General features: G+C 39.3%; 3 protein-coding genes across 3 annotated transcripts; all 3 read right to left on the bottom strand.

Annotated features, from left to right (window-relative positions):
- Positions 1-656: 656 nt before the first annotated feature.
- On the bottom strand, positions 657-1,604 carry LOC121439133 (putative olfactory receptor 5AK3). Its single transcript, XM_041639639.1, has one exon. The coding sequence runs from the start codon at positions 1,602-1,604 to the stop codon at positions 657-659; it is 948 nt and encodes a 315-aa protein (XP_041495573.1).
- A 7,931-nt stretch (positions 1,605-9,535) lies between these two features.
- Positions 9,536-10,471, bottom strand: LOC121439134 (putative olfactory receptor 5AK3). The gene has a single exon (XM_041639640.1). The coding sequence runs from the start codon at positions 10,469-10,471 to the stop codon at positions 9,536-9,538; it is 936 nt and encodes a 311-aa protein (XP_041495574.1).
- Positions 10,472-28,615: 18,144 nt separating this feature from the next.
- Positions 28,616-63,350, bottom strand: LOC121439129 (fatty acid desaturase 2-like protein FADS2B). The gene is made up of 12 exons (XM_041639636.1): positions 63,042-63,350; positions 52,258-52,368; positions 46,726-46,923; positions 46,339-46,440; positions 40,339-40,464; positions 37,689-37,749; positions 35,097-35,173; positions 34,832-34,929; positions 33,696-33,792; positions 31,700-31,779; positions 30,198-30,323; positions 28,616-28,968 (listed from the first exon to the last, which is right to left on the bottom strand). The coding sequence occupies exons 1-12, from the start codon at positions 63,348-63,350 to the stop codon at positions 28,920-28,922; spliced, it is 1,434 nt and encodes a 477-aa protein (XP_041495570.1). The 3' UTR covers positions 28,616-28,919.
- Between the last annotated feature and the right edge of the window lie 8,739 nt (positions 63,351-72,089).

The following is a 72,089-nucleotide window of genomic DNA, read 5'->3' as shown; positions in this document are numbered from 1 at the left end:
GTGTAGGCCTCAAGTTTAAGGAGATACTGGTTGGCCATCCCACAAGTTCTGCACCTCAATTCCTCCAGCACATCTTGCAGGCAGGACAGACTGTAGGTGGAGGGTTTTGTGACTGGTTTGGTTCCAGGTTTCCCTTTCTATGGCCTCCAAAGTACCTTTTCGCACCAAACAGACTAGCGAAGGCTTCATGAAGGCGCCCGCTTGACCTCTCTGCATTTACCGAGCTGTGTGGATGTTGTCCTCTGCAGTGTGCCCTTTCTACACTCAGGTTTTGGAGAGCAACTCTCTGCTCTTGCATCAGCCTGGGTTGTTTGTGGATCTTGATCCCTTGACTGACAACTCGACCAAATGCAACCCTGGCCCACCACTGGAAGCATTTAAGTATTTAACGATATTTTAAAAAGTATTTCATAAACTTTTTGTACATTTGTTGATATTTATAATAATCTTCATAAAGTTCTCTCCATTGTAGTATGAAACAGAAATTTTAAACTACGAGTTTCAAACATAAGTTTCAGAAGAAGTTACTGAATATACTGTATAAGATCAAATGTGTTAATGGTAGCAATCATCATTCAAGAACCCACTGCTTTAAATTTCATAATTATTAAATACAGTTACATAATTATTCTCACTATTTGATATGGTGATTTTTTTTATTGTTGTGTATCAAATCTAAAGAACTTTTTCCTTGTCAGTTTTATAGCATCTTTGACCTCCTTGTTTCTCAAGCTATAGATCAGAGGGTTCAACATGGGAATCACAATGCCATAAAACACAGAGGCCACCTTCATATTCTCCTCAGCCTTGTCAGAATGAGGCTGTAAGTACATGTAAGCAAGGGTTCCGTAGAAAATGGTGACTGCTGTCAGATGGGAGGCACACGTGGAGAAGGTTTTCTTCCTTCCTGCTGTGGAGGACATCTTTAGGATGGCGAACATGATGTATATGTAGGAGAGGATAACGACCAGCACAGTGAATGTCAGGTTAAACCCAACAAAGACAACAAGAAGCCTGATGTTGGTATCAATGTTGGAGCATGACAGGCTGATAATTGGAGGAACATCACAAAAAAAGTGATTGATGCGATTTGATTTGCAGTATGACAATGAAAATGTAAATCCCGTGTGTACCGAGGAGTTTATTGACCCGACGAGGTAGGAACCAGCTACCATCTGGATGCAGACTTTTTGGGACATAATTATGGGATAGTGAAGTGGTTTGCAGATAGCGACATAGCGGTCCACCGCCATAGCTGCCAGGAGGTAGCAGTCAGAAGTGGCAAAGATGGCATAGATCAGCAATTGCACAACACACCCTCCAAATGATATGGATCCGTCTTCTACTACAAAATTTTGCAGCATCTTGGGAGTGATGGCAGATGTGTAGCAGATATCAACAAAAGCCAGATGTTGTAAGAAAAAGTACATGGGGGTCTGAAGTCTGGAGTCGGTGTTGATGAGGAGGATCATCCCAGTGTTTCCCACCATGGATGTCACGTAGATCAAAAGAAACACCATAAAGAGGACACACTGAGTATCACGCTGGACCCCAAATCCCAGAAGATAGAAACCCTTGACTTCAGTCTCATTTTCTTGTGTCATTGCCACTAAAAAACTAGAGAAGAATGAGAGGAGAGGACAAAAGAGAAAATTTCAGTGATTTCCTTATATTAACAGTTTGTTCTGCTTTGATTCATTTTATTTGAGTTGACTCTTCATGAAAAACACTCCTAATACCTATCAGTTTCTAAGTAATTTTTCCATATCAATTCTTAAAAGCCACATTATAAATCAGTGCATTTGATCCATGATTCATTTTAAAGTGGAGAATACTTCTCAGAAAAAGCCAAGTTATCCCAATTTGCAGATGTGTTCTATACTGAAAAGACCATACAGACTCTACTAGAGAACCCTTAGATTTAGTAAACACTTTCAGTAAAGTTGTGGGATACAAAATCAATGTACAAATATTAGTAATTTTTTATGTACTCAAACAATGAACTTACTTAAAAATAACTTAGGAGAGATTCACAATAGATTAAAATGCATCCTGAAATAAGCCCAATCATGGAAATGAAATACCTCTAAAATGAAAACTAAGACAGTATAGGAAGAAATTGAAGAAGATGCTAAATAGAAATAGAAATAGGAAGACCATTCACTTTCCTGGATCATTAGAATTAATTTGCGAAAAGTCTGTTACCAAAAGCTATCTACAGACTCAATGCAATTTCCATCAAAAAATATTAGTTACAGACTCTTTTGTCTGCTCTTGGGCCTCTTTTCCTCCTACTGGTTGCCTTGTCCAGCCTTGCTATGAGGGTTTGTGCTTAATTTTATTGTATTTTCTTTTTTTTGCTGTGTTTGGTTGATATCTCTGGTAGGCCTGTTTATTTCTGAAGGAAAATGGAGGAGCAATCTAGGAGAGAGAGGAGGTGTTGGGGAACTGAGAGGAGGGAAGGGAGGGGAGGCTTCGGTCAGGATGTGTTGTATGACAGAAGACTAAAGAAAAAGAGAAGGTTCAAACTATGAATAAAAGGAACTTTCTTAGTTTGATGAAGAACATCTATAAATATGAATGCCTCCTTAGATAAACATGTCATCATCACTGCTATTCCTTATGCTTACAAAAATATTCTTTAGTAGGATGAAGATGGAAGAGGAATAAAAATCATACATGTTAGAGAGAAAGAAATACACCTGTCTGCATTTGCAGGTGACATGAATAATACAGAAGGTCCCAAGGAATCTACAGTCATCTTGTAGCGCTCACTTGTAGTTCACTTCATCAAAGCTGTAGAATGCAAGATGACTATCGAGAAATCAGCCGTGTATATTAAAAATGAAAGGCAGGAGCCGAAATCAAAGTCTCATTTATCATCACTAAGTGGAATACTTAAGTATAATTCTAATCATATCTGCACAGGATTAGTGTGATAAAACTCAGAAAACTTTGATGAATGAAATCAAAGATCTACACAGGTAGACACAAACTACATGAGTTTAAAATCTTAGCATAACATGATGTTAATTTGCCTGAAATTGACACACAATAGTGTATAATTAACAATCTGTAAGGTTTTTCTCTAGATATAGACTAGTCTATTTTATAATTTAAGTGGAAGGAAAAAGTTGTTTGACTATTTAAGCAAGACTTCTCAAGGAGTAAATTGAAACAAGCCAGTACCCTGTTGTCAGGATTTATCTTGACACTGTATGATTAAACACTGTGATGTTGTTGGATGGAGGGGGGGGTCACACAGATGAAGAGCAGAGGGAGCCCAGAAAACAATAGGCACAGGTCTAACCCTCTGAATTTTATAAAAATGTAAAAGTCTTTCAGTAGGATGCTAGAATGCTACTATTTAAGGATAAAAATGAACTCAATATAAATTTTACATCTTAAATCAAAATTAACTCAAAATATATCATATATTTAAAGCTAACATAAAAGTCATGACTTTTTAATAAAATAACAAGACAAAATTTAAAGTCATAGAGCCGAGTGGAGCTCTCTTAAGCATTATATTCAAAGGTTTCATCATGCTATATAAGATGTAACAACTGAGAAAAATTAACTAGTGTAGGCTAATAGCTTTAGAAATAAAGAAATCAAACCTTATGAAAATTTAAACTTATTTTTGCTTAAAGAATGGATAAGAGTATGAAAAGGCATGGTGCATGGGAGAAAATATGTTCATAACACATATCTGAAAAAGAGATCATACCAAAGGCACACAAGGAACCCTCAAAAAACATTAAAGGCAAATAATATCCATTGGTTTGGAACGTGATTGGTGGATTCGTTCTCATGTTCATTTATATAGTTTCCCAGACAACACTGAGATACCAACCCCTCAGCATTTCATTATCTCACCGGTGATGGAGAGCCAGCCCCCTTCTGGTCTTGCAAACCAGGCTAGACTCTGCTGCAGCTTCTTTGCTTTGCCAGTTTCTGCACACACTGCGGAGATGTGTAACTGCTGGTGAGCAAGAGGTTGCTTTGCTTTACTTACCCCGGAGAGTCTCCGATTCACTGCCTGCAGCTGGAGCAGGCTGATTGCCCCTCAACGCTCTCGTGTGTTTTCTCCTTCTCAGGGAGTACATTGCTGGGGCCTAAGGGATCAGTATTGACTCTCTTGAGAATCTGAGTTTTCAGTGCCTGAGATGTCATTGCATAAATAACATCCTCTAGTGATTTGGGGCTCTGAAGTGAATTTAAATTTTCTAGAGATGATAATAGCTTTAATAGTATTTAATCCTTGCTTTTTGAAACAAAATTGAAGGATTTTTTTATTCGCTCTTATACATTACATCTTGACTGCAGTTTTCCCTCCCTCAGTTTCTCCAAGTACCTCCCCCAACTCCCTTCTCCCCCAGATCCACTTCTCCTTCATTTCCCTTTCAAAATAGGGCAGGCCTTCCAGGGATATCAACTGAACATGGCTTAACAATTACAGTAAGACTAGACATCACCCCTCATATCATGGTTAGATGAAGCAACCCAGCAGGAGAAAGGGCCCCAAGTGCAGGCAAAAGAGTCAGAGACGCCCACCCCTCCACCCACTGTAAACACAAGAACACCAAGCTAACAACCATAATATATATGCAGAGGTCCTAGCTCAGGCCCATAAAGGGTCCATGTTTTTTGCTTCAGTCTCTGTGAGCTCCTATGAGCCCTGCTTAGTTGATTCTGTGGGCTTTGTTCTTGTATCCTTGACTGCTCTGGGTTCTACAACCCACAATCCCCCTCTTCTGCAAGGTTCCTCTGTCTTTGCCTAGTGTTTGGCTGTGGGTCTCTGTATCTGCTGGAGGAAGCCTCTCTGATGACAGGCTACCCACCGTTCTATGAGTATAGCAGAATATCATTAGGAATCATTTCATTGACTTTTTTCTCTTTTTTTCCCAGTCACAAAACCTTCGATGTATTATCTGTCCTGCCTGCAAGATGCAAGATGTGCTGCGGTAATGGTAGTGCAGAACTTGTGGGAGTGACCAGTCCAGCTTGAGGCCTGCGCTTGGAGAGGGAGCCCAAACCTGACACTGTCTGGATGGCCAGAAACTAGAGGTAGGACAGCTCAAAGCTGAAGTTTTGTAAGGAAAAGCTTTTAGCATAGATTTAAATATGAACAATAAGGGAAAGAATGAGAGCAAGAAATTGTTCTTCAACACCGATGATCTTTTTTCTTTGTTATGAACACTTTTGCACATCTTTTCCCATGCCAAAGAGCTCATGTTCAGTTATGTATAAAAATCAATGTCAATATAATCAGTAAATAAAAGATAGTCTTTTGTAAAACAGAAAATCTGAGTGTACCTGAAATCTAAAGGCATATGATATTCATATTCAGTTTGACAAACAGATAGAGTGTTACATTAATTCTATAGTACAACATTTGTCACTGTCCATTTTATACTTGATTTTTTTTCTCGCTTTTCTAATGAAATCAAATATAAAAAGCATTTCAATGCAGAGTAATTTATTCTACTTGTACTTTATTAAATTAGAATATTTCATTTCACTTTCTGGGGAATGAGACTGTGAGTTTCATTTACCTCAAACTTTTAAACCTTTGACTTAATGGATATAGAAAATTCTTGCCTGAGTGAGTTTGTGGTTCTTTGGTTCGTTGGTAATGGAATGAAGAGAAAAAGGCTGCTGAATCGGCGTTCAGCAGTCCTCACTGATGGCAACAATCCCAACTTGGAATTTAATTGCTCATAGAAGACCAAACATTGACTTGAATGCAAGGATTTATTTTTCTTTCAAAACAAATGTTTGAGAGTCAAGATGTTTATGCTTCCCCTAATATTTCTTACGTGCTGGTTACCTCACAATCCAATGCATATGTTGTAGCTCTGAACTTTACCTTACCCATCGTGGTTTGATAATAACGGACAAAGAGACTAGAGTGATAGCCACACCTGCGAGCTGGCCCAAGAGACAGAAACTTCCCTTATCACTTGGTGGTCTTGCACTTAGTGCTATTGGTTAGGGCTGCATAAGACAGCAGCAAAGTCTCCGTCTCGTCTCATCAGCACTTGCTTTTAGAATACTTGCTGCGGATAGTTTTGTTTATCCCTCTACGCATTAATATCTTGTGGAACCTCCCCTCTAGCATCATGAGTTTCTGTCTCTTAAGATATGGAGGAGAAATCATCACAGTTATGATATATGTGTGGAGATATTAACATCTACAAACTGCCATCCAATGGAAGAGGAGAGTTGATTAAAAATCTTGTCCACATGAGACTCAATGTAGACTTGATAGCTTTCCAGAATCCCTTGTAGAATTCATCATGACCCAAGTGAGCATTTTTTCCTTTTGTATCTTTTTGCTTACTTTATTGGCTAGCTAGGAAAATCACTTTTAAAAGATTGATAAAGCTACACTTTATGAAGAAATAGTTTCCACAGAAGCCATTTTCCTTTGTACATCACCCAAAAGGTAGTGGCTTCCATGGTCACATTTTAAAAAACTTTTTTATTAATTCTTTGGGAATCATGCATCCCAATCCCACTCATCTCCCCATCCCTCCATATCTGCCACCTGCCTTTATAGCCTCCACAAAGAAAACAAAAAATAAAAATGATAAAAAGAAACACACACAAAAAAATCTTGCCGTGGAAGCTTTGGTGTGTTATGGTGTGTTGCCCAGTCTGCCCTTTGCCCAAACAGCTTTACTTGCAACGAGTCATTGACCTGGTTCCAGGCCTCTGGCTTCTTCTGCTAAGCTCTCAGTACTGGATCGTCATCCGGACCCCTCTCGGATATCCTGTTACTTCCCTGTGTCGTGGAGATCTTGCACCTTTGGTTCTGAAGGACTCGGCATTTCACATGCTCCAGCAGTTCTTAGATGGGGTAGATGTTAGGGTGGACCAACTCAAAGCACTGAATCTGGGCCTGGGTGGTTGCTAGGTTGGTTAGCATACCAGCTTTCCTATACCCACACCACCTGCGCCGTCTCTTGCAGCTTTGTCCAAGTGAGGGGCGGAACCAGTTCTACCGCCTATGTTAGCTAGCGAGGAACAGGACAGGCTCTCTGGCTCTCAAGTCATCGGGGCACCCACACCAAGTTCATTTGGGGTGCTCCAAAATTACTCTTACATAATAGTTCACTGGAATATATCAGAGAACCTTAGTGTTATGGATCAAATGTTTATGTCTTATTACTTATGTTAGTACTCGTTCTGAAAACCCCAAAACAGAATGTGCCAGTATTAGAAAGTGAAGTTGTTGGGTATCCACAAGGTCATAAGACTGGGGCCCTAATGAATGAGAATTGGATCTCCATGTTCCATAAGAAAGCTCTATTCCCCTCTTTTCTCTCCCTCAGCTGTTTGAAGTTGACATTGGAAGATGTCAGTCTGAAAGTCAAAAGTGAATTCTTCCCAGAGCCTGATCAGGTTGATGCCCTAACTCCACACTATTCCTCTCCAGATCTGTGAGGAATATATTTCTGTTGCTTAGTAACAAATGAGGCTATAGTAACTCGTTATAGCAGCCCAGACTTCCCAAGACCGAAATTTTTACACAGAGAGAAGGACATCTGTTTCGAGTGTTTAGAAATAGGAAAGCAGTTCTGGGTGTAGGTCGTGAGTAGAGGCAGGAGGAATTTCAAGGTGCTGCAGAAAAAGTTAAATGATTCATACCAGAACTGATGGGGGGATGGAGAAATTTTTGTTTATTCTTGGAGTGTAATTAAGAAACCATGTATACTATATTGGTAGAAACATGATGGATATAGTGTTCATGAGGAAATCTCTCAAAGCAAGTTTGAAAGGCAGTGCCACCCCTACGTATTCAGGAGCAGTGTATGGGGTCAAAGGAGATTATTCCCCAACTTTAAAATATCAGAACTCACCTCCAAGAACTCAAAGCCCTGAATCTGGGCCTGGGTGGTTGCATGTACAAGTGCCTGCCAAAGGACAACATTAGATATTCTTCCTTGTTTTTGATACAGGGTCTCTCCTTGATCTGCACATGGCTGAAGAACTTAGGTTGGCTGGCATAAAGTCCCAGAGAGTCACTCTCTTGGCCTCCCTGCTTCAGCGACTAGAAATGCCTTCCACTCTGCCCGGTTTTCTCATATGAGCGCTGGGATTAAAAATCAAGTTCTTTTGCTTGCAACACATGCACTTTATTGCATGGCCACTCAAGCTGAATGAAGACTTGAGGATCTACAGTAGTCGTCAGGAACTACTGAGTTTGCACCTCATAAACCATGATTTGCCATCAAGAGTTTGTTGTAGCAGGGGTGTAGGTACTATACATTCTCTCTCAACGGCCATAGTTAATTCATTTGTGCTCATGCTTTTTTTTATTCATTTAAAAGAAGCTATATAAGAAGACTTATATAGAAGAAGACTCAACAGGTTGGACTACTGGCTGCTCTTCCAGAGGCCCTTGACTTTATTCTGAGCACTGGCATGACAGTTCACAACCATCAACAACCCCAGTGCCAGGGCGTCTGAAGCTCTCTTCTGGTACCAAACATGCAAATAATGCACAGACATACATTCATTAAAAATACTCATACGCATAAAAATTTAAAAACTCTATTAATAAACAACTAGTAAATTTCTGAAATTTAATAAGCATGGAGGGTATAATAATGAATATCTTGTTTTAACAGAGATCAAGTGGCTAGTTTTTGTATATGCATCTGCAGTAGGCATATCATACAGTCTATTCAAGGTGTACCCTGAGAAACAGTTTACTTGGAGTGACAGTCTACTGTTCTCCAATGGATCTTTCCTAGATTCCTTCAGATTGTTGATATGAGGTACAATATGGTAATACAGCTTTCCTGCTAACTAGCTCTTTGACTTAAAGTGTTTCTTGGTTCCACTGGAATTCCTATTCCTATTGAGTTTCTGAGAAAAAAAAAGAGATTCATATGCATTTTTAAAATGGATATTTATCGGAAAGTTTTTAGATTAATTCACTTAAAATTATCTCTGTTGGAGACAGAAATAGAATATGCTCCCAGTAGCTCCCTTTCCTAGAGGTGTAGATAATTATATTAAGAGGATTACTTATGACATAAATAAGTACTTTCAAGTACCAGGGAAGGTAGCAATTGTGTAAATATTGAGTAGAGATGACAGCTTGGGTAAAAAGGATGTTTTTAAATAGGAAAATTTATTTAACATCCTTGTTATTTGCAATAATTTGAGCAGAATTAGCAATGGACCCCATTATAGATAACTTAGACAACTGTTTAAGTGATTATAATGACTTAATTTTGATAATGACAGCGAAAGTAGGGATTTTTAAGTAGTTAAAATATGCTGGAAATAACACTTTTTCAGATGTCCATTTACTTCTTAATATTTGAATGATATCCACAAATGTTTCGTCAGGAGCTGAGATGCTTTCCAAAGCTGCTCTAGGCAAGAAAGATATTCTGTATATGATTTCAAAGATCAGGATTATGAATGAAACAAGCTAAGTGATGGTTTGTAGATAATCTAGAGGAATCTCAACTACAACAACAATCGTCTACTGTATGATATGATATACTAAGTTTTAATAACTTAAATTCAATCTAAAGAACCTTTTCCCTGTGGCTTTTATAGCGTCTTTGACCTCCTTGTTTCTCAAGCTGTAGATCAGAGGGTTCAACATGGGAATCACAATGCCATAAAACACAGAGGCCACCTTCATATTCTCCTCAGCCTTGTCAGAATGAGGCTGTAAGTACATGTAAGCAAGGGTTCCGTAGAAAATGGTGACTGCTGTCAGATGGGAGGCACACGTGGAGAAGGTTTTCTTCCTTCCTGCTGTGGAGGACATCTTTAGGATGGCGAACATGATGTATATGTAGGAGAGGATAACGACCAGCACAGTGAATGTCAAGTTAAATCCAACAAAAATTAAAATTAGCATGAAGTTAGTGTCCTTGCTGTAGCATGAAAGAGTGACAATTGGGGGAATATCACAGAAAAAGTGATTGATTTTTAAATTACAGAAGGACAGCGAAAATGTAAATCCTGTGTGCACTGAGGAGTTTATTGTTCCCATGAGATAAGAACCAGCTACCAGCTGGATGCACACTTGTCGAGACATGATTATGGGGTAGCGAAGGGGCTTACAGATCGCCACATAACGGTCCACTGCCATAACAGCGAGGAGGTAACAGTCACTGGTTGCAAATATTGCATAAATAAATAATTGTATTAAACATTCCTCAAAAGTTATTGATTTATCTTCTGCTATGAAATTCTGTAGCATCTTTGGCGTGATGGCAGATGTGTAGCAGATATCAACAAAAGCCAGATGTTGTAAGAAGAAATACATGGGGGTTTGAAGTCTGGAGTCTGTGTTGATGAGGAGGATCATCCCAGTGTTACCCAACATGGATGTCACATAGATGACAAGAAACACAATGAAGAGAACATCACATTGGACCCCAAATCCTAGAAGATAGAAGTCAATGACTTTGGTGTCATTTCCTTGGGTCATGGCTATCAAGAGTCTGTAGGTGATAAAAAAAGGAGTTGAATAATAAAGAAAATCTTTTATTAGATTAAGAAAGGTCTTTATTTTTCACTCCATTCTATACTTTGATATCCATAATAAAGACTCAAAAATGGGTTTGTTGCTTTGCATGTGTATGTTAGTAATGTATTTATTTATAGGTAATGAATAATTTATGGAAAAATCAACTTTGAACATACAATTCTAAGAAATGCAAAAATCTCATACTTTTCCATTGTATTATACATGTATCTATATTTGCATATGGCAATATGCAAACATAATTTTGTCCTTCTCAAAAGGCTATATAATTTTTACACATTTATCATTTTAGCCTCTTAACTGTGCTTCAAACTCTTGAAACTAGTAATGAAAATAATGGAGACATTTGTAAGGTCTACACAATTTTGCTGGCTTCATGATGTTTTTGTCCCTATTTGTTCTAAAAGAATCCTCTCATTTTATATATGTAAGGGGCTGATTTGCATCCCATGGAGTTGAATGGTTTTCTTTTTAGCTATTACCAAGGTTAAGGCGAAGCCATGTGCTAACACTTCGATCTATATACACTGGTAGTTTATTTTAAAATCACACGTATCTTTTTCTTCCCTGAGCTATAGAATCTCTGCGCCTGACTGGGTGTAGAGTCAAGGTGCATCCATATGTGATCTTCCCCACAGTGCAGAGCTTTCAGCTCCATGAATCCGTGTCTTTACAGTTATTTCCTTCCAGATTGTAAAACATTGCTCAGGTGGAAGTGTCTATCATCACCCTCAGTTTGGTAGAAACCGGTTCCTGACACACGGATGCACCTGCACTTTCCTCGGGGAACAGGGATGAGTTTCAGTCCCAATCCCACTTGTGCACTGAGATGATTTCAAGGCCCATGGTCACACTACTAGACTCTGTCCAATGGGATACGGACAAGGATAAAGCATGCGGCATCTCAGGCTCATCTAGGCTCTCAATCCTGTTCCTATGGAAACTGAAATTACACAAATCTCTACTGTTTTTATTTCTCATCTGTTACATGGATCAATATTTAACAAAGTTTTGTAAGCAATATGTTAGGTGACTGGATACCAGAAAGGACATCAGGTTAAAATTCAATTTTATCAAATAACATAATTTTCATCATAATGGACCTTTAGATTTTTTATTTTTTTATTCTCCAAGACAAGGTTTCTCTGTAGCTTTGGAGCCTGTCCCAGAACTAGCTCTTGTCAGGGTGGCCTCAAACTCACAGAGATCCACCTGCCTCTGCCTCCTGAATGCTGTGATTAAAGGCATGACCCACCACTGCTGCCTGACTTTATTATTTACTTTTTATATGGCAATTAAATTTTATTCAGTATCATTTATTTTTATTTATGAATTCTGATACCCCACTTCTGTTGCTTATTAAAGCCTACTTCAGATGTGTTACAGATATCAACAAAAGCTTTAGGATATATAGGAGTTGGAAGTCTGAAATCTGTATGGAGGAGGAGGGTCATTCCAGCATTATCTGCCATGGAATGAATTTACAGAGCAGGGATCTTCTCTTACTATGCTTTGTGTTACTCTAGCATTTGGTAATTTATAAAGAAACTTGGTAATTTATGTGTAAAAAAAATAGGTGTATTTGGATCACAGTTCTGGTGGCAGATGTGTTCAAGAGGAGAGGCTCTATCAAGTTAGAGTCTCATTTGCATTGTTCCATGACAGAAAGTGGATGGTGACAATATGGGGGGACTAAATCTCTGGCATGGCAAAAATATTTTACCTGATGATAGCTAACTCTGTCCTACAGGGATGTCATTAACTCAATAACAGGAATAGAACCTTTACAATCTAACCACCTTCTCTTAGGAGACGACCCAACATGGTTGCCTTGTGTAATGTTTCCAGAGGTGAACTCTGAGGATCCATTGAGTTTAAAGTAGTTCTTCATACAGACCCTCTGGAGTTTGGGTTACACGCACTTGTGAGTCACTTGTGAGTTACACGGTGTGAGTGCTGGAACCACTCTTGTACCCTCTGGAAGAGCAGCAGGTGCTCTTAACTGTGGAGCCATCTCTCCAGTTCCTGATTGTCATATTTTAAAAAGATAATAAAGATAATAAAGATTTTTTAATTAAAGGGCATAAATCTATGAATTTTTAATAACTACACATTTGTACCTCAAAAGGTGGATTCATGTTTGCTAATTACTGATTTATTAGAGTCAGGAAGAACCAATCCTAAGGAAAAAGTATGTAATTGTATATATGCTTATAAAAAGCATATAAGGAAAACATATAATTAACTACATTTACCTGCAAAATCCCTGGCTGGTTCAGGGATTGGTATTGACTTGTCTACTGGGAGATGAATGAAAGGAATATTAAAACAATGAGCACTGGTCAGAGTCCTCTGGAAAGCAATTCCCTAGTAATAACATTATCAGTACACCACAGACAACAGAGTTTCTATGACTTACAGTGTGAATACCCAACACAGGTTACCTGGTACCTGAAGCCTAGAGATAGAAACAGTCACCATTGGAGGAAGCACAAACTGAAATGAAAAAGCTTCATCTTTGGGACTCGGAGAACTCATTAACCATAACACACCCTTCATAGAGAATAAGTGGAAATTTAATTACCGAAGGGCAAATGCTAGTACTAAACACTAGGTTTTGTTTCCATTCTGAAGTATGCTCAGCAGAGGTGAATTATTGTTTGTATAATTATAATTCTTATAAACACACCTTTGCACCTGCAAAACAGTATATAATTAAAGAAATTCCTCATGAACAAGTAATACTCCAAGTACACACACATGGGGGCAAACACACAAAATAAATGAGTGTAATTGAAAAATGTTGTGGAGAATTCACCAAAATTAAGGGGGAATTAAATACTATGTGGAAAGATATGTGACTTTTTTGGGTGACTTCTCTCTATTACTCACAGTGCCAGATATAGAGAGTATGAAAAGAGAAAACTACTCCCCAGCATATCACATCAGTGCACAAGCAAGATTCTTTGAAAACAAAATATCAGCAGTTTAATTTTGACACACATGTAGAATTGCATATACGATCAAGTGGGATTCAGCCCATGATTATTCTGGTCTCAGATAGGGAAGTCAGTTGGTGTCATCACATATATTCATATCAGAAAGAAGAAAAATAGTTAAATATATTTATGGACAAAGATGTTTGGAAAAAATTCAACACTTCTTCACTATTGCAAGGAAAACTTCTTAATATTAGTTCTGAACTTGGTGGAGAAAATTACAGAAATCACCATTGATGATTAGAGATGAAATAATTGCCTCCTAAAATCAAGAACAAGATGAATATATCCTCAACCCTGTTATGATATTCATCATACTTCTGAAAGTTCTATCCGGAGCCTAGATATATAAAAGCAGCACATTTCAGGAACCATGGAACATCACTTCTTGCGAAAGACACAATGGTCTATATGCTGAGAAGCTGAAGCTTTCAGAATAAAAGATAGCCATATGGACATCAATAGTATTTCAATATAGCAATAGACTAGTGGGAATTGAGGAATAAATATATTTTTATTGGTGTCTGAAAAAATGAAATGTTTAAGTATAAATGTAATAAAATACACATAAAATTAGTAAGCAGAATATTAGAAAATATTGACAAGAGAAATGAAAAATATTAGAAAAGGAATACTGTTTTCATGAGTTGTAACACTCAAAATATTGAAATATGAGTCTTCTCAAACTGATAAACAAATGTGACAGTGCCTATTAATTTTCAGACATTCTTTAAAAATTGATGTTGAAAAGAAAGGTTAGAATATCTAAAACAATTGTTGAAAAAATTTAAGTGCACAAATCAGGCCCCTCTCCATGTCCAAGACCTCCACCATTTGGGTTGCCCAATCTCAGTGGCTGCTTTGCAAAGACTGCCAATTTGTGGCTATGTAGGTAATAGGCATTAAAGTAGACTCTACTACTATTATTTTATAAAATTGAAATAGTGTTAAAGCAACTCCCAGTGACTTACCACTGTGCCCTTAGATTAAGGCATCTCTAAGTTCTTACCAAAGAAGCTTCTTTATGCAGTAGATGGCTATGAACTTGTCAAGGTCAGAGAATGAGTCTGCAGAGTTCTCAGCCTTAAATAGCACATCCATGTCACATCCTCTTTTCCTATGGCTTAGGGATCATCACGGAAAAGAGAGCACAATGCGTGTAAGAGGCAGAGGCAGTGGGTGACGATAAGGACACTGTTTTCAGGGTGCAGCAGGACAGTTGTGCAGTTATCTCACAGCAGTTTGACAACAAGCACGAGACCTGTGTGAGCTCAAGTCAGACGAAATCCCAGGGTGGAGAGAGGAAGTGGCATGAAGCCAGCTCTTAGTTGAAGAGCTCTTGGTAACTGCTAACTGTGGAGCAAGAGGCAGTCAGTTTCCTTTAAGGTGTGGCTCCTGGCCAGTTGACGATGCTTCAGTGGGTGATCTCACATATAAAAGTATTCGGGTAGTGCAAATTGGAGTCAATGGGCTTACAAACGTGTGAAAGGGGTGTGGAGCAAGGTTGAGTTTACAAAGAAAGAGGGTGTGGATTGTGGAGGAGTTGGGGGGTGAATATGTTAAAAACATATTGCATAAAATTTTCAAAGAATGAATATAAAATGAAAAAGATACATACAGCATTCCACTTGTTTTCAGGGCTTTTGTGCCTCTATGCTAATGAACACTCTAATATTAGGGACAGACACACAGGGGAAGCACAATTGGGTTCTGAAGAGTAAACTGCACACAGATGTATGCACTAGTTTTTGATGAAGATAAAAAATTATTGAAAAAAAGGGAAAATAAAAAATTGGTAAAATACATAAAAAGACTATTTTACCAGAGGGATATATGTAAAAATATATGAAAACCTGACAGATGTATCAGCCATTAGGAAGATGGGAATTATCAACATGATAGGATATTGTTGCATGAAGCTCGATGAGCTATTGCTGCATGGCCATCATCACTGCTGACATAAAATCAGTGACAATACTAAAGCTGGCAGAGACTCAGAACTCTGGATCTTTTATAGATTGTTGTGGGCACAGAAAATGGCAAAATCACTCTGCAAAAACAATTTGGTTGCATTTAAGGAATCCAAACACATAGTCCAGCCCCTGCACTGCTAGCCAGATTTGCTTACACAAAACTTATGCTCATGTCAAAATGGGAAAATATTTCAAAAAAGCTTCACTGGCAATAATTTAAGCGTCAACAGCTAAAATGTTCTTTAACAAACTGTTGGTTAAACACATTACGTTACCACACCGTGAAATAGCACTTGCAATCTGTGAGATTGAATCCTGGGCAAATGGTCGCTCTCCATGACAATCTAATCTGCAAAGGGTTGTGTATGATTTGGGATATAATCTTACCAAGATGGCAAGATTTTTAAGATAAAGAAGAGAGACGGGAGCTGGAGAGATGGCTCAGAGATTAAGAACATTGCCTGCTCTTCCAAAGGTCCTGAGTTCAATTCCCAGCAACCACATGGTGGCTCACAACCATCTGTAACGGGGTCTGGTGCCCTCTTCTAGCCTGCAGTCATACACACAGACAGAAATTGTATACAAAATAAATAAATAAAAAAAAAGATAAAGAAGAGACTAGTGATTGACTTGAATTAGAACTAGTAGGTGGCTGGGGTGGTGTGTTCAGCGGGGCAAAGGTGAGAGAAGTTTACACGGAATCAGATCTCTGATGGGTATTTGACATTTTAACTAATATGGCAGCTACAGGAATCTATCTAAAAAAGGGAGAAAAATGCCATCTAGTCACACAGACACTACCAATAACAAAGCTGTGGTCTTAATGCCTAGGGTTATTATACAAGATGAAACCATAAAGAGAGAATCATCCAAAGGTGTGGGTGGGATTTGCTGCACTATATTTAAAATTTCCTGTGAATTTGTAAGTCTTTAAAACCTGAAAACAGAGTTCATAGAGAAGCAGAGTCTGCGGTGCAGTAATGGAAGTATCAAACAAGCAAATTTATGCAGACTTCTCTGCAGAGCAACCGACATTGAGTTGAGCTCATCCAAACAGCTGTGATAACTCATGCCAACCAATAATTAGATGACCCTTTCAATTATTTGTTCTTTACCATCTTTCCCAGGAAGCCTCAGACATATGAAAACACCCTCATCACACTGTTACCTCACCCATGGTGGAGTGCAGCCTCTAGGCTCTAGGTGACATTCTGGGACTCTATCTCTGACCCTTTTGTTCTGCTGCTTCCTGTCCACACTGCAGTGATTACAGCTGATGCTGAAAAATGACATTTACTTACACTGAGTAGCTTGCAGATTTTCTCTCTGCACTTGGTTGAGGTGATTGCCGACCAAAGCCTCTGTGTTTCTTCCTCATCAGAGAGTTTATATCTGGGGCCTAAGGGATTTTTATTCTCTTGACAATCTGAGGTCTCCAGGGCTGAGTGGAAATTGGATAAACAATAATCATTAGTGATTTTAAAAATTAGCACATATTAATCATAATAAAGTCACTATGATAATTTTGAATGCACATATATTTTGATTATGTTTGTTTCTTATTAATCTCTCTTTTTTTTTTTTTTTTGGTTTTTCAAGACAGGGTTTCTCTGTGGCTTTGGAGCCTGTCCTGGAACTAGCTCTGTAGACCAGGCTGGTCTCGAACTCACAGAGATCCACCTGCCTCTGCCTCCCGAGTGCTGGGATTAAAGGCGTGCGCCACCATCGCCCGGCTTATTAATCTCTCTTATACCCTTCCACTCCCTTGGTTTATCTTTACATTTAGCAGTTTGTCATTTTAAATTTATTTGCTCATGTAACTGTGTGAATGTGCACACATATGTGGTGTGAAGGTACAGGTACCTGGGAGTGAGTAGAGGTCAGATGGGGCATCGGATACCTGGCAGCTGGAGTTATTACAGGTGATGTGGGACTCCCAGCTTGTAATGAAGGAGCTTGGACCTGAACTCTCGTCCTTATGAGCAAGTGTTGTTAACTGCTGAACCTCTCCAGTCTTCTCTTGCCCCTAGCTAGTTATTTCTGACTAATCAATTTAAATGTTCTGTATAAAGCTTTTTATTTAATGTTACTTTATTTCCAGAAGGGACACTTCTTTCTCATGCTACCTAGTCTTAACAACAATTATTATCTCTTGTTATGAATCAAGTACAGCATCTTTTCATATTGTTCAAGGATCTATATTTATAAAGATATTGGTGTAGAAAAAAATAGATGCCTATAGAATCAGTGAAGAGAAATCAGAATCTAAGCTAAATGGAAGGGCATTTTGTCCCTATTGTGACTGTGTGGGAAAGTGCTTTGTAACATCACGTTGACTATTGGTATTTATTTTAAAAACTGTATTTCTTTCTTCTTTCATTTCAACCTAAAAATTCTATGTTCTTTTAATTCAGTTGTAGGCAAATACATGTTTCCACTTGCCCTTTATAAAAAATACTTCTTTCTATGATTATAATTTTATAATTTTCTGTTTGCTTTTCCTTCTTCAAAATCCTCCCATTTGCCTCTCACTGAGTTTCTGTAGCTCTCATCAGTGCATTTATATGTGCACTTTATAAATGCAATTGATTTTAGACATCTATTTCTACAAGTATTTTATGTATAATATTAAAAAATACTTTAAAAAGTTCTTCCTTGGGTAGGAAAGAGATGGAGTAGGAATAACAAGGGTAATTACTGACAAATTGCTCTGAAGTGCTGAGAATGTCAGACATGTGAGATGTATTGGGTAGGAAATACTACTTTAACCATAAGGTAATATTAAAGTGATATATGTATTTGTAGATTTGTGCAAAAATTAGAACCAAGTTCACAATAGACTTCATTGTAGATGATTTAGGAACATTTTAATATTAATATACAGCATCAGATAATTTTCTATTAAAATATTTGAAGGAATATTTTTAAAGTTTTATATATGTTTCTTAAATTTTCTTTTCTATAAAGACTTCCTCCTGAGGAATAAAAGATGCTTTATAAATGACATTACATAAAAAATCAGTTTTAGGAGCAGGTTTTAGGACATTTCTCACAATATAAGATATTACATATTGATATATCGTATTGATTCATAAATAGCTGAGCATGTTTTCAGATTCAGGATGATTAAGAATGATAGACATAAGACTATCAGACATGTTGATATCCCCAGTTTCAAGGCTTTGCGTTCATTCTAAATGTCCTCACTTCTGCAGTTGAGTTTGTTGGTTCTTTCTCACTGGCCTTAGTTATTGGACTTCCTGAAGTAATTTTGGAATCCATGTTTCATATCTTTCCTACTTTTTATCCTTTAACAACTGCTTCAGTTCATGTCTTCTTTTTTCTTTTTATCAAGATATGGTTTCTCTGTGTAACTGCCCTTTTCTGACTGTTATGGAACTCTCTCTATAGACCAGGTTGGCCCCTAACTCACAGAGATCTGCCTACCTCTCCCGACCTCTGCCTCCTGAGTGCTGGGATTAAAGGTATGAGCCACTATGGCCAGGCTAATGTCTTTCTTATTTCTGCTTCTCAGTCAATCTCTTCCATACCGGGTTCACTTTTTTACAAATATAGACTCTTAAATGTGCGGTTAGTGATGTTTCTGCTGACTCAATTCTTTTCATCACTCCCAAGGTCTTTCGACATAAAACTAGAGAGTTTGGCTCAGTAGGCAGGAGCTTTCACAATATTCTTACTACTGATTGCACTGTTGCTTCTCATGAAACCAAAGCATTTCCTGCATCACACTCTGAAATCTCCTTCCTGCTTCCCTTTCCTTCCTCACCATTCACCTTCTGAGTGATCAGTACTTGTCCCATTGATTTGTCTTTGTGGGGAATGTACACCTCTCACTCTTCATTGTCTTTCCATTTAGTTCCCATAGAGTATGGGCATAGCTATCCACAGTCCCTATGTGATGATTAGTAAGTGAACAATTTGTTTGCATAAGATATTTTATGCACTTTAAAGGCAAGTGTGGTTTTGTGTAACTGTGTGCCCCTGTGGAATTTCTTTCCCTCCCTCCCTCCCTCCCTCCCTCCCTTCCTTCCTTCCTTACTTCCTTCCTTTATTCCTTCCTTTCTCCATTTCTTCCTTTCTTTCTTTTCTCTTCCTTTTTTTTTTTTTTTACCTTTCCTGGAACTCACTTTGTAGACCAGGCAGGCCTTGAACTCATAGAGACCCACCTGTCTCTGCCTCCCAAGTACTGAGATTAAAGGAGTTACGCCACCACCACCCGGCTGCCTGTGGAGTTTTATGGTCTGTAACCAGAATCTTCATTGAATAAATGAGAATAAAAATACATGATTTGTGAAAGAGAAATACAATCTAATTTTTACTTTTTGAAAATAACTGCTGTGAACTGAAAACCAACACCAATAACAATAATGATAAAGTTTACTGAGTTTAACATTTCAAAAGCTTATAATCTAATAGATTTATGTGTAGTGTTTTGTTCAATATATAAATAAGTAATACTGTGTCTTAAGAACTGTCGGTATCTGCATTTTACAGATTAGAGATCTGAGACTCAGAGACATTTGAAGGCTCAGGAGGAGTGACTTTAGTACTTTCTTTAATATGTAAAGCACTCTGTGTCATAAGTGTTGTTCATATCTGCATTTTACAGATAAGGGATCTGAGACTCAGGCTTGAAGCAACTTGCCCATGTTCATGCAGATAGCACTTACCAAAGCTAGAATTTAGGGACTTCGCAAGCTAAACAATAGTTAAATTTGATAACTGGAGACAAAGTGCTACAAGCAACCCATGGCTGCTGGGAGAAGGAGAATTGACCTTCCCAAGGATGAGGCTCCTTATTGGTTGTGCAATGCAGACTGGTCAGCCCTGAAACCATAAACACATAAGCAGCAAAACCAGACTCAGCCAGTTGTATTTATATATGTTTGTGCACATACATACACATACATATACATGCTTTAATATATACTCCAAAAAGACAGAGTTTATACTGATGACATTCAGACTGAATTAAGGAGGTGAGGTAAACTTTGACTCCTAGATTCTTATCGTAACCATTCATGTGAGCTACAGTGCTGTATAACTGTGATGGAAAAGACACAAAGAAAGGTTTACAAGAAAAATGCAGTAAAACCAGATATGATTTTACAAAGCAAGCGAGCAAGCAAGCAAGCAAGCAAGCAAGCAAATAAAACCCTAACCTCAGTTCTCAGTGAAGTTAAAATATAACAAAGCATGTCACAAAAGAATTTTAAAGGACTTGGTAAAAACTGAAAAAATGGTAAACAGCTTCTAACAGAGATCCAAGGAGATAAATGGGTCTAATTGGCCTTTCCTGGAATTCCCCAGTAGACATTTGCTGGGCGCATCTCTTGGCAGGACAGAGTAGGTACTGATCTAGGCAACCTGCTGCCAAGGCTAAGGTCCTATCCATTTTGTCTCCTCATTCCTTAAACTGGAGTCCACAAGGATGAGGTTAGTTAAGCTATAGACAGCGGCCTGCAGACATGAGCAGGTGTCTTACATTAATTCTAATGCTTTGAGCAGCAGGGAGGCATATGTGGTCTCAAGACTATTCCGTTTCTGACAGTTTATAAACTTGTATTGTGGCAGCATAAATAAGGTGTATTGATTCTTTTAACCTCCAATGCCTACTTGTCGCCTGCTATACCATCCTGCTATACAGAGAATATGAAACTGACTTGGTCTCCTGACTTCTGTACTCTTTATTCACCTTCTTTATGTTAGCTAACACTGGAATTTAGCTCTCAATTCCTAAAATATCTATTGATAGGCTGTTCCCTGAGCTAGTAATTGCTTCCTGAATATTTAAGCAGTTAACTGGACATTTATCTGAGATATTTTTAGTGATACAATTTTATTAGACTTTTCTATTGTCATAATTCCTGCCTGGTTAAGAGATTTTGTTACACAAAGTGGGAAGATAATTATCCATTCAATCATTCAACAGCTACTTATGAAGACTTTCACTTAATCCTGGTGCTGCCCTAGATCTAACAGCTAACTGGTTGTAGGGCTAAGGATAAAGCTCAATGGTACTGCTCTGATTCACATCCTTGGGATCTTGAGCTTGGTTCTGAGAATGAGAGAAATACGCACAATGACACATACACATAGACATGCACACACAGAGAGAGACAGAGAAAGGACAGACACAGAGAGAGAGAGAGACAGAGAGACAGATAGGAAAAAAGAAATAGAGATTTGATTTGATTTGGGTTCAACGACCAGAAAGCCTAGCCTATTTGGTGAGATCTAGGCCAATGAGAAACCTTATTCCCCAAAATAAGGTGGATGGAGTCTAAGAAATTACTGACTTTTGTCCCCCTCCGTATTCATACACACACACACACACACACACACACACACACACCTGCTCATGGATGCACGTACTACATGCACACTTAAATAGGCAACATTAGGAACTGGGCAGGTTGCATCTCTCTCTCTCTCTGTGTGTGTGTGTGTGTGTGTGTGTGTGTGTGTGTATGTGTAGTGTATATCTGTGTAAAACTGAAAAAAAAAGGGCACAAATTTTTAAGTAGAGGAAAGTGGGTGTGTGGTACATGGCAGGGTCTGGGGGGAGGAAAGATGACTCTAGTTTGTGTCAAGTGGACAAAAAACTAAACAGGAGACAAGGTCGCATATGCCTATTCAATCCTTTGAACTGGAGCTTGTTTCTATCTCGGGCACTTAGCACTAGCCTCTGATGATGTCAGACTCACCTGGTGTTTTCCTCCTTAGCTCCTCTCCTGATGATGGTGGAGATGATAATGATGACGATGGACTATTAGTATTGGATCTTTTGAGACAAGGTCTTACTATGCAGACCTTAACTGCTTGAAATTTACTATGCAGACCATGCTGGTCTCTAACTCTTAGAGACCCACCTTCCTCTCCTTTCAAGTTCTAGGATTAAAGACTTTTGCCACCAGGCCTGACCAGCATCCTGATTATGAACATCTTGACACTGTTCTTTGTTTTCTTTATATTTGATTATTTTGATTTTCTTCCACTAACATGTTGATTAATGGTCTCCCAGAATTCGTACAGTTTCCTGCTGCTTTCTTTTTAATCCAAGTCAATACCTGACCATGCAGGTGTTCAAGAAATATCATCCAATGAAAGAGAATAATTAAAATACATGAAAGATATATAATCACACGCAAACTAACACACACAAATGTAAATCTGTGTGAAAGTTTGTTCTGCATTGAGTTAATTGGTCTTGCAGAGAAGGTAACTACATTATAATTCTTTAGAAATAAAACTGCAACACGTTTTTATGCCATTTTTTTTACTAAAAATGAGAAAATACACCATTCCATTTGAATTACCTGAAACTTATTTTTTTAAGTAACCCCTGGAAATTTACTTTGAAATGCATAAAATAGAATGTGTTAGTAGATATATTGAGATGTGGTTAGGTAGAAAGATACAGGATGAAACAAGTTTGCTAAAATATTGATCTTGAAATCATTTGATAGCTACAGAAATGTTCAGTGGAAAATTCAATTTTTTTTTTGTTCCAAGCTTTTATAAGCAACCCTGGGAAAGAAAAAAATACCCAAGCATATTCACACTTTCAACAGAATTTAAATCCAAGATTCTATAATTTCTGCACTCCTAAAATTGAACGCAGAGAGTAGTTGGCTATCATGGAGGCATTCAAGACAAATCTTTATTGTATATTAATCAACAAACAGTATTCTTATGTTTGGTAAGATTTGTTAGAATAACAACTGGGCACTTATACTGTTAATCAGGAGTTGGGTAGCTAGAACACTGATTTCTTCTATCCTTTCAAACTAAGATCTGCATTTGGGTTCCAGGGAACTGAGTACAGTCAGAAACTGTAGGTGGCTCATAATTGATACTTGTTGCAACTGGAAAATTCATGTTCTTATTTGTGACTCATAATCCTCTCATTTAAAGAAAGCATCCTCATCCTTGTAAAGATGAGTCAGTGGCTTTCTATCCTGTCGGTCTGTGTACTTAGGTCCTCTTTCAATATTCGTAGTTGTACTATGGGGAAACCCCTGATTATAATAATTACAATATGAATCTAAGGGTGTTCCCACTAAGCAACCATTCCACTTGCCTGACTTTTGATTATTACAGTCATGCTAGTAGTGTGTATAGGCACATACTATTACGCACCATACATAATTTACAGACATGGAGATTGAGGTAAGTGATCTTGATAATTTCACTGTAGAATATAAAACTAATGGTTTAGGATTAGAATGCAAATTCCTGGAGCTAATTCATTTACCTAGCCAAAAAAAAAAAAAACTAGTCAAATTGTCATTGCTTAATTATTTTAAGCAAAAATAATGAGGAGCCAAGCTATGTGGGAAAGCCATCCAAACAACATGGGTATGGTGAGCCCACAAGACTATGCAGCCGAAGCAGAGATAATGGACCAATAGACAAATCCATAGGAATGTGATCTGGTGGAGAACCCGTATTGCAGAGCTGCAGGAACACTTGTTTTTGGACAGTCACTGTCAATTCTGTGAAAACCTTGTGAAGCCGTGACTCTTCTCCCTTTCAAAATGGGATCCTTCCCCAAATATTCCAGCAGTATATAAATCATTTGTTAAAAAATTCTACCTGTATGGGCAACTGTGTACCTTTGCCACATCTTGAAGGCCTGATGTGAAAGCATTCACTCACCCAAATCTTTGCTCTCATAGTCAAATCTACATAACACTAGCTCCTCTCCTGCCAGCTATCCTATTGACAAGACTTCCACAAAGAAAGGAGCCCTAGGCAGGAGGAACTGAGCAGAGAGAGTACATCTGGGTGGCCCCTGAATTCTCTAGCAGCAGACTCAGGAAGGTGTAGTCTACTGGACTTTTTGCTCTAACCTAACAAGCTACTAATATTCTGTATTTCTTCTTCACCTTGGTTTCAATTAACATAAGGTCATAGCCCGGGAATGTAACTGTTTATGCCTTTAGATTCCTTTAACCCAGACAGCTAGACACTGATGCAAATCGAGCACCTTACCTTCCTCCTAAGCCAACAAATTGCTATGGTTACCAATGTTGTGTCCCAATCACTGGTGAATGATGCAAAAGTGTTCAGAGTGCAACAGCCCTGTTGTGTTTTTCTGAAATTATTAATCACAAACTTCTAGTTACACTTAAAAAATGTGGTTAGTGCACAGAAACTTCTTAGAGTTTTTACTGATTCCTAACTAATCCTCCAGGTATCTGCAGGTGAGCTTCACAGCCATGCCCCCTTTGAAAGGTAAGGCGCCTCCTTGTCAGATGCACAGGTTTCTGTGATTCTGTGAAATGCATTCTTGTTAGCTGTCTATATACAAACTGGAAACCGTGTGGGATGGGTAGAACAGCGAGAGAACAACAAAAAACATCGAGAGAGCGTTGGAGGAGGCATAGAAAGAATAATGAGACAATGATAAAAAGGACTTAAGTGGGTTAATTTATTTCTCAGACCTAATCAGTAAGTTTTTGCCGGCTATAGTAAAACTATCTGAACCCTGAGAGGTTTAGTGGTTTATCCCCGACATAAGCCTCCGTACGTGGGGAGTATGGATTTTAGCTGGGTTGATTCATGTTTGTTACAAATCCTTAGATTAGTCTCCCATTCTGCTATTCTATATTTAATGCAGGATCCGTCATTCTGAAAGGTTAAGACCCAGCTTGAGTCACTCCGTGGGAAACTATCCTGATATTTAAAAGCTGATGTGCGGAAGTCAGCCAAGATGGACCTTCCCTGTGCTGTTCCTGGTACCTACCGTACACTCCTTTCCTGCCTCCTGTGTAGTCTGCACTCTGGTGAAGCACACTGGTGCAGAGGGCAGAGTGGTATTCAGTGAAAGCTGTCAGAATATTCTAAAGATGCTCATACCTTTGAACGCCTCACTGAGCTCCCCTGCGCTGGGGTTTCTTGGCATGAAAATGAGTGGACATTGAGGGTAGAGTCATATATTCCTAGGTCTGAAATCTACTCCACCAATTTGTGAATTCATACAAAATGCTCATTATCTCTAGGTGTCACATTTTTGATTTTTATAAGGAATTTAACAGTAGCATCTGCCACATAGGGCTGCGGTAATAAATGGAACAATGCCCATTAAATATTATAGCTCATTACCCAATGCCTTGAACCAGTAAGAAGTTTGTGGAGTTTGTGTCTAAAATAATTAAATTTAGGATATCAAAAGATATTTGTTTTTCCTCTTCATTGCAGAAATATTCATTATAGTTAAGATGTGTAATTAACCTGAATATTCATCAGTAGATTAATGAATTAAAATTAGGAACATATGTACAAAGAATGTTACCCAGCTTCAGGAGAGCAGAGAATCATGCAATAAACAATAGTGTGAATTAATCTCAAAGATAACACACTAAATGAAATGAGAATATAAAAGATATAGCACCATTTTCTTTTTTAAATATTTATTTATTAGCTCATTCCCTTGTGTGTGCCAGCATTGTGTGGCATTAGGGAACAGCTTGCTGGAGTTCTCTTGACCGTGAGAGACTCAGAGACTGAATTCAGAGTGTGAGTCTTAGCGGCAAGTCCCTTTGCCCATTGAGCCATCTTACTGACCCTAGAAATGCTTCTTAAATACTCAATAAAGCTTATTTCTACCTGATTGGAAGGGATTACATTAACATATTTTTGAAATCAGAAAAACCATGCATCATGAAAAATGTTAATGGTACTTTAGCTACGGAGTAATTTTAATTTGTCTTGTTGCCAATTAATAAAATTATCATCTTTCTAAATTCCCAACCAAATAATTTTATTTCCCACTGATGATGTTTGGTGTTTGTGTTGGGTGAGGTGTTGGCTGTGTTCATTTTTTTGTTGTTGTTTAATTGTTCCATAGAGGTAGAGAGCCAAAACATGCTGTTTTTGCAACTTCTCTGATGAATGATCACAGAATGGGAGAACTGGTTCTGTAGGTAACTTTACTTCTTCCCTTCATACTCCAGGAATCAGATGTGTGGGTCAAAAAGTAAAGTGGCTTAACTATCCTGGCTCTGGAGTCTTTAAATGAAATGACCTTGAGAGCTATATTAAAGGCCTACTTTTTAGGGGATTCCCAATGAACTTGTAATAAAGATAATCAGCTCCTCCACTCTGAACCTCTCTGGCCCTTGATCCTGCTGCTTTTTCAAGTCTTCATCTTCTTTCGTCCACAGGGTCTTTTCCCTTGATCCCAATGTCTGACTTGTTCTATCCCCTCACATTTTACAGAGCTGAGCTGTCATTCATCTCCCTTCATGCTGTCACATTTTTTTTCACAACATCCCCTATCCCGAATTTTGTTTCTATAATTCCCTAGGTTCCTTTTCTAACTACTCTTATGAATTGTGATATAGCATATGGCTTAGTGTATTTTTTGGCAATGCTCAGGAATATAGAACATCATATTGGAACACTACAAAAGTTTCACTCTGACAAGCTGTGTAACTTAGAAGGTGTACATAAATTCTTAGAACAACACAAATTAACAAAACTGAATCATGTAAAATAGGAAATATAAAAGATTAATAAGGAGTAAAGTATCATAATAGGGTGTTAACCCAAACCTACCAAGAAGGAAAAGCCCAGGACTTGCTGACTAGATCTATTTCTTATTTATTTAATTAATTTTCATTTCCCCAATATAGTCTCTCTACATTTCCTAACATTTCTTTAAAAATTCATAGTAATACAATGTTTGCAGAATTTCAAGGGTAGTCAGGTTTTAATACTGACTAGGAATTCCTTTGAGGTAATTAGGTTTGGACAGCAAAAGCTCTTTGCTTTTTCTAAGGACTCCCTTCCCCCCTCCCAAAAAATACCCAAGAAAAAGCAATACTTGAGAGCATCTAGGAACTGAACCAGGTACACCTAGGGACACCCACCAAATTGCAATTTCACCCCACATGCATGTTTGAGTCTAGGCAGGAGAAATTACCCTTGGCTCTACTAACACTGGGAAGAATCACTGAGTCAACAGAGTTCTGAATTCTTCTCATCTTCTTGCTCAAATTTCTTATTGGGCATTATGACCATTTCATAATCATAACTTTCTTCTCCAGAGAGTTGATTCCTATTTTCTTACCTTTGGTATGTGTGTTTGTGAACCTGCAGAAATAGTGAGGAATTGAATGTGCTGTTCTTTGCAGGGAATTCGATCAGGATGCAAACAAGTCTGGAGTATTTTTAAGACCTTTGGGAGAGTGAATGACATGAAAGCCTACCGAAGACTTCAGACAACAGATCAGCCAGCAACACTTCTTTGCTTAGAGCTATAGAAGAAAGTCTTGTCCTGACATGCTTTCTCCCTACAAGTAAAGTCAAGTTTTATTATATCCTTTATGAATAGTTTAACAAAAGAAACCAGTGTGGTCAGAAAACGTCCATTCATTAGTGTGTGCCTTTTAGTAACCAACAGACAGAAGATCCCAAGAGATCACTACAAACAATTATCAAGAGTTAGAAAATCTGTAAAAGGAGGGCAAGTTCCTAGAAATATGGGCTGAAACCAAGACTGAACAAAAAAAAATAGAAATAGTGATCACTTGCGAAATTCACTCATGAGAGAGAAAATGGTTACGAGTAGGCTGAATTTGCTGCTTGAGAAAATGGCTTAATATAGCCCATAGTTCTTCCCTTCACCCAAGTGATCCAGTAAGTGATTCCCATTTGGGGAGTTTTGTTTTGTTGGGTGGGGAGTAAGAAATCTAGTCCTATATTCAAGAAACACTATATTCTTTAGCCAAACAGAAGCACCTTTAAACAGATATTCTTTATCAACTGTTACTGGGATTGGAGTTTGTTAATTCTTTAAGGAGACTTTAGAGAAATTCTAATTTCTCCACATAGAAACACATGCATGTGTACACTAACTACACACATGTTAACCACAATACAGAAAATCCAAGGTGAAGATGAACATATGAAGATATTTTAATGTTAATTATGACAAATTTTTAAAGAAGTTTACTTATTTGAAAGGAAGTAAGCAAAAATTTGTATTTCAGAAGGAATGTCTTAAATAAAAAAAATTCTCTTCTAAGAACCATTACACTGATTTCCAGTGGACTTTGTCAGAGATCTTTATTACTTTTCTCCATTCCATTTATGTCCACATCATCTTATACTCCATGTGATAACAGTTTCACTAGGTCCAAAATCCTACTGAAAACGTTGAAACGGTGAGCTACCATTTCCCTTTGATTAGTCTGACCAAAGTCACCTGTGTTTCTCCCCCCTCTCAGTTACAGAGGAGATCTTCAAAGTTTACATGTGCCTTTGGGATTCACATTCCTGGCACTCCCAGCTGTGCCAACACTGCCAGCTAATTCTCAGTTAATCAGACAAAAGCTCTTGCATGGGCACCACCCCCTCTAGAGACACCAATAAGTGCACAACTCTCCATCATTCATAGTAAGCTTCCATCCAGAGTGCAGCAGACTTCTTTAAGGACCTAGAGGAGTAAACAAAATAGTCAGAAAATAAAACTCAATGCAAAGGAATTTCCCATGAAATTTTTGGGTGCTTTGCTTGTTTTAAGAAAATGTAGTTTCTAGCCGCTTTTGGTAAGTGTCACTATCTGTTCATCAGAGAAGGACATCAAAGGCACTGAATTCCCTTCAGCAGATGAGTTTGGCTTTCTTCCAGCAAAGTTTGAGTTTTGTTTTTATTTTACTATTTTTATACAATATGCTTATATATTAACTCATACCATATTCACCTACCTATCTATTTTATAATAGAAGATGTATTTCTAGGATCTTCATAGGTAATATCAACAGAGACAGAAACTAATCCTTTTCATATACACTTTTGGCCTTAATTGAAAGATAAGCATTAAATAATTGTTTACTCAGCAAGCTCTTTAATCAAGGCTATGACAAAGACTGTGATAAAGATAGATTTATTTAGTCTTGAGACCAGTGAAGGCTGACATAAGGGAAATATTGCAATGAGCCTTAGAGAGTGGTAGGGAACTGAGAAGGTGAAATGAGAAGTAGTTTTGAAGCATGTTGCAGGCAGAAGAAACATGGCAAAGGGATGAGATACTCAGGCATAGGGAGTTTTGGAGCAACTGAAGGTAGACCAGATATCTGCATGACAAAGAGGAAGAAGGATGCGGAGAAACTGACAGAGGCAGATGAGATCACATGTGACCATGATGGCCTTTACAATATTCCTCTGGTATTTTTAAAAAAGAGAACTTTATTAAACTCAGACCAGTGGTTGTAAATTTGTCCAGTCCCATGTCCTGCAAGGAAATGCATACATATGCACATGGATTTGCTGCTAGACTCATTAGGCATGGCTGGTTACCCAGACTGATTCATGCCATCATGAATAACATTTGGTAACAATTTCTCCAGTGGATCAAAAGATTTGATGGTCATTCCTATCATGTTAAAGTCTAAAACATGTCCAGGGATCTATATGGAATAAAAAGACAAATCCTACATAACCACGATTTCAAGACATTTGAACTATGTAGGACACTGGGGTATTTCCACTAAGAAATACCTAGAGTCTAGCAGATAAATAGTAGATATTTATATGTCATTATTATTGTCAATACTGGTGTCTCTTCATGAATGAATGGTTGTTGGGTGAAAGATTCAAAAGTTTCTGAAAAGCTTGGAAGAAAGGGAAATTAGAGCTATGAGCAAAGATAAATGATGTTATTACCTGACAATATCTCCAAATGCCTTCAATATGGGCTTATTTATATACTGCAATCCGTGCTTGGCACACAGTGACTTTACCAGAGGTGCCACTTTGTGATAATTATGGCGTGGCATTGTTGGGAAGAGGCTAAGAAAACAAACAGGAGATGTGAAACTTACACCTGAAGAGAAACACAAAGAAGTTTTATTTATTTCTAAATAAACTCTCACTAATAATGCAGACCCAACCTTGACCTCGCACAAGCTTTCTAGAAAGCCAGAGTGCCTATTCCCCAAACTTCTATCTTTCAACATCTCTGTAAGTCATGTGGATGACAAGCATTTGGGAAGTGCTAAGAGAATAAATATTAACTCCATTTAATATGCTTAGTTTTGGTCAGGTCAAATGAGAATATGGATAAGCTAGCATTTTGAATTACCTGGGAGAGCAAAAGATTACATCTTTCCCATTCTTGACTCTCTTTCATTCTTCCTATGTAAAACCTATCTGTTGAACAGTCAAATAGTCACTCACTTGGGTCTGGCTGTGATATTTAAAAGTAAGTTGGTCCTGCCTCAAGTAATATTACATACTTTGTCCCTCTTTAAGGACTGGATGGGAGTGGGGTGGAAGGAAGGTGGGGAAAGTGGGAGGTGGGGAGAGAGAGGGAACTGGTATTGTTATGTAAAATAAGATTGTTTTAAATTGAAAAAAAAAAGGAATGCAAAAAAGTTCTCAGATTGGAATTTGTGGCAAGAAGGTATGACTTTTATCTAAGGTTTGGCCATAAATTAGGCAAGTAATCTTCCTGGATCTGAACACTTTCTTTAATAATATAAGGATTGTGGTTCTTCGTTTTCTAGGGTGTTCAAGGATTGACTAAGAATAAAGAATGAGAAAACAGCATTAAGAACATAAGAGTTTCTTTCTCTGACTCCTAGATGCAGCTTCACAGAAGGAATCATGAGATGCATCTTGCTGCATATTCTGGGGAAGATGAGCTATCCAAGTATTATCACTTTCCATTTCTTTATTGCATCTCCACTTAACTGATTGATTGGGAAAGTATCTTCAGATTCACCTGAGAATTGCAAAAGTGACTGGATTTCATTGATGATTATTTAATGATACTTACATTAATATACTTAAATTTCAATAAATCATGGTTACTTGGTGCTATACTTTTTCTTAGGTTTCATTAGCAAATAAAATATGCGTGGGCACATGCATTCATCCATCTACATACCTCCCTCCTCCCTGACCTATAGACGTCACCAGTTCTCAATACTCATAATATATGGAAGCAAAGCTACTGGTCCATTTCTGTAATTCCAGTTTGCTTTCCACAACCTTTAGATTTCCACTTCTTCCCTTCCCAACCCAACCACTGGCACTGATGGCAAGCAGTCTTTAGAGAACCTTGGTTAAGCTTCTTAATTCTCTGAGGCTCTTCACTGAACGGTTGCCGACTCTGCTATATTGGGTCAGCCCTGGCTCCATAACGGATCATACGCTTCACTTACTGATGTTCAATTTGGAAGTTCAAGTGCCCAGTGAACCAATCATTGAAAAAGGACTGCTCAATATTGCAGGTGGCCACAATCTGTCAAGAAAGAGCTTTCATTAGCTGTAAGTGACCGCAAGTGTTGAAAATGCTACTTATTTCATGGACTCACCTATTAACCCAGGGTTGTTATTTGTTTATTTTTAGTAACTATGAGTGATACACAACAAAGTCCCACCCTTCATGAAGCTTACCATTTAAAACACACTAGAATATTTTGCTAAGAAGTACATATGAAGGAATATATAGGATTGAAGGAGAAAATGTCACAGCCATTCCTTAGACACAGAAGAGTAAGCAGTCATGAATAAGGAGTTTGGTTGAGATGAGTTTTTTTTTTTTTAAGAAATGTTGTGGAAAATATATGGTTAGGACTTGAGGTATTCTGAGTGATATAAAATAATAAAATATTAATAAAGTCTACAATAAAATTACAGGGTTAAGTACCAGGTAAAAACATGTTTACAATATGGGAATGTTTTAAAAGCCCTACTTTATAATATATCATCAAAAAAGTATTAATGCTCACATAAATGAAAGGTCAAGTATTCTGGGAAACAATTAATATAAATGGTATGTAAATCTAACATGAATGTGGGAAGCACCTAGTCTAACTAATGACTAAAGAAATGAGTAAAAACTAGAAGATACAGAAGTAGTTCTTTGGCTGAATGCCTGAGAAGCATTCTTCGACTGTAAAGGGTGAGGTTTTCTGAGTTTGTGTATGAGCCTGGAAATAAACGAGATAATGACCAAATTCCCCATTACGGTAACAGAGCCAGTGGAAAGAACCATGAGTTAGGAGGCAGGAATGTTTTGGGTTCGCCATCACTTTGCTAAGCATTAGCTGCATGTGTGGTGAGCACACCATGATCCCTCTCTGAAATGTGTGGCCCATATAGTAAAATCATCATTTCTAGGGTCCCTCCTGGTGTACAACTCATCCTAGAATTTTGAGTCTTATATTTACTTGAAAGGCTTTGTTACATGAGTGATTAGAATAGGAAGTCAGCACAATTTTCTATGAATTCCCAGGTAATTAATCTTATCTTTAGATTTTTTTAAACACCCATTTCTTACCAAAATAGAATTATAACACTTCCTCCCTTCATTTTCCTTTTACAGTCCTTCCCAAATACTCTCCCCCAACTCCTTCAATGCCACATTCTATTTTCAAAGTTATAGCCTTTTCCTTTGATTACTGTTGTTCCATATATATGTCCATGTATGCACAAATATATGCATTATTGTTTGTGTGTATACAATTTCAGGGCTAGTCATGTTGTATTGAATAGGGAGTAGTTTAGAGTTTCAATACTAAATTTCTTAATTTTATCATCAGTAATATTTTCATAGCAAGGAAGTGGCCATGGATAATATATAAATAACTGAACATGATAATGCCTCAGTCAAACTTTATATGTACAAACAATCAGTGGGTCAGATTCGGCTGTTGGATTACAGGTGACTGATTTGTACTTTGCATGCAAGATTCTATAATTAAACTGCTTACGTTTAAAAGCTGCTGCAAGCCGGGCGGTGGTGGCGCACACCTTTAATCCCAGCACTCGGGAGGCAGAGGCAGGCGGATCTCTGTGAGTTCGAGGCCAGCCTGGTCTACAAGAGCTAGTTCTGTGACCGGCACCAAAGCTACAGAGAAACCCTGTCTCGAAAAAAAAAAAAAACCAAAAAAAATAAATAAATAAAAGCTGCTGCAATCCTTATTAGTTGTGTGCCCACATACAAGTTACCAACCTTTTTTACAAGTCAATTTTATCATTTTGTAAGGTGAGAATCATCATTATGTCCTCCTTGTGTAGTTAAATGCAAACCATTGCACAGTGCCTGTCCTCAGGGAAGTGCTTTATGAAGGCAAGTTACCATTATTGTTTAAGGCAAACAGATTATAAGACCGTCTGGCTAGAAGGATTGTCCCTTGGGAATGCCACCATCACCTGAGTGCTGAGCCAGTCGTGATTCTCATCCTTGCTCATTTTCATTGGTATGTGACTCATCTGGGTAACATAGGCAATCCAGGGGCTCTCAATAAACCTTTGGAGGAATACAAAGTAGTCTTGGTGACTCCTTTGGTGTGTTTTAGTTGAAATCACTGAGCTTGCATGACCTCTGGCTGAACTGGCCAAACACTGGAGAAAATGAACAAGGTTCTAAGGTTCTAACGGCGTTCCATTTCCTCTTTTAATGCCAATTCTCACTAGGGTTGACACACAAGTATTTGACAATATGCTTTGTACTACTTCCTAACTCACAGGAGCACGACCTGGAAGCAGTCTACTCTAGCTTTGGTGCAAGGATGAAATATACCAGTGGCTGAGTGCTTGCCTGGCATGTGTGAAGCCTAGTTCAATTCCCAGCACAAGAAAAGAAAATTACCAGGTTCGCTAAGGGCATTTGTAAAGCAATTGACAGTTTGCCATCAGATAGAGCTGGGTTCAAGTTCTGTCTTGACATCTTTCTTGGCCCTTACTTGTTCTGTTACCTTAGGCAAGTGATTTAATCTCTCCAAGCTTCAGTTCCCTGAGCGGAAAGAAAGAAAGATGATACTATCTACATCATAAGACTGTGTGGGGATTACATCAAACAAAGCGACGACTGTCAAGCCTTTAACCGGCTGTCTGATGCACAGTTGCTCTCATTATCCTTAAAACTAGTAAGAGTTTAATATAACAATGCAGCTGAATGAGAAAGAAACAAATTAGAAGTTTGGGAAGGGCTATGTATGCAAAATAGTGGTTTGAAGCCCTTTTGGTTTGTAGAAAAATTTCTCGTCATGATAGAACTTTTCTTGCTTCATGATGATTCTTGACAGAGTTTCTGGTGTCAAACCTCTTAAGCTACAATGCCTTCAAAGAACAACTGGCATGGCTTAGTTGGAAATCTAAGGAAGAAGGGGAGATTCAACCGGGACAAATTCTTAGAGGGAGCTTGTGTTGTTCAATCCTTTAAACTACCACCTTTCAGCTTGCTTTCAAACTTCTCATGGCAGTGGATCATGCTGTTATCATATTTTACTAACTACAAATGTTTCTGGTAAAAAACAAGGTTATAGAAATAAAAAAAATATTCTTACTTGACCAAATATATGAGCAACACCGTTCCAAAAATGCCATAGAAAGGTCCAAATGTGATGAAATACCGAAGGTAAAAGCTGCTGACCCAAGCAATGTCCTGCAGAGATAAACATTTTGGTAAGAAGTCTTAAACATGGTTCCAGATCCCGTTCTTTGGATACTTTCTCAATCAGATGTCCTGTTACACCTGGAGAACAAGCAGCACTTTCAACTCATTTTCTATCTGGTCTAGGTTTTGAAGATGGGATAAGTAACTCAACTCACCACCCAGTACTTTCGAAGGTACATCACTTGCATGGATTGGAGATTGAAGTAGACAGGCATGAGGAGGGGAAGAGCAACTGAAAGAGATCCGAAAGAAAGTTGATGGATAAATGAGCAATGTGAACCCTGGTGCAAGTCAGTAGGTGTTTGTCTATTCCACATGCCCTTCCTAGAGGGTTGGCTTTGAGAAGGGTTGATACCCAGAACCACATTCTAAACTCCATTGGGCTTTCACACGTCAGGGACGAGGGGGACGGGGGGGGGGGATAATTTGGCCAACAATTGCAGGTGCAAGTTTCCCGAAGTAGCTAATGAAATCCTGTAAGTAAGAGTCATTCTGATAGACACTTCCCCACTCTTCTGTTGTGATCTTTCAAGGTTTTCTTAGGTTCTGGAGTCTTTTAGGCCCTCTAAGTCCTCAGATATTGATTCTGTCACAATACTTCAGTATGACAGGAATGAAGTCGTGTGCTCGTTTTCTGGACAGAGAGCTATCTACCTGATTTTCTCATCACATCAGTAAGGCTTCCGAGAGCACAAAACAATCTCCGAGAGACTCTTAGACTGTGGACCAATATTTTTTCCCTGGTCAAACTTTAGCTAGCTTCCTTTGAGCTTCGTTCTCAACTAGATCCCAAGCTTGATCCATGAGGATCGCTAATTGTCAGCACAATCGATTTCACACATACTCACTGTAGCAGCTCAAAGCCAGGACACTCAGCTTCCTTAAAGTTCCCACTTGGGAAAACCAAATGCTGCCAGAACAATTTACTTTGTCCCATCCCCCTTGATAAGAGGAACCTGGCATCATTTTCCATAGAGAATTATTTAGGCTATGTCTAACTGCAAATCATTTCTCTCTTCCTTTGAGATTTATTTGCTGGAACTCAAGGACCAGGGGACCTTCCTCTTGAAATATTATAAACAAAGCCTCTTTTCCAGTGGGAACAAAGCCCAGCACCAGTGAACGCCAGTTGCAGAGATGGTCTAACTGTATCACACTCCTTCCGACTGGGAGGTCAGTATCTTTCAATGCATTTCTTTAGTATTTGGAAAACTTTCCCTGCTCGCCATTTGTTTCTGCAGAGTTTAGCTAAAGTGGTACTGAAGCTCCTCTCTCCTTTTGCATTAGTCTGAACAAAATTTTCCTAGTCATCTTTAACAAGTTCATGGCCATGTTTCTCTGTGACAACTGGACTTATTTATACATAAGAGGCTCAACTGGCATTTCAAGGAGAAGTGGCACCAAGAAACCGTGGAGGGTTTGTGGCGTAGGCATGCTGGAGTGAGTTTATACTCTGTCCTCACTGTTTATAAGCTAAGGGGGTATTTAACAGTTACAGAAATGTGATGTGAAGACATAGTACTTAGCAAAGTTCAGAGAATAAATGCTTTTTTGTGAAACTACATGTTCAGTGGCAGCTGCGATTTGGAAATTGGCATAAAAAGGGTGCAGTGATGGGTACCAGGTGGAGACACCAAATCCCAGTGTGGAAGAGAGATGCAAGCCTACTTGATAAATAATTCATCTAGTGGCCATCTTCCATAGGCATGTTACAAGTGACCACTAGTTGCCTACGTGGGCAAATAGGCCACTGTGAGGGTTTCTCAGTCTCAGAAGTATTGAATTATATGGCTGGGCAATCATGTATTATGATGGACTTTTCCTGTGCATTATAGGATTTTTGAAATTATACCCCTTCCCTTCCATACTGAGAAGCAAGAATGTCTCTAGACCTTGTTCAAATGTCCCCTGAGAGAACATATCCTCGGTAGACAACCTGTGGTGTTCAGGTGGTGTTTGTTTCCTTCCCTGATGTTAGTGTGTTTCTAGATGTGCAAGTATGTTTTAGATTGATGGACTTTGGAGTTACTTGAAAACTTGTTCATAAGTTACCAGGAGTTTGATTTTATTTAATAAGAATATTAATATTGCTATCAGAATTAGTAAACTAAATGGTTTTGCTTTCAAGCTTGGCATTATAGTGTAAGATCTCTTTCTCTGTCATCTGTCTGTCTGTCTACCTACCTTTCTACCTTCCTACCTACCTACCTACATCTATCTATCATCTATCTATCTATCTATCTATCTATCCACTTACCTATCATCTAAGTGTCTGATTTACGTGCATATGTTATAGCTGCTTGCTGATCTCAGCAGCTGCAAGGTTTCTTCCATGTAGAAACTTTCTCGATGCTCTTTATCTTGGGGGTCTGCTTTTTCTGGTACCACACCGCAATTTTTTTCATGTTGTTTTTCTACCTCTTTTTTTCATTACAAAGGGTTATTTTTCTTTTATTTCAATGTTGTTAAAATTTTCTCATACAAGGGTGTTGACTCCCTTTTTAGCATTCTGACCCTCTTTAAGTATATCTTTTATTTCTTGCCAAATACCTAGTATGATGAGGCACCTGTTAGAAATGCCTGTTTACTTTTCTATTTTCATTTCATACTTTCCCACCAGTGAGTCTGAAATAAGATCTGTTTATTTTCTCATGAACAAATCAGATACGAGTTGGTTTCTGTGAGACAGTTCCAATCATGCCTTCAGCATGGCTCACTGACAAGAAAAGTGGCTGCAGGAGACTCACCCATGTAGAAGTATAGGTGCTGCTTCTCATAGTCAATGTATTTGATTTTCTTCTTGCCATACTACAAGGGCAGAGGATAAAAGAAAAAGTCATTATTCTCTAGCACGTGTGTGTGTGTGTGTGTGTGTGTGTGTGTGTGTGTGAGAGAGAGAGAGAGAGAGAGAGAGAGAGAGAGAGAGAGAGAGGAGGCAGACACAGAGAGGAAGAGAGAGACAGAGATGGAGTGGGAAGGGATGAGAGAGGGGAGGTGTGAATTTAGGACTCACTGCCTATCAAACTTGAGACACTAGAAGAACCAGAGCAGGCTTGGGAGTAAATAGCCACTTTAACTGAGGGTAACTCTTGCTCAGAGTTTACTATCATTTTTAAATAATTCTCAACTAAATAAAAATTTAATATTTTTTATATTTAAAACACTGAAATTCATTCTCTTCTCACGCAATGTTAACTTCAGAATAAACGTTTCTGTGAGTTCTTTTACGCTCTCATTAACTGTGGTGCTTATACTTTAGCTTGAAATTCTGTCTCTGTCTCTACTGTCCCCATCTAATGGAAGCTCACTAAGAGGCTTTGTGACAAAAGGGATATACAGGCTACCTCCCCTTTCTCTCCTCTCTTTTCTTTTACATTCTTGTCTTGAGTTTCAATTACTATACTGAAACATCACGATAGTGTATATAATATTTTTATAAACATTATATGCAGTTTCTCATCATGTGCAACTATATGATTCCACTCAGAAATTAGAATATGATTCATTTCCTGGATTTCTTGATAAGTCTGATCCATGCTCAGGATGCAATGGTAGCAATTACTTTAAGGCATAGGATTAATGATTGTATACCTATAATATCTAGCTGACATTCATTAAGGGATTAAATGAGTGAATGTTAATTCATACACACTCTTTGTTTCCCTCTGGTAAGTAAGTCACAATATTAGAGGACGTGTTGGACTCATTTTATTTTGTTGTCCCTTGCCCTTCTATGTATAGAAATCTTCCTTTATATAGATAATGCATCTAGCACCTGCTTTTATTACCATAAATACAAAGAAATATTATGGTGATGAAATACTAATATCTATTTGTGGTTGCTCTCAAGTTTCCAGACACGTAAGTAGTGAGAAACACCGGAAAGGGGTGAGATGGAATATGCTTGGGACCTGATAAGCCTAGACGGACTTGTTGAGTACCACCCTGAATAAAGACATTAAGTCTTTCTGGACAGTCAAAGTGGGCTAAGAAAGTCCTGTTTGAATAATGGGCTAAGGTTTGAAAGGCTTTCAGGGAGGATATATGATAGGAAAAACTCGTAACTCAGACATCACTCTGTGGAAATAAAATATTGAGTTTCAGAGATGGAATAACTGCAGTTCATGCTGTAGGCTGTAGCATCTAGACCTCGAACAAACATTCTGTGAGTGGGCCCACAGGTATCTTTCAGAATCTATTGAGATGGTTTCCATATTTGTGAAGTGGCAGCATTTATGCTAAGCGCAGCTCTCTAGAAGGTGATTTGGAGGGAGTCAAGTTACTTCCTTACCTGTGCTCTGGGGAGGTATGTCAAAGACACAAACACATCACTATTCTAGTGTGGAGCATGGAAGTCCACAAGCACCAGGGGAATCAAACAGTTGTCAAAAGCAATTCGTTCGTAATAGTAGGTAACATCTTTGGCACATACTTAAGCAAGAACCTTTATGTTCTCCCTTATTTGGGGCAGATGATAAGTTCCTCAAAGATGGAAAAAAAAACTTCTAAAAGTTACACTGTTTTTGCATGCTGTGTTAAACAGGTTCAGGCAACAAGCAACAAAGATGAAATAAATTTCCTAATACTCTTAAGTTCTTCTAGAAGATAGAGATCTGTGTGAAAGTATGTGGTTGTCGGGAGAGATCATTCTCCTAGATAAAGGGTAAACTTCAGTCAGGATGCTTCCTTTGTTTAAGGAACTCTCTTTTTCCTATAAAACTCAGTAATTTAAATACTCTTATATAACAGACTAAAGTTGAGATTTTAAAGAAGAATCAATGACTGAAAAATTCAGCATATTACTTTAACATACCAGTTTCTGTTTAAAAGTCCAAATTATGAGTTGGATCTACACCTGTTATATAAGTCATTGAGCAATGTGGCTCATATAAATCAAACATACCAAAAATGAATATCTCTTTTAACTAGACTAGAATGAGTTGAGTCAACCAGTTGTTTAGATATTTGCAGTCTAGTGCTAACCAAATGCACTAAGTTTATTTTCTCTCAGTGACCTTTCTTCATATCCTTGCTTTGAAAACTAATGTTGGCCCTTGTAATCTGATTCTACTCCCTGAAAATAGTTTATGTTACCTCAGAGGTAGTGATAAGGACTAGAAGTAAACCTGTCATTGGGATTGCTCAAGCAGGGTGATACAGGTTATTATATCTTCTGCTGTGGGAGTCTGGACTGAGTGACATTTATGGTCAAAAATTTAGAACTCTTAAACTTCTTTTATACTTATAACCCTAGACTTTCCTATTCGGGTCTTTATCTGGACCTTAAAAGGGAGAGAAGCTCTGAGATCCTCTGTGTAGTTAGAACAATCAAAATTGACCTTTCCATGAGAAGGATCACTTCCAGGAACATTTTCCTAACATGGTTGCTAAATGCACCTTGACAGGCTGAGTATCTCCAACCAGGAAAAGTGGGCCCAAATCTATGTCTGGATCCTTGGGGTAGATGTTTGGTTTCACATGATGCTGGAAGTGTCGATAATTCCACCAGTCAGCGGAGAGGCCCTGAGGAGAAGAGAGAATTAATTAACTAATAGAATTTTCTCCCCAGGCACCCCTCATTGTTGGAGTGTTCTGAATCTTCAAAGAGAAAATAAGAGATTGGTTTCTCTAGCTGACCCTGATGCTGGGCCACAGGATGATTAGACAAAGGTGCTCAGAGCTAGGAAGAAATACTTTTCTAATTCAAGAACATGACTTCAGGCTAAGAAGATCTCCTGAGAAGGGAAACATAATGTACTCATATGAAATGGTTTTCTAGCCTTCTTTTATAGGAGCCAAATCTAAAAAATGATTCTGAAGGTAGATGGAGCAGAGAGCTGTATTCCTATTTTACATATAAAGGAGCCTCACAGTTAAGACTTCTAATTAGCTATGGAGGAAAAAGTGACCCTAGGAATCTGACTTCAATGAATATTTCAAAGAGTCAAGAATCTGTGTTCTCTCTCCTTGGAGGCCTCTGCTCAGATCATTGCAAGTCCCAGCTTACTGCTCTTCTATGAAAACAAATGAGAATAAAAACTTTCTAGCTGGAGCCAAGGTAGAATCATCTTTGATTATTCTGCTCATGATTTTCTTTCTCACTCTAAGTTTGAGAGTTTTGATAAAGCAAAAGATTTGAGGTCTCTCAATCTTCTTTCATATACTAGCTGTTTAAAATCTGATGTGTAGCTTTTGGCAAATCATTCATCTTCTTTGAAGCTCAATTAATTCCATCTCTGCATGGTAACATTTAGTTCCATGGACGGCTCAGAAAGATGTGAGATGCTGAAGCAACAGCGCTGGCTTTTTGAGAGACCCAGTGGCTTCTTATTTGTGCTGTTTACAGAAGAATGAACAGCAGTAATATTTTTATTACCACATTTTCCATCTCTTAATAATCCATGTTTACATATTATAGATCATCGCTGTCCATTATAGAAGCTACTATTTGTGGCTAGATAAACTAAGTCTCAAGATTCATTTTGCAGAATCAGTACACAAAATAGATGCAAAATATTTCACTAATTTTTAGGTTGATCACAGATTTAAGTCATAGTATTTTGGATATTTTATTATAGATTTAAATAAGCAGTTTAAATATGGCTATATAAAACTGAAGAAGGATGTCCTTTCGAAAGTTTTTCATTTTGAGAATTCATACAATACTGTGTCTATCTACATCTTCACCCCTCTGACTACTTTTGTGTACCCTACACTCCCACCCAAGGTCATGACCTCTTCTTTAATTGCTATTGTTACATATGCATATGTACACATATGTACCCATATACATTTATACATGCATATGCCTACACATACAGCCATTGAGTCCATTTAGTCTTACTCATATGTACATGTGTCGATGCTGACTTCTTGGGAGTAGACTCTATGCGGAGTTAGTCTCTTGAGGAGATTCTCCCTCTCTCAATAGCTGCTGATCGCCTCTAGCTCTTGGTCTATGGGTAGGACTTTGTAGTATTGCCCATGTCCATGTTGGTATGCCTGTTGCTGTTGTCATTATGCTAGCTTTGTTTAGGGAATCTTATTGTTGAGGGTCTGTGAATGCATTTTCATTGTTATGCCCAGGGGACATGATCTAACAGCAGGCACCTTGGTCTTACAATGTCATTTTAATATAGCTTATATACTGTTCCTACTGGAGAAACATGGTGTATAAACCTCACACCTCAAAGGTGATGAGTATGCTTTGAAAGCCCGTGAGCATTAGCCCTGCCTTTCCATCTTCTTTCTGGAAGTTCTACTCTGAGACATTGCAGTTATCTACCTACTCACAAACAAAAAGAATGGATGTGTGTTCCCTTTACCCTCCAACACTTCCTAACACTTTTACAGTGGGATTTCAAACTCCACTTAATATCTATTTCCTGACTGCCTGGGGAGTCACTTCCCAGATACCTTATGGTTGCTCATACTTTTGTCCCAAGTTGTATTTATCACTCGCCTGTGGGGTCTCATTACACTCAGTCCTCTTCCTGTCAGGCTACACAGTCATTCCCCTTTTCACTCATTGGTTAATCATCTTGAAGTATGTCAGATTCTGAGCTAGGCAGGCACTTAGGATACTAAGAAAGGTGTGAAATAAGAGGTTCCCACACTAGTAATATACAATCTAATGGGAACTGTTGACAGCAAAATGCTGCATGATAAGAAATGATTCTCTTTTTAAATTATCTTTTCCCACAGCTGATATTTTGGCTACTTTCACCAGCTGACTGCCCTTTTAGGCAATGACTACCTGTGGTAACTGGTATCATGGAAGACAGGTTTTGATGCACAGTAGATCTGGGAACAGATCTTAATAGCAAAAAGCCCTAGAGGTTAGAACAGTGGCCAACATAATGTTGGGTGTGAACTAAACAACCAGTTCTACCTGAACCCCGTGTCTGGAAAACATTCTTACCAGAGACAAAGGGGAGTTCTTCATGGGCAGGAGAGGACTTTCAGCCATATGCCTGGCTACCCGAGACAGTTCTATGTGAGTCTTACTTAGGTCATTCCTTATTTCTAAATTATGTCCTTAATTTGGTGCAGGAGAAGGAATCTAGGCTTTAGACTGATGTCAAATGAAATTTAAATTCTTGTTTGGACATCTACTAGGTGTGTGACTTAGGAAATATCCTTAACCAGGATATGGATGCAGCTCTTCCTCTTCCTTTCCACCATATCTTTAGAATATAGTCACAGATGTCAGGTCAGGTCTTAAACATGGAATAGTCTGCTCCATTATCTCTATAATGATACAGGATTCTTACTATTTGTAAAATTTTCATATAGGGAGATCTTGAAAAAAATGTTACCTGATGTCTATCTCAGGGGTCAATAATATCTTTAATTTCATTTAAAAAAGACCCTTTGGGATATTTGTACATATACAGTGTGAGATATGGAGATGAGAATTAAATCTAAATCTAAAACTCATTTGTTTCCCATATACCTTGTCCTGGAGATAAATTTATTTAGCATTTTAAAGAATATTTTGGCATGAATCAAAGTTCGATGATATGGAATTTTCCATTCCTGGTATCATTTTGATGTTAAAAATATTTAGATTTAGAAACATTTCACATTTAAGTTTTTAATTAAGAATGTTGGATCTGTAATACACAAAATACAAAATGTATGTAGACATTTCACATTTCATGGTTCATTTTCAGAAAGGATATTTGACTATTTGTGTACTATAAACATCATGCACATACACACACACACACACACACACACACTGGAAAGATGCTGAATAATACCCATGCTTTTCTGAGTTATGGGGGGAAAGATATTAGGCCTAGTGTTGAAATTTAAAGTTGTAATGATCATAAGAGGCGGGGATGTTGCTGCATATAATTTTCTTTGTCATCTCCTTCCCGCCCACTTCAGCACCCCACAAGCAATTTTCTCTTCCGTACATGTTGAAGCCTATGTTTATTTTGTTCATGAATCACTGGCTTTGCCTGCTAAAAGGCTCTGCTTTTAGAGCCACTTCCCATTTTCTCATTCAAGTCAGGAGTCGTCAAAGATACATACATTTCAAACTATGAAAACTGCTTTTTAGAGACATAGCATGGGAAGACCTTTGTGTAAATTGGGATTAGCGGGGAAACACTGGCTCTAAAAAGAGCCAGTAAGGGTAGAACTCACCGGAAAATTCCACATAGTTGGTACCAAACCAACTTCTAATTAGCTTGAGGGCAAGTGACTTTTAATTCCTCTGTCTCTTCAGCTTAGGGGAGGGAACACATGCAGCTTTACTACCTGGATCTCATAGTGACAGAAAAAACAAAGCCTATGTTTTTATTTTGTGATATTTCAGAGTGAATCCAGAAAATGTATCTACTTAGCAAAGGTGGATATAGGTACAGAAGAACATGACTCTAGGAATTTTCTGATTAAAAAAATCTTGTCATATAATGTGGCAATTGCTTTTTGAGGGACAGACATGTCTCTAATGGGAATGCAAGTTCAGCTCTGTTGCTTAGTCTAACCATGGCTCCATCAGCTGAATGAGAGAGACAGTGGCTAAGAACAAATGATTTCTGTAACCCAATGGCAGTCGGACGTATAGGCTACTTCTTAGTACTATCATGATCAAACATTTTTCTTATTGATTCTAGATCCTCATTCTGGTTGTGAACATATTGTTCCTTGTATTATCAATAGCTTCCATGATTATTTCTAAACACTGTTACACCTGCTACTCAAATATCACATATAACTGCCAATAATCTCACAGGTTGAAGCTTTTATCCATCTGTTTTCATTTTCTTTTCAACAAAGAAACTAACGTTCAAAAACATTAAATAACTTGTTCAAAGTGACCCAGTTCTATTGTTGGAGTAGTAGTTCTCAGTGCTGGCTCTAGGTTAGAATTATTCACAAAGCTTCCAAAGAGCTTCACCCGCGCTGACACCCAGGCCTTGCTGAAAATAAATTAAATCAGACCATCTTTAGTGGTCTAGGCATACCTACATTTACCAAGATCTTCAGTTTCCTCCAAATGATAGTTCAAATTGAGGAGCTCCACTCTGGCCTGTATTATTTAATAGTCTGGTATGAATTTTTCTAAATAGCCAGCTTGCAGACATTGGCTTAGATAGTCAATCCCCTTAAAGATTCCTCTTATCTGAAAAGTAGGATTCTGTACTATCAATCTCGTGAGTCTTATGTGTAAGACTCAAAAATGAGACTCAAAGGAGACAGCTCCGCACTTGGCTTTATCTCCTTTGAGCTCAACCATTCCTTATCATTTGTTATACATGGCTGCAAGCGACTCACTGCTCTCCAGGGTTTTGGCTCTAGCATCCTCTTCAGTTCTCTTTGCTCTGTTAATTAGTTGCCTATTTCCAGGCTGGTAAACCAGGTGAATATCCTTGAGAAGTAAGCATTGCCTGTTTCCAGGCTGGAAAACCAAGTGAATGTCTTTGAGAAGTAATATAAAGAGACTGCGCTAAAGAAGAAAAAACAAGGTGACTCAGTGCCTGAGGACTTTCCCTAGGAGGATCTATCTTGAAGGGATTGAAGGAAAGGATTTGTTTGAGATGGTTTTTGTTTGTTTGTTTGTTTGTTTGGGGAGGGGAGTACATATTTCTGAGTCAGAATACTTGATTTAAACTGTAAACATTTAGAGAAAAGCTGAGATTCAACTCATCTCCTGATGTTACAAAAGGTCAGAGACGCACATGGTAATATGATGGCATACTGAGCATTGCCAGAGACAAAGCCCTTAACAGTGCAGTTCTGTCATCTCTGTTCATCTGTGCTTTCACTCATTCACACAAGAAGCTTAGTAAAGAGCTATGTGAACTCACTATTGCTGTGTAGGATAGCACATTTCATTCTCAGAGAATAATGCCTGTTTTTATTTTCAACTCTAGCAGAAGTCTTGCAATCCTCCTCTTCAATAGAATCACCTAGCCTTCCTCAGCTATTCTTCATCTTAGTTTTTGTATGTCTTCTGGGATAGCATTTTTCCTGTATGTACTCAGCCTCAACTTTCCAGGATTGATTAGATCTGATGAATTCCCCTAAGGAAAATCTTCACGTCTCTTCTAAGAAGATCTTCATTCATGATTTTCCAGAACATATCAAGATTTTAAGGATACAAACATTCTTCTGTGAATATTCCTGAGAACAATGTGAATTGAGCCAAAGAGTTTATCAGTCATAAAAAAATAAACACTAAACACATTCTTCTTAAAACTTAAACTTGATCTTGCTTTGTATTTTGCAATGTTATATTAAGTATAATGATTATAAAACCTATATTATAAAGATATTTTTACTTAATGCTTTTTGCTGCTTCAAGTGAACATACAGGACAGAACAACCCCTGCCTTAAGGGTTACATTCCCAATCTCCATCATAATCCCTCACATCCTGTACCTTGAGGTGACACATTACAAATTTGTGCATCAGGCGGTTCCACTTGGACTTCTTAAACATGGAATTGTGTCCTATGTCATGTTGTAAAAACGAACTTTGAGCCTATGAAAGAGAAGGAGGTTAGAGAAGTTGCAAAGTTCCTTGTGCATATGGGCAGTGCTAACTGTACTCAGTGGGATAAAAAATATCATTTATAAAGATGGGCATGATGTTGGCAGGGAGATACAATGAGTGGTGTCTTGAGTGGGCTAGGAGGGGATAGTGAGCACTGAATATGATCAAAATATATTGAGTGCATGCATGATGCTTTCAAATGAAAAACAAAAGGATGAAAACACCCCAAGCTTCTGTCTGAGGCTGCTGCCCAAGCTTAGGACACCTGCTTACCTGAGAAACTGTAAGGAGAAAAGAAATGAGTATTGTAACAGTCCAGCCACTGCCAAAATGACGTAGTATTAGCCATGCTAGGACTTCCAAAACCAAGATCTGGGCAAGGTGGAGAAAGAAGAACCCCAGGTTGGCACTGAACATATTCATGGTCTCTAATGTCTTGCGCAGTTGCCGAAAATCTTCCACCAACTGTGGCTGTGAAACAAACATTCAAGGTTGGGATTAGTTCCTTCGGGGGCTGGGAAGATAAATGGGTGCGACATGCTAACATTTACAGTTGTTTATGGAAAATTCAAAGTAATTCATTTAGAAGCAAAGAGTTAAAATGAGGAGAAATGATGCTTGTCTAACATTTTAATTACATTTTAATACACATCTTAAATCTTCATTTTCAGGGACAACTTTCCAATAATAGATTTCTACTTCTGAGAAGTTAGGTGTTTAGAATATGGAATTTTATGAGTGATATCATGCCCCTAATTTTTCTTACGAAGGCTCAGAGTTGGCCCGAGTTTCTTTATGTGCTCAAGAATGACATGCTCATGCATAACCATCTCTGACTGAAACACAGAAATCAACACATTCATCTGTAGGGAAAGCACTGTCGTGTCACATAGGTTCGCATTAAAAACTCTTTCTCCCTTATAGCAGGAGAAAGAAGAAGACCTGGAAGGTGTGGAGGGACAGAGGAGAAGCAAACAGGAGAAAGATGGAAGGAGTTTTTGAAGAACTCTGTAATGCGTAAAACCCTGAACAGTAGATTCCTTACCCACAGAGAAAACGCATCAAAATTATCAGTGTATGTTTGAAACCGAAGAGAGTCCCACCTCATAACCAGGATGACTAAAAAGATAAATGGGTAGGTGATTACACACTTTGACTATACTGCATAAAGAGATGATTCATATCCTAGAAAGAACAAAGGAGGATGGTAAAAATTTTGTCGTACCACTCAGAATAATTGAAGATGAATACATCGGCTCTTTCTAGAATTTTGTATGGGATGTTATGGAACTTTGGTTGCTCACTGAAACTATTGAAAGTGAACCTCAGCTAAAGGAGACCGACTTGTGTTGTTTTCAGCAACATACACTATGTATCCATTTTACTGGTGAGAGTATTTCATCTAGATATCTAGAAGCTTATTCTTCTGGGAGATGGATAGATGAATAAGAAGTATCACAGAACCTAGTTCCTGGGTTACACAATCACCAAACTGTGAAATTATAGAAGGAGCTTATGGTGCTTTATTTAGGCCAAATTAGTTTAAACATATCCCCTAACTGTTTGTGGATTTCACATTCTTTTATGCATGTGGGTGTATTTGTGATTGATGAAACCTTTAAGGGTCCCATTGTCAGCCCAAATGTCCATAAGCTTATGTCCAACAACCATCAAATTGGAATTCTGCTGGCCATATGCACTTTTAATTAGCTTCTGATATTAATTTGTCTCTAGGGTTTCTCCTGGCTTTTTCTTTTCCAGTAAAATTTTACAGAATAGGAGGTTACCAAAATTCAGAAGAGCAATTGCCTCAAAATAATTATCAAGCCAACGTCAGATGTTGGACTTAAGCGTACACCTTCTGACACTCAGTTTTGCCAGTTGTCTACAGTTGTAGCTTCAGTAGCTACACAGATGTGAAACAGAAAATTCAAAATTCAATCAACCTGAGTTCTCAGAGAAGAACAATAGTTTAAAAACTGACCATCCCTCAAAGGCTAGCTGAATTTGTTTGCCTTTCGCAAACTTTTTAGGAGTAGCAATTAACCTTTGCTATTACTTTTTTTTTTATTTTTTTTTATTGAGAAAAGGAGAAAAAAAAACAAGTTTCCACCTCCTCCCAGCCTCCCATTTCCCTCTCCCTCCTCCCACCCTTCTCTCCCTCCTCCCACCCTTCTCCCCCTCCCCCGACTCCTTTCCCCCTCCCTCTCCAGTCCAAAGAGCAGTCAGGGTTCCCTGCCCTGTGGTTAGTCCTAGGTCCTCCCCCCTCCGTCCATATCTAGGAAGGTGAACATCCAAACTGGCTAGGCTCCCACCAAGCCAGCACATTAAGCAGGATCAAAATCCCTTTTAAACACAGGATCGTCACCTGCTACAAGCCACGGGGACATGTATGGAGGTTTGTAACTTCTGATACCACCACTGTGTTCATGATAATGATATCTTTATTATGGAGAATTTACTATGTTTTAAATACAATTTTATTATCTTAGATGTTTTCTTTTGAATTACGGTCCCAATAATTCAAAAAGGTAGTGGTAGTGTCACTATTTTACATTTAAAAAATAGGACACAGAGAAGTTTGAGAGTTTGAAATGAGCAGGTTAGGGTGAGCCTCAGAGTCCAGTCTTCTAGACAGAACTGTGCTGTTGGGTGCTTTTACTGTCAACTTCATAGTACTGTATGAGCCAGTTCTCTGTATAGATGATTTCCGGTTATATACTGGACACATTTAAATTTCTACAGAGATAAATTTCAAGCAAGCTAATTGTTTGTTATTAAGTAAAATCCTTTTACGTTTTAGGCAAAATCATCCCAACAATGTTCTAGTCATGTAGAAGCATTAGAAGACAGTATTTAAAACACTCAAACTAGTAAAAAAAAGAACAATCATCTTGGGGATCAGTTAGTAAACTGGGCCAAAGAGAAGTGGTTTTGAGGCCCAGTTCTTTGATAAAGTAGCTGTGTTCAGAAAACACAATTTTTTATTTTTGAATGATAATTTCCCTAAGCATAAAAAGGGCCATGGTTAAGATTTATTTACATCTTTCATTCAACAGCTAATTGTAGAGGTCTCGCTGCATGTCTGATCCTGTGTAGGCAGTTTGGAGGACACAAGAATAAATGAGATGATAGTCTCTGTTCCCAAGCAACAGAGGTTAGTTAGGCTTCAAATACATAATTAAAAACAGCCACAGAAATAAAACCAGGTCTAAGTTGCCTGGCATGAATTAATGCTTAGAGACATAGACCTTGTATAGGATGAAGTACGATAAATTCCATTGCTTTGCTATGATAATAAAGTATGATCATATTTCATTAGATATATGTTTGAAATTATAAAAATAAAGAGAAAATCTTCCAAGGAAAAATATGATACTTGAAATATGCAGAGTCTACTTATTTAGAGATCAATAAAACAAGTGGTAGCTCATGCTGGAGGAGATGTGGAGTAAGGGGAACTCACTCCTCCATTGCTGGTGGGAGTGCAAACTTGGACATCCACTATGGAATTCAGGGTGGTGGTTCTTCAGGAAGATAGGTGTCATCTGTTTCAAGATCCAGCTATACCACTCTTGCCGGCATATACCCAAAGGATGCTTCATTACTACCACAGAGACACTTTGTCAATCATGTTCACTGCTGCTCTATTCTTAATATCCAGACATTGGAAACATCCTAGATGTCTCTCAAAAGAAGAATGGATAAAGAAAATGTGGTGCATTTACACAATGGAGTATTACTTAGCAACTTAATAAATAACATTATGAAATTTGCAAGGAAATCGATAGAACTAGAAAAAAATATCTTCAGGGAGTTAATCCAGAACAAGGAAGATAAAAATGGTACGTACTCACTTAGATATGGATATCAGTCAATGATAAGAAAGCTACAATATAGAGTAAGGTATTAGAGGGAACATATAGCTCTTGTTAGAAAAGGGAACTACAGTAGATAATTATGAATGAATGGGTGAGGGTCTGGAGTGGAAGGATCAAGAGATGAGGGGAAATGGGGTTGAGGGAGGGAAGATGGGGAAAGACAGAACTGAGTGACATTTGAGAGGCAATATAGAAAACTAATACAATAGAAATTTCCTAAAAGATTACCATATATGAAGATTATCTAAAAGAAATTGTCAAATAATGGGGAAGAAGGAGCCCCAAATGACCATCTCCTGTCACCAAATGAAGTTTCCAGTATCAGGATTAGGTTACGTGCATTGAGTTTTTGACCAACAAGGTCCAATGGGAATCCCCAGATAACTTAGGCTCTTGCTGAGACAATAGATTGCTCTCTTCAAACTGGTAACAAGACCTCATTGCTGAGGAAAACATTATACAGCTCATTGGACATGGAAAAGCTGAGCTGGTGCCTTCACTTCTACACTCCAGTATCTTTAGTACAGAAAGTACTCTGCATGCTACCAAAAGAGAAATGTAAACACCCAGCCAACCACAAACCCTTTGATCTACAGTGTTGTTCTGCCTGCAAGATATGCTAAGAAAGGATGTCACAAAGTTTGTGTAAAGTAACCCAGTCAATGTCTGATTTGAATTAAGGCTAAATCCATGAGATGTAACTCAACTCAACAAGGGCCGGTTGGCCAAGAACCAGAGACTAGACAGCCCAGAGAACTAGGGTGAAACCAAATAATACTGATATAATATAATAGCAAAACCATGAAACATAGTGTTTCTGTTGATATTCTGCTATACTCTGATTCAGACATCATTAGAAAAGCTTCTACCTTCATATGGGAACAAATGTAGAAACTTACAGCAGGACGTTACACAGAAAGTGAGGGAGACCTTGGAACGCTCAGTCCTAAATGGGATTTTTCTATATTTCTTCCCTCAGAGCTCAGGGAACCTCACAGAAGAGGAGGCAGAAAGTGTGTAAGAACCAGAGGAGATGGAGGACACCAAGCAAACAAGGCCCTCTAAATCAATCTGAGCAAAGCTCTTTTGAACTCACAGAGACAAAAGCATTCACAAATCTTGTGCAGATCTGCCCCAGGTACTCTGCATATACATTATGTCTTCCAGTTTCATGTTTTTCTGGGGCTTTCAAGTGTGTAAATGCATGGGTCTCTGATTTATGTGCCTTCCCTCGGGTTCTTTTCCTTCTGTTAGTTTGTCTTGTACAAACTAATGGTCCTTGTGGTGGTTTTAATTTTATCTCATATTTTAGTTTTTATATTTTATCATTATCTTTTAGAAACCTGATCTTTTCTAATGAGAGACAGAAAGGGAGTGTATTCTGATGGAAAGGTAAAGACAAGCAGAAGCAGGAGGAGTAGAGAGATGGGAAAACTATAACTAGGTAATATCATATGAGAAATGAGTCTAACTTCAATACAAGGGGAAAAGTGCCCTCTTTCTTTCCTGTGGGTTCATTTACTTTTAGTTATCCTTGGTCAAAATGTATTAAAAAGAAAATTCCAGAGTTTGCAAGTTATGCCTTGTTTTGAGCATAATGATGGAATATCCTGCCATCTGCTCCACTCTGTCTTTAACTTCAATTACCCCTTCATCCACAGCCTCATGAACCTACCACCTTCTGTCCACTTACTTAACAGACATCCTGGTAGTCAAAACTACTCTCCTAGCTTCATACTGCTTGAAGATGCTGCTCATATCATCCATTATTTCAGGGAAAGTCTTAGGCTGTACACCCTGAAAATAATAGGGAACTATCATACTTCACTACAGATTCATACTCTCACAGAAAAAAATAACTAGGCCTTGAAATATACCTTATCCGCAGTTGTTATATGCCCGTGGATCCTGCAGCTGTACTTACATTTTTGTTTTTCTCCTGGCTGGGTTCTTCAGGAGAAAGTTCTCCAATGAGCAGTGGCTGGAGGTACAGCCGCACAGTACTGAGATTAAGGTGCATGGCCCGGAATGCATCCTGTAAAGCAGAGATGTATGTTAGAAGCTTCCAGAAGAAGTGTTTATCCTCAGATCTGCTCCTTCCTTGCCCATCCCGGACCCAAAGTAGCAACAGTACAGACCGGACTACAGAGCATTTGCTTCTAATCTCATGTGGTGCTTCAAGGTGATTCATCAACTTTATCCTTGAGACTCTTCTAGAAGAGGATGAGGCTGGTGACCCACCCAGGGCAGGCTCTGTTTGTCTAAAGACACAATTCCTAGAACATTGATTGCATCACTGCTTCTTTTCCTAAACACTGGAAGGAAGAGTTGCTTAAGTTAATTAGCCAGGGTGAGTCTTCAAGGTCCAGTATCAAGATTTATGTGACAGTTTCTTAAGCTGTCCAAGGCATGCAGTAAACAAGCTCTCTACACAAATTACATTTTCTATCAAGGGCTCCCTCTTGGCTCTTGACTAAGGTTCAGAAGAATGAGGCCTCTTCAATTAGTTATTCCAGACAACGGCAGACTAGATTTGATAGCAACACCTTAGAACGAAGACACAAATGATTGGGGGAGCACAGTCCTTGAGCCCTGTGCTGTCTAAAGTAATATCCTCCCAGCTGTATTCTGCATTAAAGGACTCTCATCACTCCGTAGAAACAGTGTTGCTAAGTAGCAATTCCACATTACTGCGGGAAGCAGAGGAGCATATCCTATGTATGTTTGGAAGTAAAAGAGTCCTTCCAAGTATTTTTATAGTTTTTTTCTGGGAGGGAGGTAAAGAAATTTTATGATACAGATGATTAGTTTCTTGCTATTATGACATTGTGTTTACAACTGAAGAAATAAAACCAAAGTTGTACCTTGAGTATATAAATGGGATACAAACACTCTGGAACAGTGACTGTTGCACAGTACAGGTGGCAAAAAGCAGACCCTGGAGCCAACCTTCCTACTTCTCAGTTCGGGTTTTGCTGTTTACAGGCTGTGAAACTTGGTCCTTACGTATTTTTGCCTTATATATATTTTATAGTTTCTTTCCTAAATGGTAGTAACAGTTGCCACTCAATTCCTAAGTTATTATGAAGCTTGAATGAATTGATTAGGATGTTGACTGGCATATATTAACTCTATGGCACCTTTTCTGGGTAACCCTGGCTGTCCTGGAACCAGACTGGCATCAAACTCACGCAGATTCACCTGTCTCTGCCTTCTGAGTGTCTGGCTTAAGGCATGTGCCTCCACCCACTTGACTTAAATAGTAATTTTAAAAGAAGATTTATCAGTATTGCTAGAGGATAGGGTCATTTCAGGTTCCCTATCCTCAGCTGCCCAAGGAACTAACTGGGGACCTTGGCTTGGGCATCTGGGAGCCACTCTAGGTTCAAGTCTCTTGCCAACTCTAAGGTGGCTCCCTTAACTAAGAATTGTGCTTCCGTGCTCCCCTATCCAACCTTCCTTTATCCCAATCCTCCTTTTTCCCCAAGTTCCCCCCATTCTCCCCTTCTCCCTTTTCTCTCCCCATCTTGCATATCATCATAGAACCTTCATCTGGTGATGGATGGAGATAGAGACAGAGACCCACACTGGAGCACTGGACTGAGCTCCCAAGGTCCCAATGAGGAGCAGAAGGAGGGAGAACATGAGCAAAGAAGTCGGGACCACGAGGGGTGCACCCACCCACTGAGACAGTGGAGCTGATCTATTGGGAGCTCACCAAGGCCAGCTATCTGGACTGTGACTGAAAAAGCATGGGATAAAACTGGACTCTCTGAGCATGGCGAACAATGAGGGCTGATGAGAACCCAAGGACAATGGCACGGGGTTTTGAACCTACGTAATGTGCTGGCTTTGTGGGAGCATAGCCAGTTTGGATGTTCACCTTCCTAGAAATGGACGGAGAGGGGAGGACCTAGGACTTACCACAGGGCAGGGAACCCTGACTGCTCTTTGGACTGGAGAGGGAGGGAGAGAGGAGTGGGGGGAGGGGGAGAAGAGTGGGAGGAGGGAGAGAAGGGTGGGAGGAGGGGGAGGGAAATGGAGGGCTGGGAGGAGGTGGAAACTTTTTTTTTCTCCTTTTCTCAATAAAAAAATGGACAAAAAAGAAGATTTATCTCATTATCAGTTATGTATATGCATATGTCTGGGTATGTGCATAAGGGTGTTGTCTGGGTCCGGTGCTAGCTCGGACCATAAATTATTTCTCTTGACCAGACCCCTACATAAACTATCTCTCTCTGGACTGGCGTGAAGGCACAGGAATAAAGACAACTCACACGGTTTTATTGGGAGGGAGATTCTCAGTGATCCCTCTTGAAGTCCTGAGTTCACATCCTGGAGAATTCCTCCTGCTTTATTCTCCAAACAGCCTTATATATCAAAACATAAACTAAGGGGTAGAATTATTAGTGCTCTGTTTCCTAGGTAACCAGGTGAATGCTTTTAGTTACATCCACATCTACCTATCTGGCTCTGTATGCTAGCTGTCAGGTAGGCTTGATTAGCATCTCTATCAGGCATTCTCCAAATTACTAAGAAAGGAGCAAAACCACATCCTGACCTTTTGTTAGATTAGCGACCACCTGTCTGGAAGGTTACGTGACCATTTCAGATACTGACTATGGCTTTAGAGCCTGGCTGCCATACCATATAGAAATATGGGCCTCCAGGGTGTGAGTGACTGGATTCAGCTCTGCAGGGGCTGGAGTTAGAGGCTATTGTAAACTGCTGGATATGGATGCTAGGAACTGAGTTCTACAAAAGCAACATTTACTTTTAACCAAAGACCGTTTTTCCAGGCAGGTCTCACTTTACAGTACTTTTTAACCATCTTTATTATATGTTCCACTAGTGGGGGGAACTCACTACCTACCTTCTCTTTAACGTAGAAATTCAGGCTTTTATGATATACTCTAACAATCACTGTGGAGTCGACTCTGATTATACGAGTGAATATATTGAATCCTACATCTCCAATGTCATAGGACTTTGCATAAGCCTACGTCTGAGAACGTGTGTATATGCTGAATATGGTATCAGAAGCATTACAATATCAACTTTGTAGACTGATTTCACCAACAGGTCCATAGATAGGATTCTAGGATCCTTTCGAACTTTATTCTACGGTACACACTTCTCACAGAACCTTTGGACAACAATGGGCTGCACTGTTTCAAAGATGCTTTAATTTGTTTTAACTGGAACTAGGTCTCATAGACCAGGCTGACCTCAAACTCACTGAGATCCACATGTCTCTGCCTCCTGAGTGTTAGGATTAAAGGTGTGTGCCACCACCGCCCGGCTGATGTTTTAAAATTTTCACCTTCTGTGAAAATACTAAAGCTTAGATTTATTAACTGGTCAAAGAATTAGTCAGTGGTTAAGGGAGTGAATTTTGTATCTTATGGTTATTTATACTGATTAAATCATCATCTGCTGTTTCTGAGTAGGTTAGAATGGGGAAACATATTGGTGGGTCAGTTTTCGGAGTACAGAAGAAAATAATATAATTTCAGAATATGTAGCACATATTATAAAGATGTAACCCAGCACAGTTTCGAACTGTGTTGATAATCGATTTTTCTGAGTACTATGTTCCTTTTGAACCCAAGGGGTAATCAGAAGTCTGTGTTTTGGGGACAGGTACTGAGGAGCCCCAGAGTTTTGTAGAACAGTAGCCAAGGGTTTGCAGAACCCTTCCCATTGGATTACTGAGGAAGTACAATGAAGAAGAGTTTGTTTAATCTTAAAACACTCAGAGCTTTTCTAACAGAATCCATATACTAAGTTGTGAAATCATTACATGGAAGCCCACAAAAACAGGTTCTGTTCCCCACATTCTTGGGCAAGTGTGTTCTTGCTGAAGGACGTGGAGAGGTGAAAGGAGAAGGGGAAGGGCCAGGATTTTCAGAATGCACCCTGTGTACAAGGAGCATGCCAGTCTGTAGTTACGGACTTACTGCTGTGAGGTTTATTGCTTCTTGTACAGGGAGACATCAGACTTTTTTAGGAATATGGGATGGAACTCTTTCCTCCACATACCACATTGAGCAGCAGAGCTAGTGTTCAAATTTGGGGCTAAAAAGAGCAGTAACACTCTAAAGATCCACCCCAGACTTCAGCGTCTATAATCCTTTTCCTGAGAAACATGCTGCTAGATGACCTTGCGATGGTACTAAAATCAGTCTACATCTTCTGGACAGACGGCGACAGAGTCTCTTAGGTGTTTGTCTCATGAAGTACTTTGCCTCTGGTTCTATCTGGGCTCCTCAGGCTTCATAGATCATATTCTTTATCAGAGCCTTACATCAAATAAGATTCTGTTCCCTTTTAGAGCTCTGAATGTTTAGATTTTATACTCTTCCCTTCACTTCTTTCTTCCATTTTTCTCCACACAAAAGTTTTTCTTACAATTTTATCCCAATATTAGATATGGCCACTCCTTCATATTCAGGCAACTTGTTCACAAGTACCCCTGAAAGCTCATCACAGTTGGTTCATTTGTAAATAAAATACATATTTATCTATTTATTCATTGTGTGTGGGCACACACATGGATGTTAGAGGAAAACTTGAGGGAATCAGTTCTCACAGGGATCAAACTCATGAGATCAGAGTTGGCAGCAGCAACTTTACCTATGAAGCCGTCTGTCTCACTGACTGCACAGCTTTTCCTTACATTGTAAAGAAACTGTATACTTGCTGTTTCTTTAGAGAGTGTTTGAAACTGAGACTGTGTACTAGGCATCGATGGATGCAGTCCTAACATCTACCACTGCACCTAGAATAAAACACTCCGTGAATACACCCTGATGAGTAAGGGAAAGATGAGAAGCAGGTAGGCAGAACGGTTCTGCGTGAGGAGTCGGGATGATTGAAGCGTGAATAATAGGCTGCTCCCATTTTCCCTATACTACCTTTTACTCCCTTTTCAATCATCACTCTGCTCTTCAAGTTCACCATAAATTGCATAATATTGCAGCTCATCTTGGAACTGATTATTTCCAAAAATCATATCAACAAGTTGTGGTATTGAACATGACTTTATGTTTCCAAGTACTCTGAAAGATGCAGATCTATGGATACTCTTTCCTGAGGGCTGATTGCTTACTGCTTTATCAGAAAAGCAACAAAATTCCCCACAGAAATAGAACAGTAAAATCAGAAAGCCTCAGACAAAATTCTGATTTTTTTTAAGTTTAAATACTGATGTATAGATTGTGACCTGCACAAAGCAACAAGGTGAAATGGGAAGCTTGAAATATACCAAGGACTCCATTTGCTAAATCTGCAATTTAGGGAACTGCAACCACTCAGAGACAGCCTGCTTCTTAAAACCTCTAAATGAAGGGCAGCAGAGGAGTGGGCTTCTTCATGTTTGGCACTTAATTTTACCTAATCATTTTGTCGTTAGTATTGTTTTGTTGTTGTTGGTGGTGGTGGTGGTGGTGGTGGTGGTGGTGTGTGTGTGTAAAAGCTACAGCACAACTTTTGCAAGTCAATGTTTTTTCCCTGCAGGATCAGACTTGGTGGTAAGTGCCGTTGCTGACCTGGCCCTTCCTACTCAAGCCTCAGTCTTTATGTAAATACACACAAATAATCTACTCCTCCCCGTGTGCTCATTATTTCTTTGTTTAGTCAGGTGTTATGCAATCTACACAGGACCTAACCTAGTGTCTCTGAGCTTATTCTTTGCAATCAGATATAGATAACTTACTTTTATTATTATTAGTTATATACTTAGTGTCAGATCTCAAACTTGAAACAAATGGCCAAGACCTGTTTGATAAAGCCTGAAATTTCCCAAAAGCTGTGGATTAAGAGACAAATATAAACTCATGAAAGACCAGCAGAGAGAGTTTCAATGTCACAAAACAAGGCACTCGGGAAGTGGAGGCAAGAGCTTATTGTTGGCTACCTAGTGAGTTTCAGACAGACTTAAAAAAGAAAAACAAATCTCAAGCTTACTTTCCCTTGGGCAATTCCTTCCCCTCTTCTGCTTCCTTTTCAGAACCTGTGCCCTTCAAGGCTGTGTTACACAAGAGTCCTGGTATGCGAGAGGAGGATGAGATGGAAACAGACTGAGTTTTGGGGAGAATGCAACTTTGCCTTGGGAAAGAGCTGCAACCTGGGAGGCTGAGGTGGCTGTGCCTTCACAGGTGTTCCTATTGCCACCAGAAGGTCTTCCTTTATACTTTGCTTTCTTCTGAACTCCAGTCTTTCCTCTCTGTCTCCCTCGCCTTTCTCCTCCCTTCCTTGCTCTGCTTCCATCCTTTCGTTCTTCATCTACCCCCTAGACCTATGTATTCTTCTGATGGTCTCACTCCATAATGGGCAGCCAGGTGCCTGAGTGAGGTACCCACATCAATTTAGACTTGCATCCTCCTTGCTTATTTGGTTACCCTTCAATTATTAAATTATCTCTCTTCAGTGTTCCTCCTACTCATCTTCTCTTTCCAGTCTTGTTGTCCATGTTCTGTTTGGACTTTCAGCTTATTCGCTGGACTCCATCTTGTTCTCCTTCCTTTTAACTATATTTTCTTAGTTCTTTACTTGATTGCCAGGCTGACCTTTCAGAGTGACAACATTTACCTTTACACGGTCCATTCTCTTTCTTCATGTTTTTGTAATTATGTTTTTACTAGCAGATGTTAATTATGCATACTAATTGGTTTAATTAGGCATTTTCATGTACATACATTTTCCATATATGTCATTACGAACATACAATTTTACTGCATTCATCCCTTGTTTCCCTCCCACTCCTGATGCCCCCCCTCACATCCTCTCTCTCCTTCTCACTTTTATCTCTTTCATTTGATGACCTAATGAATTTCATTAGGATTGCTTACAGGACCCTGAGTGAGGGATTATTTACAGCAGTATGGATTCCTTAAATTCCTTATCCATGACTGCACAACCCAAGAAAATATCCCCATCTACCCCTGGGACCATTAACTGCCTAGAGATAGTCAGGAAGCGTGAGACCTCATGTACCCCTTCCTCTTAGCTGTCACGGTCCATTTTCATCTCCTAGAACCTGGACTCTCTCCCATCTGCCTTTCTCAGACATCAATCACGTGTGCACTTTTGGCTGGCCTTATGCTAAACAGAGGAAGTGGATGCCTAAGCTACTTGGGTAACTTACTCATGACTAGTCACATGTATGCAACCTGTCTGTTCACACTCTTTCTTCCCTTCAGCCAAGCTTCACCTCTGTCAGCTCAGCTCATCCCAAACCACATGGATTCTTCCTTTTGTAGCTGTACATAATTCCTTTCCTCTGTAAGAGCCCTCCAAATAGTGGAAGAACGCTCTACCATATTTTCTGTAAGCTTCTGTCATCTCTCCCTTATATGAGAAATGACTTGACTGTATGTAGTGTGTGTGTGTGTGTGTGTGTGTGTGTGTGTGTGTGTGTGTGTGAAGCGTCCTTCTGAGTGTGTATGCAAGTGTGTATAGAGGCTGGAGACTGAAGTCAGGTAACTTCTTCAGTTATTCTCCACCTTATCCTTGGAGATGGCGCCTCTCTCTGGATAGTGTCTCTCCCTGGATGGCACCTCTCCCTGAATGGCGCCTCTCTCTGGATAAAGCCTCTCCCTGGATGGCGCTTCTCCCTGGATAGTACCTCTCCCTGGATGGCGCTTCTCCCTGGATTGCGCCTCTCCCTGGCCTGGAGCTCATTTACTCAGAGGCAGAGTTCAGAAATCTGCCCGTTTCTCTCTCTCCAGTTCTGGGACTACAGGTGCCTGTTTCAGTGCCCAACGTTTTAAGTGAGTGCTGGCGATCCAAACTGAAGCCCTCGTGTTTGGATGGCAAGAGCCATCTCTCCAGCCCTGACATTGCCTCTTCTAAGGTCTGATGTTGAGAGATGAACAGATCGACCTGTGCTTGCTTTCTTTATTTCAAATGTTGCAACCTCTGTATATCTACCATCACGATTTCACTTCATTCCCTTGGAACTTATCAGCGTCTAGTATAAAATATGCGGACAAATATTTATTCATACATATATCTTGTCATCAAAACACTTAGCAATCTTTGTTCTAGAGACTGCAAAATAACCTATCATGGTGAAATTAAATGAGACTCTGTATAATCAGTTTTTCCTGCTGAAATTTCTGTCACTGACATTTTCTCAGTAAACTCACATGGATGAAAACTCTCGAGCTACAAACTCTGATAACTGGCCCTGTAACATAAGCTTAAAATTATAGAGCTTGTAAACAACCAGATAATTCACGCATACAATAGTAGAGGCTTATGTGCCGACTTTGTTTTATAGGTTTATTTAACTGTCGTGGAGAGCATTAAAATCCATCTTGGAAGAATAGTGATGATTAACTGCAAAAGTCATCACTTGTTGAATATGTAATCTCTGCTGAGCACCATAAGGGGCATTTTATTTGACTCCATTAGTTTTTATAATAAAACCAAGATTAAGGTATTATTACCTCCTTGTGTAAGAAACTGAGACTTAGAGAACTTAAACACTCTCGCCAGGAGCTCCCTAACTAGTGTGGATTCCCAATGCCTACTGAGCCTATTCCATTCTGAAACCTATAGTTCTAAAGATCAGGCCACATTCCTACCAAAGATTTGGAAAAATGAACGAGTGGTGGTTTAATGACCCCACACTACTGTACTCACTACTTAGGTTCTTTTTATCCACCTTTTAGGAGGCCTAGAAATGAGCTTCTATGTAAATAAGAGAAGGTGGAGGTCAAGAGTTCAAGGCCAGCGTGAGACACACAAGGTCTTGTTTCAAACAAACCAGGTCGTCTACTTTCTCTGAGCTATAGGAATGAGGGGATGGACTAGCTAAGGAACTGTGGCTATTTTATTTTATTTATTCTTATTTTCTTGTCATTTGAAATCGTTAATTGTCAGTCTCTGATTCTCATTCATACTGCCCTGCTTTGCTTCTCCTTCCCTCCCGTCTCTAGAACTCTGCCTGAGTGTGCTTTTCTGACACCTAGCATGCCCCTCTCCTTTGCTCCCAAGGAAAGATGGAACATGGTTTACAAACCATATCAGAACTGAATTAGCGTAGATATGACGGGGCTTGATTGGACATCCATTCATCTGGCTGAACATGAAGCCATAGATGACAGAAGAAAAAACGCTAAACAGTAAAGAGGAATGGAAACTCAGGAAAACTGAGACTTACGGGGAAAGGTGTTGATGGCATCACAATCTGACTTTACAAATCCATTGGGTAGCTACTAAGTCCTGTTTCTAGAACATCCCATCTGCATATAGGTGTGTCCAGTCCTATGTCTAGAAACCAGTCAGAGAACTTCTTTGCTTGTGCATGAAATGAATGAATGCAAAAATATCAAGTCTCAGCTTACATTCCTGTTCTGCCTTATACAGATTGGCTGACCTTGAGCTTATTAGGGCCTCAAACTCTGTGTTTATCTGTACTATGATAGAAAATAACACTTTCATATCATGCACAGAATATATAAGAAGGGATTTTTAAAAACAGGATCTTATATAACTTTGGCTGGCCTGGCCCTCTTTGTTTAGGTCTCATTGACCTTGAACTCATAGAGAGATGTGCCTGCTTCTGCCTCTTGACTATGTGTACTACCACACCCAGATTAAAAAGATCATTGAATAAACTGAGAGAATCTGGCAGACTTCTTTATCAAATATTGAATGAAATTTAAAATATTTTCTTATTAGTATTACTTATGTATTACGTGTATGTGTGTGTGTGTGTGTGTGTGTGTGTGTGTGTATGTGTGTGTGTAAACTCATGCATGTGGAGGTCAAGAAACACTCCTTGGAGTTGGTCTTCACCTTCTACCAGGTAGTTCCTTAAGGCTGAACTCAGTGTCAGACTTGAGGGCAAGTGTCTTTACCTGTTGAGCTATTTGCTGGCTCTAATTTTTGTTTTCATTTTTTTTTAAAGGAACAATATGTACAGGGCTTTTGAGGCAAAACAAAACAACTTGAAGCTTAGCATTGTCACTATCAGTACCTGCTGTGTAAACGGCTTTACCTCTGCATATCAAGCACACCATCTGTGACACGGAATAACATGCACGCCCCTGGCAAGAGTACCTAAGGTGGCTCATTTGAATGCATCTGTCAGTGGGAATTGCATCACTCTTGTCAAACTGCTTGAGCTACGCTATGCAAAAGAGAACTGTAAACTCTCCAAGTCCAGGCAGTTCTTGGTTTTCACTTTTATTAAAAATGTTTGATGCCCATGAGATGAATTGCTTTCTGTCAACTCCCATTTAAGTCAACATCATTCTCTCCCACCCCAGTTTTTAATCACCTATTTATAACTTGCTATTTATAAGACAGTTATTCTACTTCAAGAAGAAGCAAAAGAACACACACGGGGGGAGGTGGGGGTACAAAATTCAGAATGCAAAAACACAATAATTTCCACCATTGACATATGAATGTATACTATATTGAGCAACAGTTAGACTCTGAAGTCCCATTTTGTTTCTAGATTCTTGTTAGATAGGTAGGAATCCTGAAAAAGTGGTTTGGGAGGAGATACTGACTGTGGAGCCCAGGCACGGCATGTACTTCAGTGTTTTGGGGATGAGAGCCAAGATCTCAGCTATTGAGTGGCAGGGAGACGGAGAGAGAGAGAGAAAGAGGGAAGAAAGGAGGAAAGAAAGGGAGGGAGGGAGGGAGAGAGAGAGAGAGAGAGAGAGAGAGTCATGAGGGTGTCCTTACCGTAGCATCTTCCCCAGCATAGTGGTTGAGGACCCGATGCCCACCTGGATGCTTGCCTGCCCAGTCAGTCACATTGTAAACCTTGCGATCAATCACCAGCCACTGGTCCGTCTCCTTATTGTGTCTCTGGATCTCCTCCCAGGTGTACAGGTTGAGACATTTCCCCTTGCCATTTGCTTCCTGCTTTTCATAGACCTCCACTTTCACATTTGCTCTCTGTTTTCCATTCGCCTGATGCGCGTCATTTAGACACGGCTGACAACTTCTAACAGAGCTCTTGGTGTGCTCAAGTTTCTCCTCCAACTTCATTGTCCCTGAATCCCTGAGAGTTTCCTAGCTCTATAATTGGGCCATAAAATGACTCCTTGCCTCCCCTTTTATTCCTCTGCGGTCCTGATGCCTACACAGAAAGCCTTCTGGCTAAATTGTCTCTTCAGAGTCTAACAGCGAGCACCTGCCCTGCCTAGTCCTGTTTCGGTCTGTAGTTAATCTTTGCTGCAAGAGGACAGCTAAATCACATCTCCCTAGTCACCTCTCTCCTGCTGGCTTTAAGTGCATCCTCCTTCATCATTAAATATCCCAGAGTACAGAGCCGGAGCCAATTGCAGTCTGGATGGTTAGAGGCCACACCCAGTGGGAGGAGGGGCTCAGATCTGGTCTTTGATTTTCTAGTGACATCATCATGGGTTGGGTTTACTTGTTCTCTGGAATACCTCCAACTAACGACCTTTAGTAATTCAACATGTGAACAAAAGCTTTCAGAATTTCCTGGATGGCTAGAATAGCTGTTGCTTGGATTAGAGGAATTTTCTTTGGACAGCTGTCATCTCACCCAAGGGCTTTCAAATACGTTTAAATCCCACCCACTCCCTTTTTTAAAGTGTCATTTTCAAAAGGGGGGAAAACCTAAGTGAACGATGTAAATGACTCCCCCACTCGATTTCACTTCATTAACTTTTTTTCTGAATCTGCAAACACCTCTCAAGGTAGCATGAGTGACACATGGTGATTTGGAGTCCATGTCACCTGATCCATCCCTTAATCCTCTCATCCGTGCTTGTCCTGCGAGGCCTGTTAGTGCCCCATCTTCCAGCTTAGAAAACAAAGGGCAGACAGTCCAGGTAACCTATCATCATGTCATAGCCAACCCATGAGATGTCACCTGTCTTTTCCTCTTCTGCCCACATAGGAATTTCAGATTTGCAGCAGCAAAATGAGATGGTTTGGAAACAAAGCAGAAGAGGAGATTCCCACGTCATGGTGGGAAGCTTCTGCGTCTTGAGAAAACAGGCTGCACAGAACCACAGCAAAACTGAACTGAATCTTCAACACAACTCAAAATTGCTACAAAAGGAGTTTTTTGTACTGATATTAGCAGCTGCTAGAAGTGGTCTCAATGCTCAGCTCTAAGGAAGAAGTATGCATCTGTTTTACATGTTGAATAAGATGCTAATATTTGAAAATAAAACTTCACAGAATTTTTTTTGGTAGGCACTCCTGACTGGAGTATTATTAATACAGAAGGAAAGGTATTCAACAAACTGTACTTTAAAGAAATTTTCTACAGAAAACAGGCACTAAGTAAGTTGTATTTACTGGATAATTTCTGATGGGAAGGAGGTAGATCAAAGCGTTGGCCTTTATCTTTAGGTTGTACAGTCATGTGCTATTATGCTTTACAATGTTATGGTACTTTCCAAATTTTGACAAATTAACAGATGGCTTTTTTATAACTTTAAAATTAAAAAAAATTAACAGAACCAAAAATAATGTATAGGCTTGGACACTAAATAGATCATATTTCATCTCAACGATTTACTAGTTATGGGACATTACTTAAATTACGTCTTTGCATTTTCCACCTATAAATGAAAGGAAAAGGGTATTTCTCATGACTCCATTTAACTAACACCATAAATTCTCATCGTTTCCATGATCTCTGAGTGGAGGTATCCTAAACACAGCAAATGTACCTGCATGGACGTTCGTAGATCATATGTATAAATCCAGGAAAACTCAAGAAGGTTGGTATTGGGGAAGTGGGGAACAACAGTCAGCTTAGGGCATAGGGTGAGGCAGGTCAGCTCTGCAGGGGAGTAGGTTGGCACATTCCATGAGCTGGACAAAGCATTGTTTTTACCATATCATGCCATGCAGACATACCACAAAGTATGGTACCTAAATCCATCCAGAACCCTCATATCCACCCTTCAACTGTCATCCACCTTCTCAACTGTCTGTAAGTTTCAGAAGGCACTGATATTGGGATGTTTGCAAGCAAGAGTCCTCAGAACAATTGTCCCCAAAGAAATGTTCTTTTTCAGAGTGGATGTAAGTCTGTCAGTATATGGTGATCTTTGGACTGCTTGAATCCTTCTGAAACTTGGAGGGGCTTGACCCAGATGGGTAAAGAGCTGTCCCCTTTTCAGTTACTGCTCTTGATTTTCTCACAATATTCAGACTCTTCCTTAGGGGGACAGTTAAGTATAACCTTCATCTTAAAGGTAATCCTCAGATTGATTATGATTACAAAAAGATGGGTATAACCCAAAGTTTCTTGCAAGGATAAGATCATAAGATATTAACCTTACAAAGAGCTTTTTGAAAGCTGCCATCTGTTGCCAAGGAAGGGTGAGTCAATGGTTTATTTACAAATCCATTCAGCAAGCCTATATTGAGTAGCTTCTGTGGGGTGGCGCTGTGCTAATCTTGAAAATCAGCTGATCCTGATATCATCACTAAACAGGACAAGACTGAGCAATGCCAGGTACTGAAAGGACCAGGCAGTATCTCTGAGCCATTTGGGTTCAACCATCAGAACACCGGTACCCCTCCCAGCTCAGGAGTCATTTTTTTACTTTTATTTACGTTTTTTGTTTGTTTATTTGGAGACAGGGTCTCACGTATCTCAGGCTGGCTTCAGACTCCCTGGATAGCCAAGGACGATCTTTAGTTTGTGATCAGAGTGCTTATACCTCCTGAGAGCTATAGTAACAGGACTGTATATGCACCAGCTGATGGAGGAGGGTCATCTTTCTATCTGTTGATTTCATTGGTTAAGCAATAAAGAAACTGCTTGGCCCTCATGGGTTAAATCATAGGTGGGTGGAGTAAACAGAACAGAAGGCTGGGAGGAAGAAGCTGAGTTGAGGAGTCGCCATGATTCTCCCACTCCAGGCAGACAAAGGTTAAGATCATTCCTGGTAAGCCAGCTTGTGGGCTACATAGATTATTAGAAATGGGCTAGTCCAGGTGCTAGAGTTAGCCGAGAAAAGGCTGGAACTAATGGGCCAAGCGGTGTTTAAAAGACTACAGTTTCCGTGTAATTATTTCGGGGCATAAGCTAGAGCTAGCCATGTGGGTGGCCGGGTGCAGGGGACGCAGCCCCGCCACTCCTATTACTACAACCAGCCTCCTAGTACAAGTGATGGGAATTGAGCCTAAGGCCTTAGTGTTTTACATAATCACTCTACTAAATGAGACACATTCTCTTTCCTGAGCTCAGAACTCTTTAGAGACATCAGAAAAAGTTTCCTGCCCTTAAGAAAATTCTATAATTTATTGCAGACTCTCTGAGAACTTATTTTCTTGTTATCATCCTAGAGTTGACAGGTGAGCCACACTTTCGTTTTTTTGTACAGAAAATTATTTAAAAAGAAAAATTAAAATAAAATTTTATTTCCTGTACTTCAACTTTTTTTTATAGAGATAGGCAACCCAGGAGCAAAATCAAGAACTTCTAATGAAATAAATCTGAAAAAAATCTTTAACTTCACCATGCTTCATTTTAATTAGTCAATTAATGAATTAATTTTGAGATGGGCACTGAATCTGTACTTCAAGTTATAATGAAGCCCAGGCTGGTCATGATCTCAACATTTTAATGCATCAGACTTCAAAGTGATAGAATGACAGGAGACTCACCACATCCAGTTTAATTTCCTCAGAGGATGAGACACAGAGAATGGGGCTGCAGACATTGTTCAGTGCTTAAGAGCACCCTATTCTGGCAGAGGACCCCAATCTGAGCTCTTAGCACCCATGTGTCATGGTTACTCTAAAGCTCAAGCTTCAGGATGTCCAATGCCTCTAACTTCCCTAGGCAACAGTACTCATGCATGCACACACACACACATAGTTCTAGAGAAAAAAGTTTTAGAAAAGAAACCAAGATGAGACTACTAGTAATAAGGTTTCAGAGCTTTTTCTTTGTGACAGTTAAACACATGAATTCAAGTTCAGTGGTTAAGACAAGGCTAGAAATGATGGTTTTTGCATGTGTATGTGTACATGTACCTGTTAATGAGTGTGAAGGTGCATACATGTGCAGGTGTGTGAGTGAATGTGCATGCATGTCATGTGTGCCTGTGTGCCTGTGTGTGTGTGTGTGCATGTGTGCCTGTGTGTGTGTGCATGTGTGCATGTGTGTGTGTGTGTGCGTGCGTGTGTGTGTGTGTGTGCATGTGTGCCTGTGTGCCTGTGTGTGTGTATGTGTGTGTGTGCATGTGTGCATGTGTGTGTGTGTGCATGTGTGCCTGTGTGCGTGCGTGCGTGTGTGTGTGTGTGTGTGCATGTGTGCCTGTGTGTGTGTGTGTGCATGTGTGTGTGTATGTGTGTGTGTGTGTGCATGTGTGCCTGTGTGCCTGTGTGTGTGTGTGTGTGCATGTGTGCCTGTGTGCGTGCGTGCGTGTGTGTGTGTGTGTGTGCATGTGTGCCTGTGTGTGTGTGTGTATGTGTGTGTGTGTGTGCCTGTGTGTGTGTATGTGTGTGTGTGTGCATGTGTGCCTGTGTGTGTGTGTGTGTGTGTGTGTGTGTGTGTGTGTGTTTGTCTTGTCTGTCTGTCTGTCTGTCTGTGCATGGGGAGGCCACAGACTGGTTCTGGGCATTTTCTCCATTGCTTCCACTTTATGTAGGGAAACAGGTCTTTTGCTAAACTCAGGTGTCACCAACTTGACTAGTGTAAGCTCATATTTCCACATGGTGTGACAGCCAGGCTCTCAAGCCATAGACCGCATCTGAGGTGGTTATGTAACCTTCCAGGCAGGCTATTGCTACACTAACAAAAGGTCAGGATGTTGTTTTGCTCTTTCTCTGTAATTTGGAGGATGCCTGAACAGAGATGCTAATAAAACCTACGTGACAGATTTAACATACAGACCAGGAAGACATGACAGAGGAGACACAGGTAGATGTGGATGTGACTAAAAGCCATTCACCTGGTTACCTAGGAAACAGAATGCTAATGAATTTCCCCCTTAGTTTACGTTTTGATACATAAGGCTGTTTGGAAAATAAACGAGGAATTCTTCAGGATGTGAACTCAGGATTTTATGAGGGATTATGGAGAATCTCCCTCCCAATAAAACCATGTGAGTAGTGTCTTTATTCCTGCACCTCCATGCTGGTCCAGAGACAGATAGTTTACGTTCGGGTCTGTTTCAGAAAGATAATATATGGTCTGGCCTGCAACCGGACCCTGACAAAATGGCGCCCAACATGGGGTTGATATGCGAACCCCCCAAAACTTGGAAAAGTATGGAGAAGAACGTGAGGAACCTACAAGAAAAAATTTTACCACAGGTGGATACATGAGTAATTAGTGCTCAGAAATACAGAACAAATTTTTAAAAATGTAGAGAAGTTGGACAAAATTTAAATTGGGAATAAAAATTTGTAAATATAAGTTATATGTGTATATATATATATATGTGATAAAGAAAGTGCGTGGAGCAAAAACAATGACAGATATTTAAAATCTATAAGTATAACAGTCGCAGAGTTGCAATTTTTATCGCTTGCTAAATGGTTAAAAAAAATACAGCATTTGGCCCAAAAAATCACCGAGGTTACCACAAAATTTGAGGCACCACATGCACACAGTAGCCAGCTAAATCTAACCCACCTGCAGGGAAAGGCAAGCAGGAGACAGAGTAAGTTTAGAGAACAAATTTAACCCCACACAGTCAGCCCAAAATTAGCCAGTAAAACAAAGGAGAGTATTCAGGAATTCTCTTAATTTTATGATTACAAGTTAAAATAAAAAAGAAAGTTAAAAATCAGTGCAGCTAAGCCCGCCAAAGCTTGTGAAGGCAGGCTGGCGGACAGAGAGCCTGTGTCCTACCCCCTGCCATGCAGCACAGCTTCAGCACAGAAGCTGAAAGGCAGGCTTGCAGAAAGGTGGCCTCAGGAAACTGCAGCTTCAGGACAATTAAAAATAAATAATCAGGTTAAATATGCTTCTTTTCCATTTCATAAATTTTGCTTCCTTGTCAAAAATCTTTAGTTTCTAGGTGTGTGGATTGATATCAGTTCCGTTGATAACTATATCCATTTTTATTCCGATTGCAGCACTAAGGCTGTGTAATGAAGTTTTAAAGTCAGAGATTGTAATAGATTAAAAGTTCTTTGATTGTACAGGATTTTAACATTGTTTAGGCTATTCTGAGTTTTTATTTTTTCTTATAAAGTTGAGGATTGTTCTTTCGAGGTCTGTAAAGAATTTTGTTATAATTTTAATGGGCATTTGCATTGAATATGTAGATTGATTTCAGTGAGATTATCTTTTTCGCTATGTTGGTTCTACTTTCCCAAGCGAATAAGAGATCTTTTCCTTTTCTTATGTCTTAAATTTCTTTCTTCAAAGATTTAAAGTTCTTATGCAGGTTTTTCCATTTGTGTAGTTAGTTACTCCAAGATATTTTATGATATTTATGGCTATTGTAAAGGACGATGTCTCTCATCATATGTGTAGGAGAGGTGCATTTTGGGTTGTTTTCAGATTCTCTCTATGACAAAGTAATTCTGCTGTGAACACAGTTGAGCACATGTCCTTATGGTATGGTTGAGCATCTTTTGTATATAGGCCCCAAAGAAGTATTGCTGAGTTATAAAGTAGTTTGTTGCCTGATTTTCTGAAAAATTGCCATATGAGGATGCAAAGTGGCTGTGCCAGTTTGCACTTCCACCAGCTATGGAGGTTTTTCTCTTTACCCCTCATTCTCTGAAGCATAAGTTGTTAACAGTATTTTTAATCTTGATAATTCTTACAGGGATAAGATGGAATCTCAGATTCATTTTTATTTGCATTTCTCTAATGGTTATGATGTTATGCTTGAGCATTTTTATGCTGATTTTTATTTTATTTTTTTAACTCTTTTTTTTATTGAGAAAAGGAGAAAAAAAAACAAGTTTCCTCCTCCTCCCAGCCTCCCATTTCCCTCCCCCTCCTCCCACCCTTCTCCCCCTCCCCCCACTCCTCTCCCCATCCCTCTCCAGTCCAAAGAGCAGTCAGGGTTCCCTGCCCTGTGGTAAGTCCTAGGTCCTCCCCCCTCCGTCCATTTCTAGGAAGGTGAACATCCAAACTGGCTAGGCTCCCACAAAGCCAGCACATTATGTAGGTTCAAAACCCCGTGCCATTGTCCTTGGGTTCTCATCAGCCCTCATTGTTCGCCATGCTCAGAGAGTCCAGTTTTATCCCATGCTTTTTCAGTCACAGTCCAGCTGGCCTTGGTGAGCTCCCAATAGATCAGCTCCACTGTCTCAGTGGGTGGGTGCTCCCCTCGTGGTTCCGACTTCTTTGCTCATGTTCTCCCTCCTTCTGCTCCTCATCCAAATGGCCAAAAGACACTTAAGGTCATGCTCAACCTCCTTAGCTATCAGGGAAATGCAAATCAAAACAACTTTGAGATATCATCTTACACCTGTCAGAATGGCTAAAATAAAAAACTCCAATGATAGCCTTTGCTGGAGAGGCTGTGGAGGAAGGGGTACCCTCATCCATTGCTGGTGGGAATGCAATCTTGTGTAACCACTTTGGAAATCGGTGTTTCGGTTTCTCAGGAAATTCGGGATCAACCTACCCCTGGACCCAGCAATACCACTCCTGGGAATATACCCAAGAGATGCCCTATCATATGACAAGAGCATTTGTTCAACTATGTTCATAGCAGTATTATTTGTAATAGCCAGAATCTGGAAACAACCTAGATGCCCTTCAATGGAAGAATGGATGAAGAAAGTGTGGAATATCTACACATTAGAGTACTACGCTTCGGTAAAAAACAATGACTTCTCGAATTTTGCATGCAAATGGATGGAAATAGAAAACACTATCCTGAGTGAGGTAACCCAGACCCAAAAAGATGAATATGGGATGTACTCACTCATAATTGGTTTCTAGCCATAAACAAAGGTCACGGAGTCTACAATTGGTGATCCCAAAGAAGCTAAGTAAGAAGGTGAACCAAAGGAAAAACATATAGTTGTCCTCTTGGCTATGGGAAGTAGACAAAATTGCCGGGGAGAAAATTGAGGTCTTGGGGGTGGGGTGGGATGGGGGTAAGGGGAGATGGGGAGAGAAAAGGGAGAAGGGGAGAATGGGGGGAACTTGGGGAAAAAGGAGGATTGGGATAAAGGAAGGTTGGATAGGGGAGCACGGAAGCACAATTCTTAGTTAAGGGAGCCACCTTAGGGTTGGCAAGAGACTTGAACCTAGAGTGGCTCCCAGGAACCCAAGCCGAGGTCCCCAGTTAGTTCCTTGGGCAGCTGAGGATAGGGAACCGGAAATGACTCTATCCTATAGCAATACTGACGAATATCTTGCATATCACCATAGAACCTTCATCTGGTAATGGATGGAGACAGAGACAGAGACCCACACTGGAGCACTGGACTGAGCTCCCAATGTTGAGCATTTTTTTAAAGTGTCTTTCAGTCATTTTAAGTTCATCTGTTGAGAGTTTTCAGTTTTGGTGGATTAATTGTTCTTTTGATGACTAATTTCCTGAGTTCTTCGTATGTTTTTGGAGTGGATTAGTGGTTGTAAAGATATTTTTCCATTCTATAGGCTGATATTCTGTCATTGACTATGTCCTTTGCTATACAGAAGCTTCTCAGTTCAGGAGATCCGATTTATTTTTGTTTCTTTCAATGTCTGGTCCACTGAGTCTGTGTTTGAGATGTACCAATGCATTCAAATGTACTTCTAACTTTTTCTTCTATGAGGTTCAATATTGCTAGTTTTATGTTGAGGTCCTTGATTCATTTAAA

Source organism: Microtus oregoni, unplaced genomic scaffold, assembly GCF_018167655.1.
Source record: "Microtus oregoni isolate MIOR12 unplaced genomic scaffold, Mior012 000060F_004, whole genome shotgun sequence".
Classification (NCBI taxonomy): Eukaryota; Metazoa; Chordata; class Mammalia; order Rodentia; family Cricetidae; genus Microtus; species Microtus oregoni.
This window is presented reverse-complemented; position numbering and strand designations above follow the sequence as displayed.

Bases quoted from the DNA above. Each gene is read 5' to 3' on its own strand.
- LOC121439133 (XM_041639639.1), bottom strand. From the start codon at position 1,604: ATGACACAAGAAAATGAGACTGAAGTCAAGGGTTTCTATCTTCTGGGA.
- LOC121439134 (XM_041639640.1), bottom strand. From the start codon at position 10,471: ATGACCCAAGGAAATGACACCAAAGTCATTGACTTCTATCTTCTAGGA.
- LOC121439129 (XM_041639636.1), bottom strand. From the start codon at position 63,350: ATGAAGTTGGAGGAGAAACTTGAGCACACCAAGAGCTCTGTTAGAAGT. The intron at 31,780-33,695 runs GTGATGGTGGCA...CTTTCTTGACAG, and splicing joins ACGACTGGCTCAGCACTCAG to ATTGTGGCCACCTGCAATAT. The intron at 30,324-31,699 runs GTAAGTGAAGCG...TTGTTTTCTTAG, and splicing joins AACTTCCAAATTGAACATCA to CCTCTTCCCAACAATGCCAC.